Source organism: Sceloporus occidentalis, unplaced genomic scaffold, assembly GCF_023333645.1.
Source record: "Sceloporus occidentalis isolate IW3139 unplaced genomic scaffold, rSceOcc1.0.p SCAF_7, whole genome shotgun sequence".
Lineage (NCBI taxonomy): Eukaryota > Metazoa > Chordata > Lepidosauria > Squamata > Phrynosomatidae > Sceloporus > Sceloporus occidentalis.
In genome coordinates, this window is record NW_028316987.1 from 54,659,908 (window position 1) to 54,731,591 (window position 71,684).

The 71,684-nt window shown below is 39.7% G+C and overlaps 1 protein-coding gene across 4 annotated transcripts; it reads left to right on the forward strand.

Moving 5' to 3' along the window:
* Nucleotides 1–23,874: 23,874 nt before the first annotated feature.
* On the forward strand, nucleotides 23,875–56,538 carry DAZL (deleted in azoospermia like). Of its 4 annotated transcripts, none has more exons than XM_089532975.1 (11): nucleotides 23,875–23,896; nucleotides 37,472–37,612; nucleotides 39,010–39,101; nucleotides 39,750–39,801; nucleotides 48,031–48,097; nucleotides 49,240–49,370; nucleotides 50,660–50,737; nucleotides 51,883–51,933; nucleotides 52,976–53,080; nucleotides 54,995–55,093; nucleotides 55,652–56,538. In XM_089532975.1, exons 2-11 carry the CDS (start codon nucleotides 37,574–37,576, stop codon nucleotides 55,703–55,705), a joined length of 768 nt encoding a protein of 255 aa, XP_089389101.1. In that variant the 5' UTR covers nucleotides 23,875–23,896; nucleotides 37,472–37,573; the 3' UTR covers nucleotides 55,706–56,538. The 4 variants fall into 4 exon arrangements, with proteins under 4 accessions (XP_089389101.1, XP_089389098.1, XP_089389099.1 ...); XM_089532972.1 differs by lacking the exon at nucleotides 23,875–23,896 and adding an exon at nucleotides 31,035–31,352; XM_089532974.1 differs by lacking the exon at nucleotides 23,875–23,896 and adding an exon at nucleotides 36,340–36,513.
* Nucleotides 56,539–71,684: the final 15,146 nt, after the last annotated feature.

Sequence of the window (71,684 nt, forward strand, 5' to 3'; positions counted from 1 at the left end):
GCACAGATCTGTAGACCAAAATGGAAATCATAAAAAATGTGGAGGCTGATGAAAGAAAATAATAACTCCTGGATGTGTTTTGCAAGGAGCTTTTCAAATGTCTCTAAAGGTTCAGAATGTTTTTATTTGCTTGACCTGGCTGTATGCAAAATCTCTTAATGCTCATTATACTCTGAAGTGATAATACCCTGAGTCTGGATGTTACCATTCTTCAGGGTTTGTATTGTCCACTGTTTGTTGTTGTGTGACTACAAGTTCAGACTCATGGAGACCCTATCATAGGGTTTTCTTGGCAAGTTTCTTCAGAGGGGGTTTGCCATTGCCTTCCCCTGAGGCTGAGAGAGTGTGACTTGCCCAAGGTCACCCAGCAGGTTTTCATGTCCTAGTCCAACACTCAAACAACTATGCCACACTGGCTCTCCATTAAGCCAGTGTATGCCTTCGGCTGAGTGATGTCTGGTTCCCCACATTTCATGCCATGCCTGTCTATATGTTAAATGTATTATGACTGTTTTCAGTGAGAAATGATTCAGTTTTCTAGCACTATTTCTTTTTTTTTAGGTATCTTTATTCTCAGTTTAACATAATCATATTAAAATAACCAGTCCAACAACAACATATACATTCCTCAACCATTACCCATTCCTCCAATACTCATTCATTTGCACACATATCTACCTCTGTTTAGTTACATTCATTCAGTAGTCACTCATTACCTCCCTCTCTACAACCTCCAAAGTGTTTCAGCAAAAGAATTTTATCCCCCATTTCATCTCCCTAGTTGCTACAATGTTAATCTTAACCATCTCTGATAATGTAATTAACAAATATCCAGTTTGTGTGTATACTGTATACACACACCTGCATGTACATATACACGCAGGGATATGCATACATACATACACTGTTTCTTTATTTATATCTTCCCTTTGCACTCAGTGTTCCCAAATGCTGTCTCTGGCTGCTCTCCAGTAAACTCTTGGTGGATGTCTGTTCACGTCCTTCCATCCCTGCCTCTCAAGACATCAGTTCCTCTGTTTGGCTCTACCTGAGGAGGACCAAATATTTATTTATTTATTTATTTAGGTATTTATACCCCGCCCTTCAGCCGTAATGGCTCTCAGAGCAGCTTACAATTATTATTTTTAATCAGACAGTTCCCTGCCCTCAGGCTCACAATCTAAAAGTAACCATGCTCTTGCTGTCCTCCCACCTCTGAAGAGAACACAGAGGTTGTTTCTCATCTGAATACTCATCCCGGCTTTTCTGCATCATTTTTAAAAAATCTATCTGAGTTTAATACAGTATAACATTTTAACGTACAAACCAACAAATTAATCACAATCTATATCAAAAGTGTTCTCAAACATTAACTAATCCCTCATTTTCCATAATAGGTTTCAGCCACCAAAGAAATGGGGCACTTTTTGTCCTAGTATGATAAACTGTGGGTGTCCCAGTGCTAAAATGCAACAGATTTATTGTTGTTGTGTGCCTTCGAGTAACTTCTGACTTATGATGACCACTAAAGTGAGCCTATAATGGGGGTTTTCTTGACAAGTTTCCTCAGAGGGTGTTTGCCATTGCCATCCTCTGAGGCTGAGAGAGTGTGACTGTCCCAAGGTCTACCAGTGGGTTTACATGGCTGAGTGGGGATTTGAACCCTGTTCTCCAGAGTCCTAGTCTAATGTTCAAGCCGCTACACCATATTGGATATTTTTTGTCTCAATTTTTTTTGTCTATCATAGGTAGGTAGGTAGGTAGGTAGGTAGGTAGGTAGGTAGGTAGATAGATAGATAGATAGATAGATAGATAGATAGATAGATAGATAGATAGATAGATAGATAGAGAATCAGGCTGCTAAAACATGGGGATTTAAAAAAAATTATTCAGGTGACAACATATAAAACATCTGCTTTGTAGCAGTAGTGTCCCTAGGGTTGGTGTCACTCGGTGCGGTAACTCAAGGTGTCAAACCCCCCCCATTGACGTCCTCCCATTTCACACTATACAGAATCCTCAGCAGTGCTTTTTTGCACTACTGTTACTCATAAATCATAATCCCCAAATACCACTGAATGTAATGCTAATAGTTGTGACATAAACAACTAGCAAAATTAAAATTATACCTTCACATTAAATTATCATATGCATAACATAAATGTATTTACATATACAAAGTGATGATTTGATTAAAATGTAATGTTTTTAAAGAAATAACTAAGAGAATATTTTTTAAAATTCAAAATTTTAATTAAAAAAATAAAATTCTAATTTTTAATTTTTAAAAACTCTTGAGCCCCCCCTTTCTTCTCCCACTGAGCTTCACCTCACTCCCACAATCTCTTAAAGCATTTTAAAGAAATGCAGGCAAATACCATAATGTTTCTGCCAAAATACAGGTGTTTGAGCAACAGTGGTGTCACCCCTCCTTAGGGTGTCACTTGATGCGGTTTGCACCCTCCACACCCACCTAGTGATGCCACTGCCTTGTAGGTCTTGTTGTGTGTGAATTCTACCACAAAATGTCACTCTAGAGTACTACAATGTCCCATCTACTAGAATGAGAGCAAATTAATGTGTGTTTTTTTAATGAGCATGAATGATCAGTTGCTCTTTCTAGTTGATTGCAAAGTTGCTCTGTTGTAAAAGATAATTTATGGCTAATGATATTGAACTAGGACTCACCCCTTATACTTGGGTGAAGAACAGAAGAAATGTGGAGAACCTGAGAATCAATCAGAGCAATTGGGAGAAATCAGGACAGATGTTGTTATATTTGTATGTGAATAAGGTTCTATAGTTTCTTATGGGAGTAAACTGGTTCATCCTTGCACATTAGTCACTAAAGGAGCTTCCTGATCTATTGTTATGCCTTATTCACAACGTTTGATGATTGTACAGACGGTGGTGCCTTCCACTTGCACCCATCCCATTTTTTAATTTCTAGAAAAATCCAGTAAAAAGAGCTAACATGGAATTTGACTGGTAGTACTGGATGTCCTTTGTTTGGAAGCAACTTTGATATCTCTTGTTAGCAACTGTGAACTATTTATCTTATTGTTTGAACTGACATTGAATGGTTAATATGTGAAGCCAGATTTTTCATTTGCTAAATCAGTGTTTAATACTACAGTGAGCAAGATAATAGGCACTTGTGTGAGTCCTTCTTTCTGGTTTCTGTGGGAAGAAAAATAAATGAATATTACAAACAAATCACAATTTAATTCATATATATATATATATATATATATATATATATATATATATATATAAAACAACAACAGCAGTGCAACAAATTATATATTAAATTTAACACATCCAATGTCCATTATGTCCTAAAAGGTGCTAGTGCAGGACTTGATTGTAGAACTGTTCTGTATGTGCTGCTCAGTAGTATAGCAATCATGGAGGCAAAATTTAAAGCCCTAAATAAAATACAAAATAGGTGGAAATTAATAATAGACATTTCACTTTTAATTAAAAATATTCAACAGAAATTAAGAAACGGATCCTTTTGTCCACTCCTTAATGCATAAATTAAAAACTTGCTACCTCATTTAATATGAAAAGGGCCCAGACCTTAACTCTGGCAATTGCAGCTTTTTTTCCTTTCCCACTCTCCCTCTTTCAGAACTGAACTACTCCACTGGCCAAACCGTAATTCATAGTGGTTACATGTGAACCTCACAAGTGGATATTGCTGTTTTAACTTGTTTTATATGATGTTTTTAATTTGTTGTTTTAACTTTCAGATTGTACGCCATAGGCAGACTTTTATATTCTTGATTTTACTTGGTTTTGTACAGTGCCGTGTAGATTTACGGCGCTTTATAAATAAAGTTAATAATAATAATAACCTGCCAACTGCTCCAGTTGAATTTTTGTTAAAAAAATGTTTCTACATTCAGAGATAAATGTGCAATCCTATGCACACTTACTTGGGAGGAGTATGTACCACAGAATTAATTTTGGCTTATTCTGGAAGGGTTGAGCTGCTGCAATAAAACAAATAATGCATGTTTAGTGGGAAAAAAAGCTTTAAAATGGATTAATAATGTCAGCCTGTGAAAATATATGAACTGGGCACTTGAAGAGTTATTTCACAAATCTACTGGTGCTTACCATTTTCATGCTTTTTTAGTTATTTGTGTTTCTGTATCTTCAAGTTACCTGTCGACCTATGACAACCTCATTAATTCCACAAGGTTTTCTTAGGCAAGCAACATGCAGACCTCTTTGCCAGTTCCTTCCTCTGAAATATAGCCAACAGCACCTGTCGTTCATTGGCAGTCTCCCTTCCAAGTACTAACTAGAACTGACCCTGCTTAGCTCCCAACATCAGATGAAATCTGGTGCCTTTAGGATGTAACCAAGGAGAAAATCTATTAAAGTGGAACAGTGGTAGAAATGAGCTGAGAAATTGTATTTTGACCAATTTAATTTTGGTAAATATTCTTTCAATATATAATTTTGCTGTTTTATCATTCTATTGTGTAATGTCACCTTAGCAATACTTTAAATAAATAATTTATTTTAAAATATTCAACAGAAATTAAATATTGACACCAAGTGTATAGTAATGCATATAGCAGGAGTAGGCAACCTTTTTGAGCCGGGGGCCGGGTTGCTGTCCCTCAGACAATTGGGGGGCCGAAGCAAAAAAATAAATAATTAAATAATTTTTTTAAAATTTAAATAAATAAATAAACTGGGACAAATGTAGGACAACATTTTCAAATGGTGGACACTTTTTTTAAAAAAAGTGGAGGACACGCAAAAAAAATTGCTGATTTTTAAAAAAATGTTAATATAAATGCATGTTTCTGAGGCGTCTATAGACAATTGCCCCCCTTGCCCCTGCGCGCGAGAAGCCAAAGGCCCCGGCAGCAATCGGCGGCAGGACTGGGCTGGGGCCAGTCCCAAGGCCTCGCCGGGCCGCATCCGGCCCGCGGGCCGCAGGTTGCCTACCCCTGGCATATAGTAAAACCTAAAAAGCACAAATGTGATGTCTGATGAAAAGGCTATAAGCATTGTATGCCTTCAAGTTATTTCTGACTTATAAAGACTTGAGGTAAACCTATCACAGGTTTACTTAGCAAGATTTGTTCAGAGGTAGTTTGCCATTGCCTTCCTTTGAGGCTCACAGGGTGTGACTTGTCCAAGCCTTGCCCAGTGGGTCGATGGGGATTTGAACACTGGTCTTCCAGAATCCTAGTCCAACACTCAAACTGTTACACCATGCTGCCTCTTGTTACAGATGTAACCTATGGTAACGTTTGCAGATGCAGAATGAAGAGTTGATAGGTGCACAATTTTTAAATTGCTTCATGCTTTATTATACAGTACTTTTCAATTTGCAGAAATACTTAACTCTGTTCCAGCTGACGTCTAACAGGAACCATCATTACATGTCTTTCAGTGGTCCTTAAATACTCACTTGTTCACCTTGGCTGACGATTGAGTCAGGAGGACTCTTCTGAGCCCATTGTGAATATAATGCTATCTGGTCTTAAAGGCTAGTTTGACTTCTAAATTATTTTGACTTTTCTATTGTCTTTTATACTTGTTAAGTTCTGTAGTGCCTTGGGTGGATTTACCCCATAGGAGATCAACTGTCTGGGGAAAAATGCATGTTCTTTTGATGAAAGACACAAACAAACTTGGTGATAGACTATTGCCGTTGTCCTGAGTGACTCTTAAAGTGGGCTGTCCTTCTTCAATCGAATCAGTGCAAGTGTAAAAACTTTTATTCAAAAATACATTCAATGCCCTTTCGACCACGTTCACACATGGCATGAATTGATGTGTGAAAATGTTTTTTATCCCTAAATTCACATCTCTGCTCAGGTATATATGTTTGAGCGCAGGGAAGAATGTTCCTTTTTACTAAGCCATGGAGTCTCAGCATTATAGAAAAACAAGAGACACCACTGTGGGTGTTAAATTTGCACAAACTGTTTACAGTCTTTCTTAGAAGCATGTTTGCTATTTGTTTTCCACAAGATAAGGCTTTCACTACTGCTCAGCCAAGTCACCCACAAGCTTTAATAGTATTCATATTATTTCCGGTGGTCTATAGAATATTCATACTATAAATGAAGAGAAATTTTTAAAAACGTATGTTATTTTTAAGTATGGATAGCAGTAGCAGGAGTGCTGGATAATGTGACCAATAATCCCTTAGTATTTGGGCTGACAGCAATTTGTGTGTGTACAAGCAGGTGAAGAAGCACTACCTGTTTTCTGCAAAAGCAACTACCTGCTTTTAAATGTTACCTTTAAACACCATTGTTTTTTGGCTTACTGTTAAAATTGCTTTCACTTACACCAGCAGAAACAGGAAGTGTGGTTAAAAAACCAAGCTGATTATCATTTGAACCGCTAGTAAGCATTTCATAAGGAAGTTCAGCAAAAACTAGAAAGACATTCTTACACTGTTTCCTAAAGCAGCAATCCAAATTGAAATAACTATACAATTACATAAATTTAATCTGAATGTCATGTGTGGGAATCTTAAACATAACACAACAAAATACAAAATCCACAGAACAGTGATATCTTTTTGGGCCAACTAAAAAAAGCAAAAAATACATCATGCAAGTTTTCGAAACTCCACTGGCTTCTTCATCAAGCAAAGGTGTTAAAAATTATACAGGAGAAGACAATATGACCATGTTAGAGTCTCACAGGCCTACATTTTGTCTTAAGGTGTTACTTTTGTTGTAAGATAAGATCGTCTCTAAAGGGCTATCAATACAGACAGAGGCTACTCCCCCTTTTCCCTCCATGTGGCATTGCTGTAACAGTACTGCTATAACTGAGTCCATTTACGTTACAGTACAGATTACTGTACTGAGTTGGATCTAGACTTTGAACAACGTCATATCCTAGCCTATACATATATTTGGCAGGAAGAGTCTCAATTAATCTGATTATCCCACTTTTTGTCAGCTGCTTTTAAAATGTCCCAGTTTCTCTCTCCCGCTTCCACTTTTGTATCAGCTCCTGATCATTTTACATTTCTCAACTATTCTATAGATTACTTTTTGAACCTCTGTTTCCCCAATCCATAGGTAAGGCATGGGCAGAAAGCTGCTCAGGATCTGTTAGATTATTTGCAGAAGATGAGCAGTTAAATGGTAGATTACCTAATGGTCCAACAACAACAACAAATGCTTTTACCCTTGCTGTGGCGGTGTGCCATCAAGTTGTTTCTGACTAGCATAGGATTTTCTTGGAAAGTTTTATCCAAGGGATTTGCTGTTGTTATCCTCTGAGGCTGAGAGCATGCCACTTGCCCAAGGTCACCAGGTTTCATGGCTGAGCAGGGAATCGGATTCTGGTCTCCAGAGTTGTAGTCCAACACTCAAACAACTACACCATGCTGGATAACTGCATAAGAATGCTTTGACAAAAAGCAGGTGCAGATTTCTGCATGGAGGGAATTTGATTCTGATATTAATCAAAATTTTGTGCTGTGTTTTGAGCATGTGCTCAGAGCAAAGCTTGGAAATTTTAGTTTTTTTGGCCTACAAATGAAGTTTGTACAGAAATATGTACTATCATTACTTTAAAAACAAACAAATGTGTGTTAGAATGGGAAGAACAAATAGAAAATCAAAATGTTTTGCACACAGAATGTGTTGTCCATGGGGTCTTCGTGGTCACAGCTCATGAACAATTAAAAACACTGAAAGATCTTTCATTTCAACCTTGTCTGACTTTTTAAAATCCAAATTGCTAGAAGGAAGCTACCAAAAAAATCCATGTTTGCTATAGTTGGGCTCAATTCTTTTCATCAGTAACTGAACAATAATCACTGTGTGGTCCACCACTGCATCAGCAAACATGTTCGGTTTCAACTTTTTAATGCAGTGTAAGAAATTGTGGAAACTGTGTAAACATAAAAACAATGCTTGTACTGTTTGGTCAGCAATGTTGCTGTGTGTTATGTTGGTTCCCCCCCTCCCAGGTCCTTTCTTTTCTTCTCCTCTCCCTCTAATGCATGTATTTGTTGTTATTGTTTTTTATCATAATATTCTAAAGAGATTAAACTACACATTAAGCTTAATTTCATATTTCATATTTCTCCTCTTCAGACAACAGCTGTCAATGCTGTGAACATGCACCTAGGAAACACTAACGTTTAATGAAATTCTAAAACAGTTTCACTGCTTTTTTAACCAGACACAACTCTCTTCTGAGCGTGTTACTCATGTAATGCAGCATCTGGAATGGACATGTGTTTTATATAATTTGTTGGAAGAAGGTTGTCTCTTTATAAAAATGGCTTTTATATTTTAGCTCACATGTTACTTTACAACCCTATAAAATAATTTGCATGGGTTGCAATATAAAAAAAATTAAATGTAAAGTCGACAAACAAGGGATTGTTTGATTTAATAAATTAACTATAAAAGCCATAAGGTATTGAAAAGAGCAATATTAAATTGTTCATCAATAATACTCTGACATGGGGTCAGATTCATTCTCAGAAACATGATTTTTTTTTAAATGTTGTACTAAAGCTATTCCTAAATAACACTTAAGTGATCTGTGATTTAAGATTCTACTTATTATTTCTTAAATTCAAAAATCTAATTATAGATAACTTTAATATGTTTAGGTCAGTGGTGGACTGGATCTAGATCTCACTATGCTTCTAATTACTTCTGCAGTTGTCTTGAAGGTGTTCTAAAGGAGAACAGAGATAAATCTGACGGTACAGTGACAAAAATTGGTTCTGACTCTCATATCTTACAAGTTGTCTTTGATCTAAAAATCCAAGTGCATATTTGTCATTAACACTGGTATACACTTATGCGACTTAAATATCAAGGAGCATTGTTAGTGTAGTTTCAAGGCTTTTTCTTGGATTTGTCAGCATTTAAAATACAAAACATATGCTTTGACAAATGAGAATGCTTTTCTTCTTGGCTTTTCCCCAGATCAACACTGTTGTATTTTATGTATGAATGGTAATATGAATATAATTAAGACAGTTTCTTATACTGTTACCAGGCATTGTATCCTACATTTGATTTTTCATGTAAGATACATTTATTTGTGGTGTATCTTAATTTGTCTGTGTCTCTTTATTTTATTCATTGTTGGACTAGGACTCTGAAGACCACAGTTCAAATCCCTGCTTGGCCATGGAAACCTAGGGCAAGTCACGCTCTCTCAGCTTCAGAGAAATGCAATGGCAAACTTTGTCTGAACAAATCTTGCCAAGAAAACCCAATTATAGGTCTGCCTTAGAGTCGCCATAAGTCAGAAACAACTTGAAGACACGCAACAACTACAGTTTATTTACCCACATATGCTTACCTTCACCATGTATTGGCTGGAGATGATGGGAAATGTAGTACAAAACATCTGGCAGGCACTATGTTGTGCCCAGAGACAATTGTCTTATGCTACATAAATATAGGGCCAGCTTTGAAGGTTATACCAAATGGAAAAAAGGAGACACCACTGGGGTTATAACACCAGAATTTGTGGTTTTAAAAAATATTTCACCAAAAAGAACATGGAAAGTAGAAAGGAACTTTCCTCACACACCCCTCAGTGAATTCCAGTGTTTGCTCTCTCAAAACATACTATTTAAAACCATGTATATATTTAAATCTGAGAATGAAAGTTGACTAGGAAATTAGTATTGTGCTATGGTTCCTATAATATCCACTATAATTAAATGCATATGTCTTTAATTATCCACTGAGGAACAGAAATCTTTATTAATGATAGAGTTCAAGCTTCAGGATCAACAAGGACATTGAGGACACCAGTTCTCTAATATACTACTAATTAGGGCACCGAAGTTGAATAATTCATGTATAAATGATGCGTTATAAATAAAAATTAAACCAATTAGTTGGTTATATCAGAATTATGCCACCAATCTCTAGCTGGGGTTGTGGTGCAGAGAATAAAATGTGCCTAGGCTGCAATATTTTAGAAACGATGGCTTTCCTTTCGTTCTTTCCTTTTTCTTTGTTTCTTTCTTGATCTCAATCTTTTATAATAGTCTGGCACAGAGCCTTGTGTTTATTCATCTTTTGCCCTTTAAAACATTACATTTTTTAGAAAAAGCCTACTGCCATCTGTCATACAGATTATTCTTCAAAATTTAGCAAGGGATTAGAGAGAAAGGAACCTAACACTGCATGTCAGACATTCAAAAGGTCCTTAATTTTCAAGGACATTCTTGTCTGTAAGAGAAACAAAATGCTGAAGATTTTTTGGGCAGGCACAGAAGTTAAAAAGGAAAAAGAATATTTGGAGAAGCACAAAAGTAAAAGAGAAAGGGAGAGAGAATGTGAGAGCAGCAACATGGAAGCTGCTGCTATTATAGCTCTCAGTTAATAGCCCTGAACATGATGAGGGTTTACTTGGGTCATACAGACTTCAACAGCAGAGAAAGCCTTCAGTAAATTGCAAAATTCATAGATCTGAGTTTCTTCTGAAGCTGTGACTATTATACCATTAATGAATGGCAGCAGTTTCTCCTGTTAAATTCAAGATCTAGTCCAGGTTTGCTCCCTCCAGATAAATTGGGCTGAATTGGCTAGAGACTGGGAAATTCTGGGAGTTGCAATCCAAGATAAGTGAAGGAAAACAGTTTGGAGGAAATTGATCTAGATTTCGTATTCTCCCAACCAAACCATCTTTTACCAGGTCATATTATTCTCGTACGCTGCAGTTATCCATATTTGGCAGAGACAATCCTGACTAATTTTCTATCATCCCACTTTTTTCAGATGCTTTAAAATGTCCACGTTTCTCTGGGAGTCCTCCCACTTTCCTCCTTCATTCTCAGATTACTTCATTTCTTGCCAACTGAGTTCAAAAAGTGTAAAAATGGTTTGCAGCAAATGAATTCAGCAAGGGAGAGAGGAGAATCTTGCTTTTCCTAGTAGACTAAGGCAAAAGCAAACTGCTGAAGTCTGTCCTTTATTCTTACCCATCAATAAATTTTGCCATCTTTATGTTGCTTGGCCATACATGTGCAGGTTTTAATCTTTATTCTACCATGGCTGGTGGTGACTTCCCAGACTCTCAGTAGAGGTCATTTGAACCTGATCCTTTTTGAAGCAATATGCAACTTTGCAGAGGTGGTTATAGGGACTGAGAACCTCTTCCCAGACAAATTCAAAAGTTGCTAGGAGATTTTGGAGGTGATGTCTGGAGTGGAGATTGATCTGCTGTAACTGGAGCTCAGCTGATATTTCTGATTTTAGGCTTGGCTGTACCTGTGCAGTTACTGTATCTGTATGATATCTGGATAGGTTCTGCTCTGCTTTCTAATTTCTGGCTCTTCTCAGACTATTTCCATTATTCAATTCTAATATTTAAGTGAAGCTGCTGTTATATGGGTAAGGAGGCAGAGAAAATTATTGCATAAAAAAATAGGTTTTCAAAAATGCAGCAGCAACAAACTATTGAACTGGTACTGTCAGGAACTAACAGCCACAATACAGCTACTGGAAGAACGCTGAGAAAGGCAAGATAAGGTTACAAAATAAGATAATTCCCCCAGATGTAAATCAAAAGTGACTGAAACCTTGGGAACCAAAGTTTCTTACACCCTGTTGAGCTTTTTGAGAGTGAGGTTAGTTGCCCTTTATCCTTCAAAGAGAATTCCAAATGCAAACTTACTTCATAAACAAATGTGGGTGTATTAAAATAAAATTACATTTTTTTATTGTGTAGTTGGCACAATACATTTTGGGAGCATGACTCTATCATGGCTTGTAGTTACCTTTTGCTCCATTACTTTCTAACAGCTATTGTTTAATCTGTCATCAGACACAAAAGCATGTGGGCTACATAAAATTGGAAGAGATCACAAGGGACATCCAGTCCAGCCCTCTGTCTTGCAGGAATACACAATGAAAACACTCCCGATAGATGGCCATCCACCCTTTATTTAAAACCCTCAAAGACCACTATGTAAGGCAGCATGTTCCACTGTTGAACAGTTCTTAACCATTAGGAAGTGCCTCCTAATGTTGAGGTGAAATCTCTTTTCCTGTAGCTTTAATCTACTGCTCTGTGTCTTAATCTCTGGAGCAGCAGAAAATAGGCTTGCTCTATCCTCAATATGGCATCCTTTCAAATATTTAAACATGGAGATCATGTCACCCCCAAGCCTCTCCTCAAAACCACAACTGGATGAGAGAGGCCTGATAACTACCAACATGATGCATGGCTCTAATAAAGTCTGTGGTCTCAGACCTTCCCTTTCCAGAATTACTGGGAAAGTTATGTGTAAATTTGGTCAGAGATCTACAAAGAGACTGTTTACTTGCTTTAGAGCCACTTTGTTTGAAAATCTCTGAGATTTCAAACAAAATCCAAGATACAGAGAAAATGTCACCTTCCAACAGGGATCTCATCATGAAAAGAGAATTTGCACCTTAGAAGAAGCAAATTATCACCTGCAAAGTAAGCTGGAGGATTTGGAAAATTGAGAAAGACAGGTAAACCTTAGTTTGAAGGGTATTCCGGAATCAGTGACCCCCTCTTCCCTACAAGATTCAGTACTTGAATGGATGAATAAAATAAATCCTGAGCTAAATCTGTTGGCATCAGACATAGAATGCATGCATCCCTCCCTAATGCTCCAACAGCCAGCCAACAAGGCCCCCAGGGATATTATCATGCAATTTGTGAGATTTCCAAATAAAACTTTAGTTTTGAACATCTTGTTGAGAGTCACAGATCTTAATTATGAGGGGCATAAAGTGGCTGTCTACCAAGAAGTTTCAATGGAGACATTAAGAAAAAGAAAATCCCTCAAGTCTTTTATAGCTGACCTGCTCTCCAAGGGGATAAAATATAGATGGGGATTTTGCTTCAAGCTCATTATCTTCCATGGCAATGAGATACTAACTGCTTCTACCAAAGCCCAAATGATGCAAACTTTTTGAGACACTTGGCATCACAAAACCCAGGGATCTTGAAAGAAATACCTGCTCAATTAGACCTAATGACCCCCCCCCATGAAAGCTATCAAGGAACACAATGACAGTACAGAAAAGAAAGAACAAGCATTAATCTACCTTTAATCTACTGCCCTGTCTTAATCTCTGGAGCAGCAGAAAACAAGCTTGCTCCATCCTCAATATGCCATCCCTTCAAATATTTAAACAAGGCTATCATATCACCTCTTAACCTTCTCTTCTCCAGGCTAAACATCCCCAGCTTCCTAAGCCTCCCCTCATAGGGCATGGTCTTCAGACCCTTCACCATTTTGGTTGTCCTCCTCTGCACACGCTCCAGCTTCTCAACATACTTTTTGAATCATGTTGTCCAGAACTGAACATATTATTCCAGGTGAGGCCTGACCAAGGCAGAATAGAGTGGCATTACTACTTCCCTTGATCTAGACATTATACTTCTGTTGATGCAGCGTAGAATCGCATTGGCCTTTTTAGCTGCTGCATCACACTGTTTAACTTGTGGTCTACTAGGACTCCTGGATCCCTTTCACATGTAGTCTCATTCAGCCAGGTGTCCCCCATCCTATATCTATGCATTTCCTTTCTTTTTTCTTTTTGCCCTAAGTGCAGTGCTGTACATTTCTCTGTGTTGCAATTCATTTTGTTAGCTTTGGCCCAACTTTCTAATCTATTGACATTTTGAACATTGATCCTGTCATCTGGGGTATTAGTTCGTCTTCTTAATTTGGTGTTATCTGCATATTTGAGAGGCATGCCCCCTGTTCTTTCATCTAAGCCATTGATAAAGATGATACAGGATAATACAGCAATATTTGTTAATCTAAAGTCCAAAACGCACTGCAGAAATAATATAGTTTGAGACCACGTTAATTGCCCTGGCTCAGTGATAAGGCATTCTGGGAACTGTAGTATAGTGTTGCACCAGAGCTCTCTGACAGAGAAGGCTAAACGTCTCACAAAACAACAGTTCCCACAATTCTCTATCATGGAACCAGGGCAATTAAAGCGGTCTCAAACTGGATTATTTCTGCAGCATGTTTTGGACCTTAGATTAACAAAGTATTCCTGTATTACCTTTTAACCTATTCTGTGCTGCATTTCCCCTATTGTGTCCACTGCTCCATTTCCCTCAAACTGGATTTGATTGAACAGAACCCAAGAAAGAGACCCACAACACAATTCAAAGTTGTGAGATGAATTGTTCTACTTTGCTTTTCTGTTGTGACATGTTTTGTACATAGGTGTTTACTTATAATAATAATTTTTTAAAAAGGAAAAAAATAATTTGGTGAGGAAATTTTATATCTTTAGCCAGAGGTATGATGGGGAATCCATGACCTGATGTGACTCCTATAATCCCTCACTATATGCTAGCAAAGAGTGACGTGAATTGTACTCCAACATCTGGAGGGCCACATTTTCCCATCCTCTGGTTTAGATGGTGGTTTAACCACAAAAGTTCAGTTACCATACACTACACTCTTACAGTGCTGCCATTCCACTGTTAGTGTTCTTGGCTGCCTCCTGTTGCATTCTGGGGTTTGTAGTTCAGTGAGGCCTAAGAGTTCTCTGGCTGAGAATTCTAAATGCCCTTCCTTAAAACTGCAGATCCCATAATGCAACAGCAGGCAGACAGAGCAATAAAAGTAGAATAGCAGCACTATAATAGTATGGTAACCTGTACTACAGGTAATCTCCTGCATTTGAAACAGTGCAGAAAGCAACACAGATAGCTCATTAAGAAGCCAGTGTAACCTATTGTTCTTTGTAGTCTTGAATTTGTAGCAATGAATTTCCTTCCCAGGCAAATCCTTTAAGCTGTTGTTATACATCAGGCTAAGAGGTCACAGAGGACTTAGGAGATCAGCAACAATCACAACCTCTTATTAATTATTCAAGGCCTAGAAGGCTGTTTGTTTTCACTTCTGTAAACAGCCATTAGAACATATCTTGACTACATAGCATGCAGTCTATTGTGTTTTGATTAGTTGTTTCTGATCAGGGACAGGTTCCTTAAAGATGTGTCTTTCTAAGGAAGAAGTAGACTATGTGTACTACTTGCACATGTAGAAGGAGGCTGTCAATAAAAATCTAGTCCTGAAGACTTCAGTGGTATCTCCTATGGTTCTGTTTTTGCATAACTGGACAACTAAGATTTAGTGTAGATTTCTATTAATTTAGGCAGTACTTATTTCCACTGAAAACAGGACATAGGTCCAAAACACACTGCAGAAATAATCCAGTTTGAGACCACTTTAACTGCCCTGCCTCAGTGCTAAGGAATCCTGGGAATTGTAGTTTCTTGTGGCACCAGAGCTCTCTGACAGAGAAGGCTAAATGGCTCACGAAACTAAAGTTCCCAGAATTCTCTAGTACCAAGCCAGGGCAGTTAAAACGGTCTCAAATTGGATTATTTCTGCAGTGTGTTTTGCACCATGATAACTGAACAAATTAGTGGTCATGCAGATATAATTACTTCCACTGTGTTGAGGAAAGGGTAGGAAGGTAGCTTTAAAGGCACCAGGTTCCGAATGATACTGAAATCTAAGTAGGGTCATGCCTGGTTAGTACTGGGATGTTGAACTGCTAAGGAATACTTAGACTATATTGTAGGCTATATTTTAGAGGAAGGCAGTGGAAAACCACTTCTGGGTGTTCCTTGCCTAAGGAAACCCTATAAAATTAATGGGGTTTCTAGAAGTCAGCAGGTGACTTAAAGGCACATATACACATGTATCAATTGGATGACATCACTTTGTCTTTCAATTGCACATTGCAGAACAATGGGACAGTTAGGAACTGAGAGTTTGGTTCTAAGTGGAATCGGGAGAGTCAGGAAATTTTGAGTTTCTCTGAGAGTAAGAAAGAGGCAGATAAGCTTACACAGGCAACTTGCTGCAATTTTGGTGTTTGAATTTCAGGGATAGAGAACCCACTTCTTTCCTGTAAATTGCTGGTCCCCCTGGGCACATGGAAGCTTGTTTGAGTCAATGATGGGGACATGTGGATTTAATTAATCTAAACTTCCACACTCTGATGCTCTTCAGATGTATTTGCCTACAAATCTCAGCCATGCTTGCTTTGGATGGTGGGAACTGTGGGTTTATATTTATATTGCTTTGTTCTCCACTGCCAGCTTTATCTTGGTTTTACGTTTTGATTCTTTCATCATTGCTTTATTGCTTTATGGCAGTGCTGTATTTTAAAGTGATTTATATTTTTCATAGACTGTACACCATCCAGAGAACTTTGGTTAGTTTAGTTAATACAATGCATGAACTGGGTTGGAAAAACCGAAAGAAGACATGAGAGCGTAGCAAGAGAGTAAATCCACTGCTGGATGTAAGAATTACTCAGTAACAGCTTTTCCCACTGAAAACCAGGAAAAAGCATGAAATCACTAACACAAAATCCTGTCAATGGCCACTGAAGGTTGCAGTATCAGTGGTGTGGGGGGGGAATCTGCTCCAAGTTTCAATCTGAACTTTATATGAGTTTTCCAATGTGCCAAACCCATTCTCTCTCTCATAAAAATAATTAGTAGCTTGGATTGGTCCTTTCAGATGCACCACAGACATCAGAGCTACCAGTGCCACTAGAGAGATGCCAGTTTAGCCTTACAGTGTTTAGTTCTCAGAGATCAGCCTTATTACTTATGAAAGCTCCTTCCTGCTCTTGCTCAGCAGAAAGATATATTTGGGTCTAAAGAAGCTGCTATCAACCATGCTTGACCTTCTGTCACCCTGCTTTCCTGTCAGAAAAACTAAGCCTCAAAATATTTGTCTTATTTGTATCTGGAATCTTTATCAAAATGAGTTTCTGTCTTCTCTTGACCGCATTTCTTTCCTTACCTCCTGTGTTCCTTTTACAGCATCTTTAAAAAATGCCTTGCAAATAGAGTAAGTATATGTAAGTACTGTATTATTAAAGTTTGAGCAGCCAATTCATATTAGTTCTTAAGTGATGGTGGTGGTGGTGGTGGTGGTGGTTTTATTTATTTCTTAGCCACCTCTCCCCATAGATCAAGCTGGGGAACAATAACAAATCAACAATTAACATCAGTTAAACCACATTTATTAAAACATGCAACAGTTTAAAAGTATAAGTAAGACAAACACATTTTAACCAGCAACCAGTGGAACCAAAGATTTTGCTCACTCTATTGTCCTGGTCTAAAAGAATGTGCACACAATAGTCAGGGATACCGGCAATTTTCCTTTTTCTATCTAAAATCTCACTAAACAGCTGGAGAAGATGAACAGGGAGGGGGCAGTCTAGCCTACAACCCCTTCCCCCAGGGAGGGAATCACCATCTAAATAACCAGACATTGAGATGTTAGCTATTGAAGATCTCAGTTCACACAGTTGGATTGGAGAAGATAATCATGCACATATTCTACTTGGCTCCAGCAGACAGAGAAATGAGAGACAAATGCCATTTGGTTCCTCCTGAATGGTTTGCTCAAGCTGCTGTTCTGCCTGGTCTTTTTCCATATTTTAATGGTCTCCTCTACATAAGTCTGGTAGTATGAAGTGGAAGAGCAGGGCACAGGGGAACTCTCAGTCATGGAGGGAGGCTATGCCTGCAATCGCTGGGACGGTGAATCTTTGGCCCGCCAGATGTTTTGACTTAAATCGTGCATCTTTCCCAGCCAATATGGCCAATGGTAAAGGACAGTGGAAGTTGTGAGCCAAAACACTTGGAGGGATAAATTTTCTTCACCCTTCCTGTAGGGGAAAAATTCCTCTTCAGACCTTGTCCCAGTGCAGGGGCAAATGGAGATAGGATTGGCAGACTGAGAGTGGTGGCATGACTACACTTTCCTGCTCCACACAATAAAGACTGTATGGAGCAAATTCAAAACAACCAATCTTGGTAGCTGATGCCTTTGCCACCTGGTCACTCTGTCACAGCATCTCAGCAGTTGGCTGTGCTCATACTGGCCTTGTGGCAAAGGCCAGTGTGGGAAAGAGGCTTTTCGGTCACTGCTCAGCCAGCTGCTTGGTTGCTGCTCCTATAGTGACCAAGTGCAAAGGGAGATGCTTTTCCCCATCTCATATTCCTTTGTCGGGATTAGAGGGTTTATATAGAGGGTTTACAGAGGCCCCATACCCTGAACTAGTGACTTGCATGGATGGGGAAGGGGAGAGATTTTAACTTCAGGAACCACTCCAAGACTCTTTCCAAGAATTGACCCCTGCTACTCCTCCCCCTCATTCCTCAGAAACATGTCTTTTCCACATGGCTTCAAGTGTTCACACACCCCCATTTTTTCTTTTGCTGCCTCTTTTCTCATCCTTTCCAATGAAAAAAACCAGGAACAGCAGTGCAGCTCCAACCTGTCAGCCAGGTTCTCCTGGTAAAGCTCCCAAAGCTTAAGCAGGGTCTGAAATCTGAAAGCTCCTTTTTGCCCCTACTTTTCCCTCACCACTATATTCTCTAACTCCTTGCTCCAATCAGTTGGTCTGTCCCCAAAATAGTGCTGCTCAAGGTCACAGAAGCAATGCCCTGCACTCAAGCCTCGTGAGAATTCCCTTACTACCACTACTAGCGAAAGTTGCAGCTAAGAGAGTGAGTTTGTGTGGGGAGGTGAAGAGTGGGAGACACCACCACACAAGTGATCAGCAAGGCTCTGTGCTGATTTAAAGGAACCCTGAAAATGTGTTTCATACAGCCTTACCCTCATCATAGTCCTAAAGGCTGCTCATTCCCCTTATCCTGTGCACCAAAACTTTGACTGGACACCTTGCTGCCCCATTTCCCCCCTCAATGCCCCATTGGACCTTTCCACACACACCCCTGAGGGCGTGTACCACCCACTTTGGGAATCACTGCCTTAAGGGGTGTCATGTAGAGGACCGTGCATGCTTGTTATCTGCTGCTCCAGAGACTAGAATATGAACCAGTGGATTCAAATCACAAGAAAATATATTCCATCTAAATATTAGGAAAAACCTCTTGACAACAACAGCTGTTTGACAGTGAAATAGACTTCCTTGGAGTATGGTGGACTCTCCTTTAAACAGAGGTTGGATGGGCATCTTCATGGCAGGTGTTATACTAGATCTGGCCCCTTCCAACATTAAGATTCTATGATTCTTGCTCTTTTAGTTAGTAAAACCTTAGACTGGTTTAGTACCTTGTTTTGTCAGCATCTACAAATGTTAGTTGCTTTATAAATTATTATTATTTAATATTCTCACTTTTTTTTTGTTTTTGAGAGGAATTAATTCATGAAGCCCAGAATCACTATATGTGGTATTGTTTCAGTTTGTTGCTGCAGCATTTGCTGGTAAAATATTAATTAGTTATATTAATTGGAACAATTTTCAGTATTCATTACTTTTTAAAACCAACTTTACCTGTGCCTTCAAAATGAGTATATTAGGCCTGTTACAGACTGCCAAAATAAAGCTGCTTCGGGTCTCCTTGGAGGTATGCTCTTTAAATAATGCATGGGTCCTAAGAGTCCGGAGGTCACACCAAAGCCACACTCCATTCCTAAGCACTGGAGTGCAGCTTTGGTGCAGCTTCCGGATTCTTAGGATGCATGCATCATTTAAACAGCATACCTCCAAAGAGACCCGAAGCAGCTTTATTTTGGCAGTCTGTAACAGGCCTTAGTCTAAGGGGTGGAACACACAGGCATAAAGAAGCAGCTTCCAGCCATGCTGGAGGCCTTGAATGCGGCCGGAAGATGCACCAAGGCTGTGTTCAAGTCCTTTAAACTAGAGTAAATGGGAGCCAGGATAATCCGACACCTGGCAGTGTATGTTGGCGCCAGTGGATGCTGTTGCTTGCTTTCAGAGTGGGCAGTGCAGTCACCGCAGTCCCAGCTCACTTGTCGCTGGAGCGGCTTTGAGTTGTTCCTTCCTGCCCGTCTGTTCCGGTCCAAAGGCAGCAATTCTATATTCAATTGTGTGGAAGTAAATCCCACTGAATTCAGTGGTACTTACTTATGAGCAGACACTTGCAAGTGGTAAACCTTTTCCCAGAGTACAGTACTTAAATTTCCCTCTTACTTAAAAATATGTCTGCACACAGGAGATTATAATGCTTGGTAAAAAGAGTTCAGTCTAGACTTATAAAAGCAGGAAAAGTATTATTTTTTGTATTGCTGGTTTTTTGGGGGGGAGGGGGCTACTTTAACCATACTTCAGGAGCATTTTGCTAGCTGTAGCAAAATTTAATCTTCAGAGCAAATCTTCCAATATATCTTTCTATTTTCAAAAAAGCCCCTTGTTTTTTCCAAAGAGAGACTGTGGCCGCATTCCCACTATGATTTAAAGTGAATGGCTGATTGGTTTATATGACTGTCATTACCATTTGAAACCAGTTCCAATCCCATTGTGCTCGGTTTCAATCACAATAAAGTGAGTGAGGCAAACGCAAAAAAACCGCTCTTTCCTCTTTCAGTAAGAGATTCTGGATTTAGTTGCTCTTTACGTTGCCTGTTCTGGGCAGGCACACATGGCTACCGTAGGATCAGCTGGATGAGAATCCTACTCTTCCCTTCCTGAAGCTTTATTTATCATATTGTTTATCGCAAACATGCTGAGGCAGCCTGACACAGAAAGTCCATTTCACCATTCCCCCTTCACCGTCCTTCCAATGTTGATGTTGCCAAACAAACAAACAAACTTCCAACTACACAGAGGATAAAAAGTGAGGGCTGATGGATATAAAAAGATGTTGTAAAAAGGAGCTTCTTTGTCAGAGGCTTTGTTAACTGAGGCTTGCCTGTATTTATAAGTAGCAGCCACTCTCCATGTGACTGGGAGGATACTTCAATCAGATATGGAAAGCTGCCCTAGAGACATTACAAATAGACAGAGCAAAGGAATGTTAGTAAGTGTCTTTGGAAATGTTTTGGAATGGCATCTTGGTTGTTAGCATATTCAAAAAAGAGAGAGTGTGTGAAAGAGTTTTAGGGATGGTATAAATAAAGGTTATTAATAATAATAATAATAATAATAATAATAAATGGTACTGTATGACTCTTAATATACAAACTTCCTAAATCAGATGGTTTAGCAGTTTTAAAAAAAATTCATATCCCAGCCACTGATATTGCACACCATCTTGTGGTGAAATGGAGTATCCTTACATATTTCCAAGAATGCAAACTGTTGTTCAGTCAACTTCTATGTGGAGTTGGATTATTTTTGAGGAATCTATGGCCTGTTACAGACTGCCAAAATAAAGCTGCTTCGGGTCTCTTTGGAGGTATGCTATTTAAATGATGCATGGGTCCTAAGAGTCCAGAGGTCACACCAAAGCCACACTCCATTCCTAAGCACTGGAGTGCAGCTTTAGTGCAGCTTCCGGATTCTTAGGATGCATGCATCATTTAAACAGCATACCTCCAAAGAGACCCGAAGCAGCTTTATTTTGACAGTCTGTAACAGGCGTTTGTGTTTTTGACTTCTGGTCCCAAATGTCTAAGGGGCCAAAGGTCCTGTGATAGTGAATTAGCTTATATGGTATTCTCCTGCCTTGCTGTAAAAATATACCCATACCTACATTTATTATTCCCAACAAAAATAAGATGGGAAGAAGAAAATATTCCATACCTGTTTATTATACTGGCCCAAACTAATTATTGCGAGGGACATAATATCCATATTGAAGATGCTGGGAAGGCTATTTCAAGACCACTTCTGAAACATGGGTTAAAATCCTAAAATCATTGTTGGAAAGGACCCCGTGGTCTAGCTGCTTTATGTGGCTGCCTTAAATCACAGCCATAAAACCACAAACTATCTCAGTGTTCTAATTGCTTTAATAATAATAATTTTTAAAAGGACCTAATTGTCTGAATTAGTTCTAAGGCAAATTTATACTTTCCTCCAATATGTTAAACCTCATTTCTATGAATTTAGTAACAAAAGCTCAAAACTCAGGGTGAAACTGGTAAAAAATAAAGCTGAGAAGAAAATTATCAGATCAATCAAATCAACAGATGGCACTATAAAAATCTTCCCTTATGAAATTATTTGGGTTTTTAAGTATTTTTATTTACAGTTGTATGAATCAGATACACCATCATCCCTCGACATTAAAATTTTTATCAAATCTCTGTTCACCTTTATAAATATCTTAATATTAAAAAAGACATATTCCCATAGGAGTCTCATTAACAAACCCATTTCTTCCATTGAACTACAGTCAACAATAAAGAAACTGAAATCAGGCAAATCTCCTAAACATTTGTTTTGCACACAGCCTGAAAGTAATTTAATACATAACATTTTCAATAATTTTGTGCATGAAACCAGTAGCATCAATAGGAGGAGGGGGGTGTTTATGGACCACACCTGGTGATACCCCAGAAGAGGGTAAGGGCCCTATGAAGCTTGTTGCTCACATCTGCTATGTGTTGGGTCAACCTGGCTTGCCACAAATACTCCTTGCCTACCAGAACTCAGCTTTTTTATTGAGGGTGGAGGACAATGTTGTTTGACTATTTGGAGGAGAAATTAAAAGCCTTCCTGCATTCTCAGAATGCTGTGTCATTAGAGGGTCGGGGAATCAGAAAATAATACAGGATTTTGATGGACGAGAGTACAAGGAATTCAGGGTTTCTGTGGGACAAAAGCTTGCATAAAATGTGATAAAACTTCTTGAGAGTTTTTCCCCCCCAGAAATAGGATTTAAAGGATAATCTTTTTAAAAGATTAGCAGAGACTTATACTAACCCAAATATTTGGGACTTTGAAAAATACTGACATTTTGTAATGGTATTACTTAACGTTTCTTACTATTATTTGCTGCTATGTCTATTCTCCCTATAAATCCAAGACAATAATCGCCAGAAATTGTATACTCTGTTGTTAAATTTCCAAATCTTTCCTTTAAAAATATATTAAACAGCTGTGCATCACCCAGCTCGTTTCTCTGTCCAACACATTAATATCAGTTCTTAACATTATTTTGGTTCCATATAGTTGGAAGGGATTTCAGAGATCATCTGTCTAATCCCCTACTTAATACAGACTCTTATCCTCCAATATTTCACTGATGAAAACCAGGACAGAAGGGACATCAGAAGGTGGGCAAGATGGCACCAGTTGTTAAGAAGAAGAATAGATAAGGTAGAATAGGTTACAGTAATTGGCTTTTGCCTCTGCCTATTTGAAAAGGCAAAATTCTAACGGTTGGAGGTTGTGCAGATTTCCTCGCTGCAACAATCCCTCATTCTTTTGTCATCCTCTGCACCTTTCAGGTCTTTATAATTTCTACTAATTATGTGAATTCATAGCAATTGCCAGGATCAAAAGGATTGTGAATAGGTATGTTCTGCAGTGCAATCCTATATACATCTGTCCAGATCTCCCAGTACATTAATTGGTGCTTCCTCCCAAGTAAGTGGGTAAAAAACAGCTAAAAATTATATCCATTTGCAATAAATAAAGTAATAATTCCTATGCCTCCACAAGCGTTAATTTATTTAACAGCGCTAAGATGCTTGTCTTATCAGTAATTATTGATATCTGAATAGCTACTATATTCATTTCGGATACATTTAAGTTTAAACTGAATTGTAATACTGAACTTTTTGCAGTCCATGGCTATCTAAGCCTTATTTGTTTCCAGTGGCATTGCTGGGGGCGGGGTGCAGTGTGCACTGGGTGACACCCCAAAAAAGGGGTAACATCCATTTGGGCCGTCTTTCTGCTGGGCCCCTCCTATTTTCACCACTGAGGCAATGGCCACACCAGTGGTCTTCTCGTGAGTAGGGAGCTGCTGCGGCAGTCTACTGGAGAGTAAGCAGCTGCCAAGGCTGTGTACTTGAGAGTAGGGAGCAGCCACTGTGATCTACTTGAGAGTAGGGGCTCGTTGCCACCCCTACTCGCAAGTAGATTGCCAAAGCCACCCCCTACTTGCGAGTAGAGTAGACCATTGCTGTGGGGAAGGAGAATGGGTAAGTGAGCACTTTTGGCCATGCCTCCCAGCAGCCCCATCCACACCAGGTGACACCAGCAGCTAATGTTTGTTTCCACAGTATAAACTCATGGGTACAGGTTGAGTCTGCCATATCCGAAACACTTGGGACCAGAGGTGTTTTCGATTTCAGAGCTTTTTGGATTTTTCAATATTTGCATATACATAATGAGATATTTTAGAGATGGAACCCATTTCAGCAGGAGAGAAGAGGCAGACACGGCTCCTACATGTGTAACACCAGAGACAGATGTCCATTTCAACTGCCACCGCCTTGGCCTTGGAACCTTTGTGGCTGAAAAATGGGTTATAAATATTACTACTATTACTACTACTACCTTTTCTGTTTGGTATAAACCTCATACACATGTCTGAGGGTAATTTTTTACACAATATTTTTAATAATTTTGTGCATGAAACCAATTTAATGTATGTGTATGTGTAGATATCTCATTCACCCATGTGGACAATTTTGGGTTTTGGACTATTTCTGAATTCTGGATAAGAAAGAAACAATCTGTGTATGCCTGCCAAATTGGAAAAATCTGATCTCAAAAATATGATATGAGTGGTAAGACTGACAAAAGAAGCTTATGTAATTTTAGACAGCTTCCAAGGCGCTATAATATTCTTTATTGTTGTTGCTGCATACAGCTACCCTTCTAGAAACTGACCAGCTGATTTTCAACAGATAATCGTTTGACCACTAAAAAATCCCAGCATGTTAAAAATTATAGTTTTATTTTGCCTACACTTTCATAAAAAGCACAGAGAAGCAGCTTCAATAATATATAGTAAGGAAAAAGAAAAGGAAGATTGCAGCATGAGACCTTTAATGTTGGACTGGATGGCCCTTGCGGTCTCTTCCAACTCTATGATTCTATGATTCTAATAGAGATGTCAATTCAAAATAGACATTGTAAATATTTTAAGAAGACCAGGCTAAAGAAATTAAAACACTGATGATTTTGAAATGCTTTCAGCATGTGGCATTCGACATACTGTATAATAATTTTTATCCTTATGAAACAAGAAACAAACAACAAAAGTTGTTTACTGGGTTAATTTCTCTAAATGTTTTAACCTGAATCTATATTTTATAAATTCTTTAACAAGAAACTGCCAGTTTATGTGCAGTGTTTAAAACTATCCCTTTCTTAGATGGGCTGATTATGATGCTTCTAACAAGATCACATAATGTTTGTCAGATCTGAAAATTTTCTTGAATTAAACAAAATGGGTGGCTGCCATTAGCATTTTAAAACAATGACACAGACGTCATATCAGCTAATAAGTAAACTGTATTTATTCTCATTGTGTTTAGTTAATCATGACATATTTAATTTCTACTATGTTTATTGGATTTGCCCTATGATTAAGTCTGAATTCAACCCTTCATATTATAAAATGAAAATGGAGCTTTCTTCAGAAGATAAGAAAAATACATATGTAATACAATCTGTTGAAAGGTCCTCAATTACAAGTATGTGCAGCATAAGCAAAATCCACTGATTTCAATAGGATTTTGGATGCTTAATGTCTGCATAGGATTTGCAGCTGGCTTGGTTACAATTGGATAGGTATATTCTGAAATAACTTAAATGTTTGAAATCACTTCTACCCAAAGTAATATACATCCCAGCTGTTAGAAAACTAATCTGTAAAAGCACCTGTGTGGGAAAAGCAATCTGGCAATAACAACTGAATTTGGGCAATTTAACCATACTTTGGGCTGAAATGTTAGAAGATAAAGCTTCAGTATATAGAAAATGGAAGAGTGAATCAGTGTAGATTGACCATAACCAAAACAATAGATAACATTATATGATGTAAGTTATAAAATTTACCAAAAGTTAATAAAATATCAAAATTAAGTTAAGTGCTCACCAGTTATTTCAGTAGCTTTGTACTCATTTTTTTTGTCCTTTTCACAAAAGGAGACAAATAATTGCTCTTCCGTTTATTGCTAGAGTAAATAGCTTGAGCTTTATTTAAATAAAAGAAGAAAATTCAGCCAGGTTTTCCAGATTCTACCTGAGGGCACAAAACCTATCCAAACTTTTGACCCCCTCACCTATGAGTATAATGTAATTACAATGCATGTGAGTAGAGGGGAGTAATGGATCCATAGTAAAACAACAACTATAAATCCTATGGTTCTAATTCACAAATTAATTATCTAGTAATCTAAAACAATTATGGTTCCACTCATTGTGTCCATATACAGTTCCCTTCCCTAGGTACTGTATAATTTTCAATATAATCATACTGCAACTTGGATGCAAACTGCTGTCAGTAGGAAGCACCATAATAAAGGAATAATGGAATTGGAAGGGTCCACAAAGTTCATACAAAATTATCCACGAAGTTCATACAAAATTATCCTACCGTAATTATTTTGCATTACTAATTCACGTGCCCCCTGAAAATCTCCATCACTTTAAAAAGATTAAATTGGTGTCTATGGCCCAAAACAACATGCAGAAATAATCCAGTTTGAAATCACTTTACCTGCTCTGACTCAATGCTAGTGAATACTGGTGAATTACAGTTTTGTGAGATTTTTAGCCTTCTCTGGCAGAGAGCTCAGGTGCTACAACAAACTATAATTCCCAAGATTCTTTAGCACTGAGCCAGGGCATTTAAAGTGATCTCAAACTGGACTATTTCCGCTGAGTGTTTTGGACCTATATTACACAATTAAAGGAAATCAGATTCATAAAATCACAGAGCTGAAAGGTATCTCAAGGGTCATATGATCCAATCCCTCTGCCAGTGCAGAAATTTCACTGCTAAGAAATACCTAGCCATTTAATTTGTTTAAAAATCTTCATTGAAGAAAAAGTTCACCATCTTCCTATGCTACTATCAAATAGATTTTACCATCAAGATCTTCTACTTAACATTTATTTGAGATCTTCCTTCTTGTAATTTGAATTTATTGGTTGGGTTCTGTCCTCTGTAATAGCAGAAAAACGCCACATTTTGCCTTCCAGGTTACAGCTCTTCAGATATTTAAAGATAGCTATAGTATAACCTCTCATTTTTCAGACTAAACATACACAGTTCCCTGATAGGGCTTGGTTTCCATAAATTATCATCTTGGTCACCTTTCTCTGGGAGTTCCAGCATGTCAATGTCCTTCTTAAATGGTTGTGCCCAGAACTGGACATGGTATTCTAGGTAGAGTCTGACCCTTTGCAGAATCGAGTGGTGTTATTATTTTGTGGTTTGATCATTGGATGATGACTCTGGAGACCAGGGTTCAAATTCCGACACAGTGATGGAACCCCACTGGGTGATCTTGGGCAAGTCACACTCTCTGAGCCTCAGACGATGGCAGTGGCAAAGCCCCTCTGAAGACACTTGCCAAGAAAAGGTTTGCCTTAGGGTTGCCATAAATCAGAAATGTCTTGGAGACACACAGCAACAACAACAACAACCAGCATATTTCTATTGACACACCTATAATTGTATTGGCTTTTTTGTGCCATATCATGCTCTTGACTTACCTTCAGCTTGGGGTCTAGCAATATCCAAAATATCTGTAATATTTAAAACTGCCTACTTCAGGATGACTAGACATCCTCCTTTTCCCAGACATGCCCTACATTTCAGCCTTCTGTTCAGGAGGAATTCCAAAACGTCCTCTATTTTGAGCCTGACTGAGAAGCATAAATTTACATTTACGTGAATTTACATAAATTTACAATGAGCTTTTATTTTGGAATGCCCTACATTTGTTCTTAATTGTCTTACATTTTACAGTTTCTTGTCCTCCTTTGCAGTTATGACATCTGTTCACCTTGGCCTACAAATAAAGCTTAATAATAATAATAATAGTAATACTATCTTAGTAATAAGTGAGCCCTTTTTCCCTGAGGCAACTATTCTAGCATCCTAATGCCCCATTCACACTACACAATTACAGTCCACTAAGGTCCAAAACACACTGCAGAAATAATACAGATTGAGACTACTTTAACTGCCCTGGCTCGGTTCCAGGGAATTCTGGGAACTGCAGTTTTATGAGCCATTTAGCCTTCTCCGTCAGAGAGTTCTGGTGCCACAATAAACTACAAATTCTCAGGATTCCCTAGCACTGAGCCAGGGCAGCTAAAGTGGTTTCAAACTGGATTATTTCTGCAGTGTGTGTTGAACCTAACTACCATCATTGCACTGTGGATCCTGGAGCTTGTCTTGATGCACTAGACCTCTCTGATGGAGAATTCGAAATGTTTTCCCCAAAACTGCAAATCCCAGGATTCCATAAGATGTCGTCATGGCAGTTAGAGGTGGGCTATATACAGTGGACCCTAGTTATATGCTGGGGTTTGGTTCCAAGATCCCCCGTGTATAACAAAATCCGTGTATGCTCAAGTCCCATTAAATATAATGAAATAGCAAAATGGTATCCCTTATAAAAATGGAAAATCAAGGTTTGATATTTGAAATTTATACATTTTCAAACCGTGTATGCTTGAATTGGTGTATAAAAAATCCGTGTATAAGAAGGGCCGACTGTGATTGTGCAGTGTGAATCATTTGAAATCTTAGCAGTTACATCACGACACTAAAACAACTGACACAAAATGTAAATTATTTAAAATATTTTTACTCTGCCTTTTGGTCCAGAGACTTTTGAGGTGGTTCAAAAACAACAGTAATAAAATACCATGTAAATTAAAAAAAAAATGGATTTAGGACTTAATTTCACCTCTACAGAAAAACGTGATCTGCACTATGAAATCGAAATCCTTTAGATTTTTTAGCAAAAATTGCTACCAAAATCATAATAAAACCACTCAATGTATCCTGCCCATGGACTCCTTTGTAAAAGCAAAGTTCCACTGTGGTGCAAACATCTGAAGTCATAGATCCTGGTAATTTTTAGAGATTTTCCTAAAACCCATGCCATTTATAACATTTTATATGGACTCAAACATGTTATGGTCTGTGATAACTGCCATGGGTAACATTCTCTCTAACAATCCTCAGGACAGCAGATTGAGAAGGTCACTTTAAAAATATCTTTCTGGATCTTTAATTTTGAATCCAGGTTTTTGCACCATGAGAAAGCATTGGTGCTGTGATTTTTATATTTTATTTTGTTAAAACAGATGTACTATGATGGTAGCTTTGGATGAGGTCCAAAACACACTACAGAAATAATCTAGTTTGAAACTACTTTAACTGCCCTGGCTCAGTGCTAAGGAATTGTGGGAATTATAGTTTATTATGGCACCAGAGCTCACTGACAGAGAAAGCTAAATGTCTCACAAAACTACAGTTCCCAGAATTCCCTAGCATTGAGCCAGGGCAATTAAAGTGGTCTCAAACTGGATTATTTCTGCAGTGTATTTTGTACCTGAATTTCATCTAAAACTCATAGAAATGAAATAGGATCTATTTTAATTAAACTAAGACTGACTTATACCCAGAAGCTGTTGCGGTGTTGGTGTGCCTTTAAGTCATTTCTGACTTAAGGCGACCTTATAATGGGGTTTGCTTGCCAAATATCTTCCGAGGGTGTTTGCCATCACCATCCTCTGAAGTGGAGAGAGTGTGACTTTCCAAAGTTCACCCATAGGATTTCATGGGTTAGTGAGAATTCGAACCCTGGTTTCCAGAATGGTAGTCTGACACACAAACCACTACACCACACAATGTTTTCACTTCTATTTCATATTGCCATGCTACTCTGCTTCTACCTAAAGTTAAAATGGCCCAACTGAAGAAATAATGCAGTTTGACACCACTTTTAACTGCCATGGTTCAAGGCTAGGGAATTCTGGGGACTGTCATTTGTTGTGGCACCAGAGAAAAGCAGTTGGGTCATTTTAAGTTTAGATAGGTGCAGAATAGCACAGTAATATGAAACAGAAGTAGAAGTGTGGTGTAGTGGTTTGAATATCAGACTACCACTCTGGAGACTAGGGTTCGAATCCTCGCTAACCTATGAAACCCATTGGGTGACCTTGGGCAAGTCACACTCTCTCAGCCTCAGAGAATGCCAACTGCAAACTCTCTCTGAAGAAACTAGCCAAGCAAAACCTCATGATAGCGTCGCCATAAGTCAAGATTTGGAAGGCAATGCAGGCTGTGATTGTTTTAACATACAAACAACAGGCCTTTCACCAAGCCGTCTTCTTATAAAGGCAATTGTTGTGGCCATTTAAATGTTATACACAAACTGCTCTTGAATATGTGCTTTTCAAAGGTGGGAGGAGGTGGAAATATAATTGTAGTTACCACAGGTTTCCTCACACTGGTGGGTAAAAAGCCTATCACTCTGGGGACCAGGGTTCAAATCCCCACTAACTTAAGAAGCTGGTGACCTTGGCCAAGCCATACTCTCTCTGCCTCAGAGCATGCCAACACCAAACCCTTGCTGAAGAAATTTACCAAGAAAACCCCATTAAAGGGTCACCATAAGTCAGAAACAACTTGAGTGCATGAAGACTATGTTTGTTTTAACATTCAGAAAACAGGCCTTTCACCAAGTCTTCTTATCAGGACAATTGTTGCGGCCATTTAAATGTTATACACAAAGTGTTCTTGAATATATGTTTTTCAACGGTGGGGAGAGGTGGAAACATAATTTTAGTCACCACAGGTTTCTTTACACTGGTGGTTAAAAAGCCTACCACTCCAGAGACCTGGGTTCGAATCCCCACTAACTTATGAAGCCCAGGTCACACTGTCTCCACCTCAGAGGTTGCCAACAGCAAACCTTTTGTGAAGAAATTTGCCATGATAGGGTCATCCATAAGCCAGAAACGACTTGAAAGCAATGGAGGCTATGATTGTTTTAACATTCACACGAAACAGGCCTTTCACCTGTTCTTCTTATAAGTATGAAACAGACAATTGTTGCGGCCATTTAAATGTTATACACAAAGCGCTCTCTAATATGTGCTTGTCGAAGGTGTGTGTTTGTGAGGATGGAAATATATAACTTTATTCACCACAGTTTTCCTGACACTAGTGGGTGAAACAAGCCCACTAAAAGGAAAAGAGATGCCCAATATCTGATGGAAGGAGGCAGCCCAGGCAAGGCCCTGCCCTTCCATCTATCCATCATCCATCCATCCCCCCAACATTTTGCTCCCCCTCAGCCTCAGGGGAGGAAGAAGCCCCGGCTGCTGGGTCCCTTTCCTCCTCTCCAGGGAAGGAGGGCTGGGTGTGGCGAGGAGGAGGCCTGGGGATCATCCACTCGAGGCGGGGTCTTCCTTCCCAGCCTTTTCCCTTCCAAAAGGCGGCGGAGGGCCAAGAACTAGGGTTGTGTTTTTGGGGGAGGGAGGGACGTTTTGGGGGTTGGGTTGTTACTATTATTATTATTATCATCATTTTTTATTGTTGGGTTAGAGGGCCTTTTCAGTGGCTTTGTTTCTTTTTTACAAGGGAAGACTTTGGCCTCAACGCCTGTTAGGATGGTAAGTCTTTAGGGAACGTGTTTCTTCGCAGGTAACGAGTAACTTCTCCATGGATATCGATGGATGGGGCGGAGGATGCTGAGGCAAACCTGCCTCCCTTGGGAAAGCGGACCCAAACGTCCTCCCTTTTTTCTTCTCCTTCCCCGGACCCGTCCTCCATTTCAGCCTTATTTCTGTCCAGGAGGGATTCCAAAAGGTCCTCCATTTTGATCAGGGCTTTTGAAGCTGTTTTGTGTTTATTATTTTTGTGGTGAGGAGGGGAAGGGAGCCAAAAGTCTTGGCCTTTTGGAAGTTAAATGGCTGGGGAGGGTCCTAAAGAGGGGAGTTTTAACAGGTCTGTATGTTTGGTACCACAGGAGAGGAGGACTATATACATACACACACACTATATATATGTGTGTGTAACATATATACACACAATCACTAAGAAGCATTGTGAGTGTATATATATATATATATACACACACACAATCCTTAGTGTGTGTGTATATATAGACACACCCACTTAGTGATGTGTATGTGTATGTACACACACACGTACACGTATATACGTAGTGATGTGTGAGTGTGTGTGTATATATATATATATATACACAATGCTTAATGCTTGTATCTGTGTATATATTCATATACACTGTGTGTGTCTATATATATATATATATATACACACATACTCATCATTAAGCATTGTGTGTGTGTGTATATATATATAGATATATAGATACACACACACATATATATATATATATATATACACACACACACACATACAGTCCCTAAGTACTGTGTGTGTGAGTGTGATACACACGCACTGCTTAGCGATGGGTGTCTCTATACACAGCATTGTGTGTGTGTGTCTGTGTATCTCTATACAGATATGCTTCTTAGTGATGCCCAAAATGGAGGACGTTGTTGAAACTCCTCCTGGACAGGAGGCTGAAATGTATGCCTATGTGCCCTTAGCCGTTATTTTCCTTGAGAGTGCCCTGCGTTTTGCGGCGCCTCGTCCTCCTTGGGCGCCATCTTGGTCACTCTCTCTCAGCCAGGGCAAAACTCTTCTTCTCTGGAAGAAACGAGGCCGCTATAAGCCGGAAGGGACTTGAAGGCCCAGCAGAAGAGAGAGGCTGCATCCATACTGAAGAAATAACCCGGTTTGGCAGCGCTTTAACTCTTTGTTTGGCTCAAGACTATGGAATTCTGGGAGTTGGAGTTTGTTGTGGGGCCCAGAGCGGAGCTCCGCTCCGCTCTGGGCCCCACAACAAACTCCAACTCCCAGAATTCCATAGCAGAGAGTGAGACAAAGTTAAAGCGCTGCCAAACCGGGTTATTCAGTATGGATGCAGCCAAAGAAGGAAGCGGGGCGGGAAAAGGCGGGAAGCTTCCCTCGCCATGCTTTGTAAGGGCTGCCCGCTTCGAAGGGCTTCTTCTTCCCTTGACTGCAAAAGGAGGGCGAGGCACCGCAAAATGGAGGGGGGGAATGGAGGAGGAGAAGGACACCAAACGAAAGTGAAAGCCACTCCTAGAAAGATGTAAACCGCGTCCGCCGAAGTAATGATGTTCCGTCTCTTAGCATTACTTTAGCGGTTGAAGAGCATGGGGATCCTGAGGTCTAGTCTAGAGGAATTTGGTTTGGGATCCCTTGGTTTCTTAACAAATGAAATAAGGGATCATACTTTCTTGAAGGAACCATCTATGTTTTGCATTCGGTTTTGAGGTACCTAACAAAAGCAGTATCCGCACTATGGAAATATTCCAGTTTGGTGCCGCTTTTAACTGCTATGGATCAGTGCTGTGGAATTCTGGGGTTCTTTGATGCAGCGCTAGAGCGGCTGAATGTCTCACAAAACTACAAATCCCAGGATTCCGTAGTATTCAGTCATGGCGCTCAAACTGGTGTCAAACTGGGTTATTTCTGCAGTGCGGATGCAGCCAGGGTGACACGTGTTAAAATCTTGCCCATGAGTTGGGTCTTATAAAGGGATGCTTGTGAACATTTTCAGAACCATTTTCCAAAAAGAAAAAAAAACGCAAAATTTACTTTAAAAGTAATTTTAAAACACCCGACAAATCCCAGAATTCCCTTGAGCTCTGGCAGTTACATTGGTGTCAAACCGTATTATTTCCGCAGTGCAGATGCAGCCTTAAATTATGATGAAAGTGGAGGACGTTTTGAGATTCCTCCTGGACAGGAGGTGGGAAAGGAGGGAGTATGACGGAGTAGTAAATCCTCTCAGGGCCCTTGTGGCAAGGCTTAGTGTGTGTGTTTGTTTGTTTGTCTTGGGGGGGGGGGTCACCATTTTGTCCGACAGAGACGGTGAAGGAGACTTGAACCAACTCCCTGCTGAAGGGTGATGTCCTTGGAGGACTTTCTCCTGCAGTTCAGGGGAGCTAAAATCAGCTTTTGGTTTCTCTTTCCCTTATTAGACTAGGAATGACGCAGGGAGGACGTTTGTGGGAGAGGAGATGAGCCTGAAGGTCCTTATGAAAGGAGTCCCTCTTTCTTGTATCTACAGTTCTTGGAATTAGAGGCAGTGTGGCCTAGTGGTTTGAGAAAGAAAACCCCATTATAGGGCCACCATAAGTCAGAAACCACTTGAAGGCATGCAGCCTACTCTGGAGATCAGGGTTCAATTCCCCATTTGAGCATAAACAACCTGATCTTAGGCAAGTCACACTCTCTCAGCCTCAGACAAGGTGACCAGGCGTCCACCCTTTCCATGACATTTCAATTAGGAAGAATGCCAAAAGATCCTCTATTTTAAACACAACTAAAAAGCATGGATACAGAGAGAGAGCTTGTAGCATCTTTGAGACTAACTGAAAGAAAGAAATTGGCAGCATGGGGTTTCTTAGAGCTCAGCTTGTGCACTGACCATCATTAAAATTGAATCTGAAGCTTCATTTCCATACAGAAAGGATTCATAATTTGAATTGACATCCTCACATACCAGTGGCATATGTATGTCTGTACCTGGCATCCACTCTGCCAAATGCAGCTGAGGAAGTAGACGGAAGTCTACAAAAGCTTGTGCTGCCAATTTCAGTTAATCTCAATTTTATTTTGTAAAGCCCTACATTGTAATTGAATGTCCTACATTTCACAGTGCCTTGTGTTCCTTTGTGGTTAGGACATCTGGTCACCCTGGCCTCAGGATGGCAATGGCAAACTTCCCTCTCAAGAAACTTGCCAAGAAAATCTCATGATAGGTTTGCCTTATGGTCACCATAAGTCAAAAATAACTTTGAGGCACACAACAACAATAAACTTTGAAGTAAGTCCTGCTGTCTTCCCTGGGACTTACTTTAGGTAAATCCTTATAGGGTTGAAGACCATTTCAAGTGAACAGGTCCAAAGTTGCAGGAATGCATTAGGCATGTATAGTTTGTTTAGTACATTGTTGTTGTTTGTCTTCCAAGTCTTTCCAGCTTACAGATCCTAAGGCGAATCTCTGTGTGTTGGTATGCCTTCAAGTCGTTTTGATTTGGGGAATCTATGTGTGTTTTTTGTGCCTTCAAGTCATTTCAGACTTAGGGCGACCCTAAGGCGAATAGGGTTTTCTTGGCAAGATTTGTTCAGAAGAAGCTTGCTATTGCCTTCCCCTGAGGATGAGAGTATATCACTTGCCCAAGATCACCCAATGGGTTTTATGGCTGGGTGCGAATCAAACCCTGGTCCCCAGAGTTGTAGTTCAACACTCAAAACACTGTGCTACATTGACTCAAGGTGAACCTATCATCAGGTTTTCTTGGCAAGTTTCTTCAGAAAGGAGTTTGCCATTGCCTTCCCATGAGGCTGAGAGAGTGTGACTTGCCCAGGGCCACCCAGTGGGTTTCATGGTGAACAGGGATTCAAACTCTGGTCTCCAGAGTCATAGTCAACACTCAAACCACTACATCACACAGGCTCTCACAGTTTGTAGATTGAAGTTTAATTAACACAGGTCCAAAACACACTGCAGAAATAATCCAGTTTGAAACAGCTTTGACTGCCCTGGCTAAGTGCTAGGGAATCCTGGGAGTTGTAGTTTATTGTAGCACCAGAGCTCTGACAGAGAAGGCTACATGTCTCATAAAACTACTTCTCAAAATCCTTTGGCATTGAACCAGGGCAGTTAAAGCAGTCTTGGACTAGATTATTTCTGCAGTGTGTTTGGAGTATAGGCCCAGTCTGGACGGGCCGAAAAGGACGCCCTCGTCACGTGCGAGGGGTGCCTTGGTGCCGCTTCTAGATGCCCCTCGCACGTGACGAGGGCGTGAAAATGGCGGCGCTCTGTACAGACTGGCATTGCCATTATGACGTCGCAAGTGTGCCATTGGCACACTGCAACATAATGGCATTGCAAGAAGAACCTGCTTTTTGTGGATTCTTTTGGGTCCACGGGGAAGGCCCACGGACTAAAACCAAGCACCGGCAGGCCACCCTTTTTGGGCGGTCTGTACCCCGCCTTTGTCACTCAAAAAGAAGCTTCTTTTTAAAAAGTTTGTTTATGCATTTGTTTTACAAGTTGCAGGTAGATCTCTTCACTTCAGGGGTCAACAAAAAGCTAGTCAGTTTTTTTGCAAGGTTTCAGTTCCAATAAGCAGAGGCTCAAAGTGCAATACTAGCAGCTTGTCCAGTAGGAGTCCATGATTTCTTTTCTCCCTTTACCATCATCTCTCAGGACCTGACAGCAACTGTAGTCACAGTAGGACTGTATTGTGCATGAACCACTCGGGAGCCGTGGTTTCTTCCAGTGCCTTCCACAACCACCTGGCTTTTGAGGGAGGCTTACCTATGGTTAGGATTTTTGGATTGGGTAATTAGGTACAGGCATATCTCAGTTAACAAAGCCTCTCACAAAGAAGTTCCTTTTTACAGTCTTCATGGCTCCCAAGCCTCTGACTTCCTTCTTGTCTTCTTTTTAGCGGGAAGGTTTTTTTTAATTAGCAGCAGCAGTATTGAGAAATTGATAAAGGAGGGCTGAAGAAACATACTTTTGGTGTCTGGTTGTAGCAGTTTGTCTGCAGTAAACAATAATAAAATGGAGCTTGAAAAGTATGGGTTTTTACTCTAGCCAATCCTGCTGTATGCCTACATCATGCAAGATAAACAGCTGCTGCCTGCAGTATCCTGTGCCTAAGGATCCATGAAGATCATCATAAAAGGCAGTGGGAAGAGCATGTAAGGGGTTGCTTTATCAACTATACCCATTGTATTTTAAAAAGCCTAGATCTGTACGTTTAACCACCAAAATGGAAACAGTAATAAAAGTGGAGGCGAATGAAAAAAAAAGTCGTCCCTGGATACATTTTGGAAGAAGCTTTCAAGTGGTTTCTAGAAGATTCCATATGTTTATTTATGAAAGGCTTATCTGACCTGATTGGTACTTTTCTCATGTGCATGTTTTTAGTTTTGGATAAAAACTTAGCTGGATCGTGGTTTGTGGTGTTGGAACCTATGCTAATTCTTTTTGTTATTTCTGCCTCTGTTAAAGAGATAATGTGCAAGACATACTTGTTTAACTGAAGTATGAATGCTCCTGAAACTTGGCTTTAGAAAAAATAGTGTTTTTAACATTACCAGAAGTTAGCAGCCTCTAAGACTGGGTTGGTAACACAATAGCTAGGGAGATGGGTGTTCGTGTGACGGGTTTTTATCCTGGCAGGTATTTAATGAAATTTTTCAGGTTACGGAAGTCTGATGGCTGGCTAGGCTATGTACTGGCTGTAAACAGTCAGATCAGTCTGAAAACTACTGACGTGCTTTAATCTCTTTAATTGAAAAATCTTAATATTTCAAAACTGTTCATAGCTGTTAATGTTAACAGATATGTATAATGTTACATAGAACAATAATATAAACATGATACATGAAAAGTAATGTGGAGATGTGATTTTACTGGAACCTGCAAGATAAGTAAAGCTGGCCAATATAGGCTATTATATTCATATTATAGGCAAACTAAAATGTAAAGGGCTTGAAAGCTATACACTTGACTTCTCTTTATATTCTGTCATCTGTGCCACATATTACTCTTACACTCATGATATATTCATATGTACTTCCTAGACTAAAGTGTGAAAATGCCTCCTAAGTTAAAGGCAGACTCTTTATGAAACTATTTAACATTTCTTTGCAGTCTGCTGGAAATCAAGATGCTCAGAATACAAGCATTTCTCGGGAAGAAAACATTCAGTTGCCTGCAACAAGCCAAGGATATGTTCTTCCTGAAGGGAAAATCATGCCAAATACAATTTTCGTGGGAGGAATTGATATCAGGGTATGTGTATTGTTGTATGCCATCAAATTATTTCCAGCTTATGGTTGAACCATATCACCATGATTTCTTGGCAAGATTCGTTCAGAGGTGGTTTGCCCTTGCCTTTCTCTGACTGAGTATGATTTGCCCAAGGCCACCCAGCAGATTTCCATGGCTGAGTGGAAGTAATCAAACCCTGGTCTCACAAAGTCACCATCTAGCTCTGAAACTACTGTATCATGCTGGCTTTCTGTATATGTCTGTACCTATTTTATATTGTATTGAATTGAATTACGTTTATGTCCTGTTCCATCCTGAATAATCAGCAGTTTATTTAACAATGTAGCACTAGGTGGATTCTGGCTTGGTAGGCCAAGGTTCCATCTTAAACTAGCAGTTAAACAAGTTTTTGTAAGATTTCTGTATACGTGCTGAGCAAGAATTCATCAACAAAAGGCTATATACACAAACTCACCAATAAGGAGCAAGCACAGTTTCCAAATTCTTTGCATCTTATTCTGGTGTTCTAGCTGTTATATCAGCACACCATTTCAAGGTGGAACATTGCTCAGAATGTTTTGTACCTGTTTAACTTGAAATCACTAGGAACATAGAATATTTTCTAAGCAGACTTTTTTCTTCAACATAGTTATTTCATCTAGGCCGTATGGTCACTTTCTGACTTTCTAAATCTCAAAACTGCAGCCTTATTAAAATAACTCTCCTCCCCTAAAAAACCTGGATACTTTTTGGTTCAAACCATGTTAAGACAAATCTGTCTAATAAATTATAGCCACTAGAATTTCTTGATTTAATTTTCTTCTTGCTGAGGGAGCTGATACTAACTTAGGGCCTGTACAAACTGGCACTTTGTGCCGGCCTGTGGGCAGAGTCAGGGCTCAGCGTCCTGACAACACTTGCCCTAACTCCACCCCCATGGTGCCATGATGGTGCGTGCTGCTGTAGACAGCACGTGCCATCATGATGCAACGCCATAGAGCCGTGAGCTGTGAGGCTATGGCGCTCCTTGGAGTGCGCAAAAAGCTGTTTTTACGGCTCCTTTTTGTGCCCTCCAGAGGCTGGATCAGGGCCGTGGCGTGAGGATGCTGCGGCCCCAATCCGGCCAGGAAAGGGGCGCCTCCCTCCGCCCCTTGGGAGCAATTATACAGCCCCTCAATCAACATATTTCCCATTCTTTTGTTTTTTGCTAGCTTTCTTAATTTCACCCAAAAATACTCAGACTGTCTTAATATAAGCTTGGATAAGTTCTATTTCTCTCACTTCATTCAGCAACAGTAATTGCGATAGGGTGATATAAACTGAGAGTTCATTGTTTTGCTAAGGGAGCTTTTAAAAAAATTGAAGCAGTATTTTGAGAATGACAGTATTCACCTTTGTATGATACAATGTATCTCTAGATGGATGAGACGGAAATTCGGAACTTCTTTGGAAGATATGGCACGGTCAAAGAAGTGAAAATAATCACTGATAGAACTGGTGTGTCCAAAGGGTGAGTAATGTATATAGGTTATTTTAGCTCCATTGGTGATATTGTAACCATTATGGTGACAGTCACTATACCATAACATATTAATGTAATGTGAGCCTTAACAATGGGCTGTGAACCAAGAGTCTGAGTTTGCTTCTTACTGCTAGATATGGTTTAGTGTTCATCTGCTTTTTTAAATAATTCACTCTTTTATATGTTTCTGTGATGTTGTAATTTTATTAAATATGGTTTGAATCTCTTTTGAAAGCTATATTGGCATCTTGCAGCTGAAAGGTGGGATATAAAGTTGCTGACAGAAATAAGTGATATGGGGAGCATTTTTTTTTATTTTGTTAAACTATTGCTTGCATCCTTTTAAGAATGTAACTATCATTTTCCACTTGGAATCTTCATCTCTTTAGCTTGTAATAATAATGTGCTAAGCATGTTATTTTTCTAGTGTATGGTGGAAAATTTGAGGGCCTTCACACACTGTTGACTGCAGTTCCCAGCAGCATATCTAATATTGTGGGTTGGTGTTGAATTGTAATCCAGCAACATCTGGAGAGCAAACAATTGTTCTACTAGTATATGAAGCTGCTTTTAGTGATGGTACTCATCTGTGGAATGTTTGGCATTACTATACTTAATTTTGTCTTGTTTTTGTAGGTATGGATTTGTATCATTTTTGGACAACGTAGATGTACAGAAAATAGTTGAAGTAAGTTCTTAATTCAGGCTCCTGTAGTATGCTTGCATGAATTTTATATACAGATTTGGTACTTCTTTTGCCTGGGAACTGTAAGGAAATAGGTTTACAAATTAAACAGCATTAGATTAAAGTATGCTTGGACTCTGTTGGCAGTTTGTGGCTCAAGTTAACAGTTTAGAGTCTTGTCTGCCAAAGGGGTCTTAATCATTTTCATTTCAAAATAGTGGGGAAGAAATTAGTCACCCATCAGAACACACTCCAGTTTCCCTGAATTTTCAGCCTGTTGTATTTCTTGAAAAATCATAGTTTTTGACTTCTCAACCAGCACAAAAATGACTGTCTTATCAAACAACAGCAATAAAAATTTCAAACTACTATTCAGAAAGAATGATTTATTGATATATTTAGATTTCCCCTGATGGACTTAGCTAAAATTTGTTGGAATAATCTTTGAAGAAACCTTTTTTTTGGTTAATTATTAGACCAAGACACCTCAAAGCTATTTGCTCCAAATAAATTTTTTTAAAAACAATAGAAATGCATGCAGTCTACATTTAATGTATCAATAAATCATTATTATCAGCATTCAGCTTTGTCTTCCCTTTTTCTTCACTGGCATTGCACCTCCCTTCTTGCTCATTATCAAATATATTTATTCATGAGTTCATAATTTATTTATAAATATGTGTAAATATTAATGCAGTGGTGTGACTGTTGGACTAGAACTCTGGAGATCAGGGTTTGATTCCGTGCTCTGCCATGGAAACCCACTGGGTGAGTTTGGGCAAGTTGCACACTCTTAGCCTCTGAAAATGCCATGAAAGATTTGCCTTAGGGTCACCAAGTCAGAAATGACTTGAAGGAACACAACAGCAACATTTTTTTTCTAATTACGAGTATTGTCAAGGCAATAAAAGATATGCTGATATCCTGAAGAAATATAAGCAAAACCGAGACATTCTTTAAAAGTTGTTAAACCCCAAAAGAACTGGCGTAATAGTTTTTACTGTCAGTTCAAAAAGGGATAGCGATAATCTTAACCTCCCTTGGGAATGTGTTCCAGAGTGGGAGTTCTTCAGAAAAAAACTTTTCCTCATCTGCCGTCCAATCTAACCTGTCTAGTGGATGGAAGAGTCTAAATTGGTGAGACATAAGAGCAGGTCCTTTCATTTAAAAAAAGATATTGACAAGCTCAAACAAGATGAGGAGGGTTTTCAGATAGTTTTGGATTATATCTCAAAATCAGTACCTTGAACTGGAAACAAATTGTTTGCCACTATAGTAGGCTCAAAGCAGGTAAAATATCTAAAGGACAGCTTGGGTGTCACATTTAGTGTTTACTGGTCATATCCAGTCTGTCGTTGCTCAGGACTTGCACAGAACCTTCTCTCCATCATTTGAGAGGGTGGGGGATGGATGTTGCAGTTATAAGTGATGAGGTACAAACCCAACACTGAATAATTTCTGTTACAATCCTTGGTTGGAACCTATATGGGAACCATTCTAAATAGTAGGCTTAATCCAAAAAACTTGGAGTTGCACTGCCATCTTCTGCTGCTAAGATCCTAGCTGGAAACCTGCATCAGGAGATACACATATCCCATGTAGTTACATCTCCTGATGGTAACTCCCCCAACCAGTGGTGTAAGCCATTTTGTGTTGTAGAAGACTGGGAGAGGGATCAGTAGGAAAGCATTTAGCTATTCTGCAGCTGACCATGTGCCAGTGGGCATCTGCAGGAACCTCTGATGTCATTGAAAATCCCTGCAGATGAAGTCCTTGCACCAAGTCCATATACAGAAAAATAGCTGGACTCTTTCTGCTCTCTGACAGTTGATAACCTTTGTTCTCTGACTACAGGTTGCTGTGCTACTTATGAGGTGTTTTGGGGGGGATTTTGGTTGTTGCTTGGTCAGCATAGAATTCCAACCTCCACAGTGACCAAAAAGTCAGTTACAGTGGTATAAGTCTGATTAATGCCACTGTAATTCACTAACGGGATATTAGCAGGAGGATTGTAAACTGTCTAAGGTGTAAGGGCCTATCTTTAGAACATTGGAATATAACCTATTTCAAAGAAGGATCTGCAGAAATTGTCCAGCCTTCATCTAGCAGCTATTAACCAAGCCAGAGTGGATGTGGGTATTGCCGGCAACTGGTTACATTCTCCATCTTGTCTACACACTCACACTACGCAAGCATTTCATTTCCCTGAACTCAGAAATCTAAGGAAGCTCTTCTTAGTGCCCATCTGTCAAAACTGGTCAAGTTGTTGTCTTGGTTACTTAATCAGAATCTACCAAAACCCCAAGTATGAGTGGATACAAATGATATTTGCTAGCAAAGTACCTTTCAGATCAATTATTGTGTGTTAGATTGGAATCATCCTGAGTCTTCCTGCACTAGTGTCTATGCAAGTATTTCATTTCCTTGAGCTTAGAAAACTAAGTAAGCTCTGCTTAGTGTCCAAGTAGTGGCTGGTTATAATTAGTGGAGTCATCTTTCTGAATACATTTCACAGATTGATCAATGATTCAGAAAAGTTGCAGGAGCTAAATCCTTTTAGGTAAATAACTTAATGACAACAGAGTTCTGCAACTTCCTTCTCTCTGGTCTATAGATCAGCTTCACCATGGGTGAAAAAATCAGATCAAGAGTATGACCTGCCCCATTGACCCAGCTCCATGATTGATGTGGAAGTTATGAAAAATACTAGTAGCAGTTCAATGGTCAGGAATACTAATAGAGAAGGGAGTTCATGAGAGATGGGATGGGAGTTTCTTCAAAATGAAATATTGGAAAAATACTGAAAGCGCAATTTCAAAAAGTTCCAGTGAGGAGAAAAAAATGATAAGTGTCTAAAGAAACCAGGATGGATGGCTAAAGAACTTTCAGTTGGGCTAAGACTCAAAAAGGACTTGTACAGAAATGGGAAGGGGGGGATCACCAAAGAAGAATTCAGAGAAACAAAACAGCCAGCTTGTGTAGGGAGAAAGTCAGAAAAGCTAAGGCACAAATGAGCTCAGACTTGCTAGAGAGGTTAAAAACAATAAAAAGGGCTTTTTCGCAAAAGCACAAACAAGGAAATGGTAGGGCCACTGCATGGAGAAGATAGCAAAATGCTAACAGGGAACAGGCAATGCAGAATTACTCAACACCTTTGTCTCTGCCATCTCTGAAAAGGAGAAAAGTGTTCAATCTGGAGAAGATGGAGTAGATGATTCAGCAGAGGAAATGTAGCACAGACTAGCTGAAAAGATAATACAGGAATACTTAGCTAGTCTAAACAGATTCAAATCTCTAGGGCCAGGTGACCTACATCCAAGGGAACAGGCAGAAGTAAGCTCAGAACCACTGTCAAAAATCATTGGGAATTTCTGAAGAACAGAAGAGATCCCAGGAGACTGGAGGGAAGGGCATATGTCCCCATTTTCAAAAAGGAAAAAAAAGGAGGGGTCAGTCACCTTGACATCAATATCAGGAAAGATTCTAGAGTAGATCATTAAAAAGACATCTGCAAGCACTTAGAAAGAAATGCTGTGATTACTAAAATTCAGCATAGTTTCTCAAAAACAAATCATGCCAGACTGTTTTGATAGTCACAAGCTTGGTAGATGAAAGGAATGCTGTGTGGTATCATATCTTGATTTCAGCAAGGCTTTTGAAAAAGCTAGTAAAATGTGGGCTAGAAAATGCACCTGTTAGATGGACTTGTAAATGGTTGACCAACCGAACTCAGAGGGTACACAGTAGCTCCTTATTCTGTCTGGTCCTGGGCCCAGTGCTGTTCAACATCTTTATCAATGACTTGGATGAAGGAATAGAGGACATTCTTATCAAATTTGCAGATGACACTAAATTTAGAGGGGTTGCTAATACTCCAGAGAAAAGGATCAGAATTCAAAATGACAACAGATTAGAAAGCTGGGCCAAAACCAACAAAATGTATTTCAACAGTAAAAAATGTAGGATACTACATTTAGTCAGAAAAAATTAAATGCAGATATAGGATGGGTGACACATGGCTTGATGACAGTACATGCAAAAAGGATCTAGGAGTTTTAATGAACCATAGGCTGAACAAGAGTCGGCAGTGTAATGTGGCAGTTACGAAAGGCAATGCAGTTCTAGGCTGCATCAATAGGAATATAGTGCCTAGACTAAGGGAAGTAATATTACCACTCTATTCTGATTTGGTCAGTTACATGGAATATTGTGTCTAGTTCTGGCCTCCACAATTCAAGAAGGATGTGGACAAACTGGAGGATGTCCAGAGGAGGGCAGTCAGAATGGTGAAAGGTCTGGAAACCATGCCCTAAGAAGAGCTGGGTGTGTTTAGCCAGGAGGTTAAGGGGTTACTTTATAGCCATGTTAAAATATTTGAAGGTGTGTCGAGGATGGGGCAAGTCCAGCGCCTCGGACATGGATCAATGGATTCAAGCTACAGGAGAAGCAATTCCACCTAAACATTACGAAAAAATTTCCTGACAGTAAGAGCTGTTTTAAAGTGGAACACGCTGCTGGTCATTGCAACTCTGCTTCCTTGTCTATTTCAAGCTGCACTTGATCTGGCAGGGATAGTTGCCATCCCCCATTTTCTCCCAACCAGGCTTTGGCTATCCATCTAAAACCAGCATGCTCATTCAAGATGAAACCCTGAATTATGTAGCTCTTTCTAATCATTGACAGTTTTTTTTAAAAAAACATACACACAACAACAACTAAGAATATGGTCAAAATCTGCTCATTGTTTTCAGTCACCAGAAGAAGGCTGGCCATGGAAGAGAAGAAGCCCTTTTCTTCATTATGAGTTTAAATTGATGGACTACTCATTTCTTATAGATTACAAGCACAACTAAACAAATTATAATATTAAAACAATTCAGTTAAAAGCAATTTAAGAAACAGATCAATTTAAAATTGTAGCACCCACTAATAAACTGCCCTTATCTCAGGGGCGAGTTGTTTGTCAAAAGCCTGCCTGGATAAAAAAAAAAAATCTCTGCTGATGGTAGGAATACAAAAGAATGGGCATTTTAGCCTCCCTTTGAAGGGAGTTGCATGTCTATTCAAACCAAGGGTAGGGATGCTCTGATCAGCAGAGGAACATAATACATGACAAAGACAAAATAAAAAGACAATGGAAACAATACACAGAAGAAATGTACAGAGTGGATGGGAGGATAAATGACACATGGGAAGAAGAATTATATGAAGATGAACTCCAGATTTCGGAAAGTAAAGTGAAAACTGCACTAAGAACAATTAAGAGAAATAAATCACCAGAAACAGAGCTACCACAGTTTACAAAAACAGAATTGATTAGTTGTAACTAAAATTTGTCAGCAAATATGAAAAGCAAAGCAGTGGGCCACAAATTGGAAACAATATACCTTCCTGCCCCCCAAAAAAGTAACACAAAAAATTGTAGCAGTTACAGGACTGCTTCCAAAGCATACAATTGAAGAGTTCCAAAATGCATAGTTGCCTGTCCCCTTTGCTGATTGGAAACCATTCTGTTTCTTCTTATTCTATCATACAGTAACAGTGGCCTCTTGTCCTGAGTACAAGTTATGCTTTAGAATAATCAAATGTTGTGGAACACCCCGTTTTTAAAGAGCAGTTCATAATTTTTTATGATCTACATAATTAAAAGCTTTGCTATGATCTATAAAGTACAGGTAGGTTTTCTTCTGAAATTCTTTGGAGTGTTCCATTACACAATGGACTTTATCACATGGGGAAAATTGGAAGATTAAACTGGTCACAATGCAGGGTCATCCAGGGCGTTAGGGACAATTTCACAATTGCTTTTCAGATGATTCTGCGCACAAACTGGTCAGAATCCAGACAGTGAGGTGAATCAGGGAATAAGCATTTTCACAAAAGTACCATGTTTTCATTTCCAGCTCATTCATTAATGCGCTTTCTTCACATAATTGCAGCAGTCTGAAAACTATTTCCCTGATTCTCCCTGTTCCCAGATTTACCATGGTTCCTTGTTGTGCAAAGGAGCAGGAGACAGCCTTATTCTTAAAGGGATACACACACACCCCTCTTTCCCTCGCGCGGCTGGTCTCCTGCAGCCTCTGAGCCTTAAGTCTAAGGGAACAGCTGGTGGGAGATGGCAGAGAGAGAGGACATTTTGGAATTCCTCCTGTACAGGAAGGAGAAGTGGGGGATGTGCCCTGGAAAAGGAGGGCATCTGGGAGTTTCAGCCTCGCTGAAATCAGGCAGGTTTATAGACCAGCCCCCTCCTTTTGTGTGTGTGTGTGTGTGTGTTTGTGGTTTTATGGGATTTTGCAAAGGGAAACTTCAGCCTTCCTTCTTCTGAAACAGCTTTTGGGGCAAAGATTTTCCTCCCTGGTTTCTCTTTCCTCTCTGGAGCATGTGTGTGAATGCACTTGTGGAAATGACAGTTTGGATATGCGCAAAAAAAGTTATTTCCAAGCTAGCAACGGGATTTGTCCTCCTCCATCTGAAATCCAAATTCACTTTCTACCCACTCTTGCCTAAGTAATGTGCTTTTAACCCATTGTTGTGCTCTGTGTGTGATAATCATTAGCAAATTTGCTTGCTTTTCCGGGATGCCAACACTTTAACCATTTTCGGGATGGAAGCACATAGGTCCCCGCATGGAAAAGTGCAATGTATGTTTGCAGTATCACTCTTTGTGCCCCCTCTTCTTCTGAACCCAGCTAGGACATCTGGCATTTCTTACTCCATATGTGGTAGAAGTCTCTTGTAAAATTTTAGTTTCACTTTGCTTGCATGGGAGATTAATGCAGTGATTCAGTGGTTATTGTAATCCATACTGTCACCTCTCTTGGGGCTTGAAATGTATATGGACTGTTTCCAACCTGTGGGCCATTTTTTGTTTGCCATATTTGCTGACAGATTTTAGTAAGAATTTAAATGAATTCTGTGTCTGTTGCTTGAAACAGCTCTATGGTTATTCCATCTGTTACAGGTGATTTATTTCTCCAAAGTTCAGTTTCCACTTCACTTTCAAATGGTGCTTCCCTTGAATGAATCTCATCCTTTCATCTCATTTTATTGTTTCCATCATAATTTTATTTATATTTGGTCATTTAATGTGTTCCCCTGCTGGTTGTAGAGCATCCTCACTCTTGTTTTAAATTTCCCTTTGATTTCTCAGATTTTGATCTATATTTTTCGTTGTCATCTGTTATTTCTCTGCATTGATTATTACAATAGTTTCCTTTGTTCCTGCATATGAGTCACTGAACAGTTGTGTTCAGGGTTCTGGCCCTATTTCTGTCCATTTTATTTTTGCTGTTCATCTGTCTTTAACTTCTTGGAAGAGTTTCATAAGTTATCTAGTGGAGCTTTTCTTTCTGTTTGGCTGCAGCTTTTACTCACCTACAAGTCAACATTGTGATGCGGCAGCTAAAATGTCCAATGTGATTTCAGGCTGCATCAATAGAAGTATACTGTCTAGAATCACTCTATTCCACTTTGGTTAAGCCTCACCTAGAATACTGTGTCCAGTTCTGGGCACCACAGTTCAAAAAAGGTGTTGACAAGTTGGAGCATGTCCAGAGGAGGGCCACCAAAATGGTGACAGATCTGGAAACCATTCCTTATGAGGAGAGACTTAAGGAGCTAGGTTTAGCCTGGAGAAGATACAGTCAAAAGGTGATATGATAGCCCCGTTTAAGTATTTGAAGGGGTGTCACATTGAAGATGGAACAAGCTTGTTTTCTGCTGCTCCGGAGACTAGAACCCAGAACAGCGGATGCAAGCTACAGGAAAAGAGACTCTACATAAACATTAGGATGAACTTTCTGACTGTAAGAGCTGTTTGACAGTGGAACTCAGAAATTTCCTTTGTAGGAGACTGTCAGGGAAGTTGCAACAAAACATGAATTCCTGCATGGCAGGGGGTTGGACTGGATGGCCCTTGTGCTCTCTTCCAAATCTGTAATTCTATGTTTCTATGGAATTCCTAGCCTGTGACTTTTGGACCAATTATTAAAATCAAGGTTTTGGGATGTGGGGGGGGGGGGGGGGAGAATGCTAATCAGAATGACATTAGATGCTAATAGAAATGGATAATGCAGGCAGTTTCAAAAGCAGTTGCAAATGCTTTGGCTATATGTATGTGCACTACAGCTTGATTTGTGTATTTGTGTTAAATCCATGTGTATATTTTAAGAAAAAAATTAGCAGTTCAGAACATGTAACAAATGTTATAAATGTGACTTTTTTTTCCAGTCACAAATCAACTTCCATGGGAAGAAACTGAAACTAGGACCTGCAATAAGGAAACACCCAAACTTATGTGAGTGCTGTTTCACGTGATTGCCTGTATGAGGAGAGGGAATTATTTGGCTGGGGGGGGGGGGGCAGGTGGGCCCCAGGCTCTGTTTTGAGGCCTTTTGCTTTCCCTAGTGTCCTCCTTTTAAAAAGATACCTTAATAGGCCAGTTTGTTGCAACAAAATATGGTGGCGGCCTTCTCTCTGTTGTTTTCCTTCGCTGTTTTCTCAAGCCCAGCAACTCTCCTTCTGTAAGCATTCATGGAAAGGAGAGAAGAGATCAGAGAAAAACAGTAATGTCCTCAGCAAGGAGACATTTCCTGCTTATCACCAGAAAGGAGGAATGGGTGCATGGCAGCCAGCTCTTTTCAGAATGGCTTGCTTGCTCCCAGAAATCTTGGGAGCAAAGACCATGGGATGAGGGAGTAGTTACCCTTCTCAAGGCATTTTTAAAAGAGTTTGCTGCTCTCTGTCCTTCTGTGGCTATGAGGAGTAGGGAGATCTGTGAGCTGCTGGTGGTGTTACAGTCACTATTATCAATGGTAGTAGGGTTTTCTTGCCTTTTTTGATGGGAAAGTGAGTATGGCCCACTGTGGGTCAGGGAAAGGTATAATTGCCCCTCAACCTCCAGTACTCAGGCCTATATGAAGGGAAACTTTTGAAACAGCGGATTTAATATTCTTGTTGTAGTTTAAATAACAGTAATAATCATACTATACAAGACCTACTTTGTACCAGCCTGTATAATTCCTGATAAATACAAAATGTTAAAGATATAACCCTCAACATACTAAGGTGTAATATTCACTGGAATTTTGCTGCTCAGAAAACACAAATGGCATTACAGGGCAAGTCTTGTGAATAGTGTAGTGTAGCTCAGGTACATATACATTAGTACTAGTTCCAATTTCTGTGGAACTGGCACAGGGCTAGGCAATTGCAGCCCTCTCAACACTTTTGGACTGCACTTCCTATTGCCTTAATGTCATCATACCCAGCTATGTGGCATGTTGGGAGTTGCAGTCTAGCAATATTTGGAGGACTATAGTTCCCCACCCTGACAAAGAAAATTTTTTGATGCTACAGCAGCAGGTGTTTAAAGATAAAATGTGGTATTTGGGTGGTGTATGTATGAGAGCATTCTAAATATTTTTCTTGTCTTCTAAGGTGCCTATCATGTGCCACCCAGACCTGTGCTTATTAATTCACCCCCACCTCAGTTCCACAGTGTTTGGAGTAACCAAGAAACGTACATGCAGCCTCCAGCCATGATGAGTCCTGTCACACAGTATATTCAGGTAGAAGTTTTTTTGGAGTGGTTTATTCTAATTAACACTTTGTATGGTTAATTTTGAATTTTTTTTGTATGGATGATTAAATAAAATTGCATAATTTAATTTTGAATTTTGAGTCAAATTCACCCCTTAATTGGAGCTCTGTAGTCTTTTATTTATTTTGTTACTCCGTCTTCAGCATGAATGGGCAAATGTTATTCCATCAAGTGAGACTATTGAATGTGAGTAAAAACTATTACAGTGGGCCCTCCTCCCCTTACGCGGGGATCCGTTCCGGATCCCTCCACATAAGGGGAAATCCATGTGTGCTTGAGCCCCGTTGGAAGTAATTACTTCTTCTGGTGCGCACAAGGGGCTTTTCCAGCACGGCTTTCAGTATATGCTAAAAGTTGTGTATGCCGTGCCTGCATAAAATGCAGGTGCACTGTATTTACTGATACCAGGTTTCTTTGAATATACAGTGCGCCTGCATTATACGCGGCTTTGAGTTAATGTGGTCAAGCTGTGCAGGAGCGCAAGAGGCGGCACACACACCCATGGCACGCATGCACTGCCGTGTGCATGAGCATAGGTGGAATTCTATGCTCAAGCATAGGTGGAATTCACCTTACCGGGGGGAGGGGCCGGAATGGATCCCCTACATGAGACGAGGGTCCACTGTGTTCCATTTCTAGTATCTAAACTCATTAGTCTAAACTTAGTTTAGATCTGTTTGGATGTATACATTAATGAGCGAGCACAAGTCTTTGATAAATGCTTTTGTACTCTTCATGTGTAAGAGAAGACGGTCTACAGGAATTTGGTTTGATATCCTGGTTCCTTAATGAATTAAATACGAATAATTTCTTTAAGAAACAAACTGTGTTTTGCTTTGATTTTAATCCAGCTAATAGGCTGTATTTGTACTTCAGAAATACTCTGTTTGATGGCACCTTAACTGTCATGACTCAATGCTGTGGAATTCTGGGATTTGTAGTTTGTTGTAGCACTGGAGCTCCCTGACAGAGAAGGCTAAATGTCTCATAAAAGTACAATTCCCAGGATTCCATAGTATTCAGCCATGGCAGTTAAAGTGGTATCAAACTGGATTATTTTTGCAGTGCAGATACAGCCAGAGTGACATATGTTTGCTAGTTAAATCTAGCTTTTTGCCCATGAGCTGAGTCTTGTAAAGGGTTGCTTGTGAAAATTTTCAGAATCATTTTCCAAAATCTTTAAGATCTAACATTTTTTACCTGTTCTATTGATGGAAAAAAATATATCCAACTGTAATGTTATATTTAAATTTACAGACATATCCTTATGGTTCACCAGCTTTATTAATTCATCATCAAGTTCCTATAGGATACCAGCCAACTTATAATTATCAGGTTTGTATGAATATTCATAAGTTTTAGAAACTTGGTGTGGCTTACATCAGTTGCAAACTGAATCCAAAATGTAGCTACATGTTTATGAGAATAGCCCATAAGAAGTCATAATCATTATATGGCTTTCTAAAGGTACAGTATATTCAAGAAACACAAGGCTTTAAAATATATTTTAATGTATCTTTAAACTAGAACAAAGGCGCCCTGTCTTTTATCTTGTTTAGAGCAAGGGTATGATATTTTGCAGGTCCAGGGACCAATTTTGTTTCCTTGTGATGCACTGGAAGCCAAATGGACTGCTATTTTTTTAAAAAAAAAACCTGAAAAACTGGTACTGGGTAGAAGTCCGCTTGTGGTTTAGAAGAAAGGATTATTGAGTGTTTTGTTTGATTGATATTAAACAGTACAAGGAGGCTTGCAATGGATTTAGAATGTGAATCCACTGTCCTAGAGGTTACCAAGAGAGGCAGTTCATCCTTCTTTTGCCAGAAAAGGGATGGCATAAGGGAATTTGGATGGAGTCTGGGACTGCAAAAAACAGCTTCTCTTTGCCCACCTCTGGTACAGACATTATTTGTATTGCTGTTTCCATCTTGACATAGTTTTTATCCCAACTCAAAGCACATGTTCTTCTTTGAGTTAACAGCCAGTTTTGAAAGAAGTTCTTATTGAAGCTCCCATCTTGATTTTTTTTTTAAAAAAAAAAATGCTTTTGGGAGCTTATGTAATTTTAAATTAGTTAAACCTTTAATGTAAACTAACACGACATTTTTAACTTAGTTATTTTTGAATAGTAGTAAGAGAATTCAACAAAAATTTATTAGAGGAAGTCAGGGAAATGGAAAATAAAAATCGATGGCAATCCTGAATGTGGATATTTTAAAACTTAAACATGAAGTTAGTTGCATATTGATTGCTTCCTATCCCTCTCACCAAAGAAATGACTTTCAGAATGTTCTACCTTATATATATATATGTAGTGTTTATTCTCAGTCTGTCTTTTCATGTTTCTTTAAAGCTGTTACACTTTTAAAGATACATGTTTTTATATATGCATCCCTGTGTATGGTAGTATGTAGAATTAAAATATGCAGTGCCAAAAACCGCTGGACATTGATGTTGTCTTCATTTTCTTTTTAAAAAAGGTTCCACCACAGTGGCCTCCTGGAGAGCCAAGAAACTACATTGTTCCTCCGGTAAGGGGGTTACTCTTTTTTATTTAAGTATAAGTTCAAACAGCTAGATTGACCAAGAAAAAGTTCTCATGTTAAAATAACACTGACAGTGATTAATTAAAAATAGAAGAGCTCTTCACAATAAAAGTGGCCACTGGAAAGCATCGCTCTTTGGTCTTCTGGACTAACAGCTTAAAGATAATTTCTGCATTAGCTCATGTAAAAATTAGTTTTTAAACTACTATAAATTTCTACTGCATAATGTCTTCAAGATGTTGTATGGAGATATCAAAATCTGGAATCAATTAGCAAATTAAATAGCATTGAAAAGCAACTGAAATTAATTTAATACTAATTAACCAGAAGTCATATGTCTGAAAATATAAAGCAAATGATAACAGTCTAAGAAAACTACTGGGTTTTGCTTGGTATCTAAATGGAAATAAAGATAGCGATAATCTCAAGAGGAGATTCTGTTACAGGACTTTTTGTGATTTTGCCATGATTTTGAATAATAACTATATCTAATTTTAACTTAGTTGAGCATTAGAGGATACACTTGAAAAAGGACTTCATAAGATGTCCGCTTCCTTTTCTTGAGTCTTTTTAAGCTACTGGATAAGTTTTTCTTCTTCATGGATTCTGTGACTCACACATGGGGTGTTCTGTGTCTGTGCAGTAGAACCTCTGAACCTTCTAGACAAGAATTTTTAATTCTTTGGCAGTAGGGCCAACTGTACTTGGCAATATCCATCCTGTTCCTACTCATTTCCATCAGTTCATCAAAGAAACCCTTCTCTAGCTAGTTTCACTTTCGTCTTATGGACTGATTATTACAGTTTGAGTCAGCTTTGATGTTTTCTCTATGCCCCTTGAATTTTGAAGAGTTTTTTTTTTACTATTCTCTTGCTTGTCCCCATGATCCTGTTCAGTCTCTATTTGGTTTTACTCATTCTGGATGCTGGATTTTGATGTTAGCTTGCATGTAATACTTCTGTTTCTATTAGTTTTCTTTTCATTATATCCAGTTATATTGAATATTTAAACTTTATAACTTTCACAGGCTTACACTGCAGTGAATTATGGTGGTGAAATAGATACAGGAATTGACCAAGCAGAGTGTTCTATGACTGACACTTCCCAATCTTGTGCAAACAGTCCACAAAAGGTATATGATTTCTTTTGTGATCCCTTTATATATACAGTCAGCCCTCTGTATCCATGGATTCAAGAATCCATGATTTGAAAATATTACAACACACACACACACACACAGTAGCCCCTCCGTTTTTGTGGGGAATCCGTTCCGGTATTTGAATGGCAGCGCGTGTGCCCCATTTTGTCCTTCTCTGTTTGCCGCCCGCAGATAGGCGAGAGACATGGATTTGAAGTCTGTGAAAATGGAGGTGGTACTGTATATATAAATTTCAAAAGGCATACCTTTATTTTGCCATTTTATATAAGGGACACCATTTTACTGTGCCATTGTATTTAATGGGACATGAGGGTCCATGGATTTTGTTATCCCTTGGGGGGGGGTGCTAGAACCAAATGCCAGCCGATACCAAGGGCCCACTGTACTAAATTAGATAAGATGTCAGATAAAGGACCATAGGAAAAGAGGAAGATCAGAGTATGGGAAGATATATTGCTTCTCTTGTATGGTTGGGTCATCACAGTTAGTAGTGAATCAAAATAGCTAATTTAGCAACAAGCTACTGACTTTGTTGCTTAATTCCGCATTTTATTCCATGTTTGCTAACATTTCTTCACTATGCTCTTTGTTGGCAGAAGTGACAGCATGGCAGTGATATTGTGACTTTGGCCAAAATTACTTGAACATGAATTATATTTCTGGAGTTGGGAGGCAGTGTTATATAGGTGAAACATAGAATTGTTTCTCTGTGAATCATGATTTATTGCTGGGAAATTTTGATTCGGTCATGAGTTTGTTTTAACTCAGTTCTCCATTTGAGGTTCTGGATCCTTAAGTATCAAATGTCTGAACAAACATTAAATGGAGTTTTAGTCCCATAGGGTTATGAAACGTTTACTTCACATACTTCTCCTAGAAACGTAGGAGAACTTCAACATGAAGTCTCAGAGACGACAAGGTTGTACAGACGGCCTCTATTTCCTTGCCAGATTGGGGCCGCAGCAACTGCACACCATGGCCCCGATCTGGTCTTTCCAAAAAGTGGCTCCTTTTTGCACTATGGAAAGGGTGCCCTAGCCATTGCTGCGGCGCCTTTTCGCCTCTTCTTCAGCGCATGTAAATACTGTGCTGAAGATGTGGCGTGATGCTGCCTGCTATCTGGTCAGGTGGCCGCGTCTGGGTGGCCAGCATGCAGATGCTATGCCCCCACAGCATCCCGAGGCTGGCTCTTTATGCCAGTCTGTTGAGGCCCTACGTATACTTGTGTTTGCAGAAGATCACAAGAGCTATTACTGCATGTAATCTCTGCACGTGTAGTATATTGAACTAAGGATTTAATCTGTGGTTTCTAGAAGGACATTCACTTTGTTAACATTAAGGTTTAGTTGTGCAATGAACCGCTTCTGCTTTTGTTCTTTTCAAATCAATGCATCTTGAGTAAGGCCTTTTTGGTATTGCAAGCCACTCCCCCCCAACTTATTTTAATCTTGTTTGACCATCAAGATAAAATTGTTTTTAATAAATACATACATACTTATATATTTGTGTATAAAGATTTCTTTATTTTAATATTGATAAAGTGACTGTGCCAATACTTAGGAAGATTCAGAAATTCCAATAATATGTGCAAGCTTGTTTCTTAGACATAAAATTGTGTTGTTGTTTTTTTCAATCATCATGAAATTCAGGTATTTTGGGGAAACGACTTTTTGTTTTGGACAAGGAATTGTAACTTCCCTCTTGAGTTGCTGCTATGGTGTCTTAAAAACTACTATTAGAAAAGTTGCATAGCACTAAATATGTAACCTTGTGATCTGGAGATTAGGAACCATTTTAGCAGAGGTCTTAGTGCATACAAGTTTATGCTCAGTCTTGGGTACATGCCATGTGCAATATTGACAATAAACTAATAAAACTTTATTTTAGAAATCTGTGGACCGAAGCATACAGACAGTAGTATCATGTCTGTATAATCCAGACAGTCGATTGAGGAACAATATTGTAACTCAAGAGGACTACCTTAAGGTATGAATAAGACTGCAAGCTTGTAAGAGCTCTTAAATTGGTGCAGCAGTTCTTAATCAGTAAATATTACTGAATTTTATTAGTAGGAACCACCAAATTTGCTGACACTGGCACAGTGGCACTTAAAAACATAGAAGTAACAAGATATTCCGATTGCAGACTTGACTGACAGTGACAGCTGCAAATAAGCAGTATTGTCCTTTATAGCCTTATCTAATTTGGCATTCAAATGTTGCAACTGTTCCGATGATGGATATCTGGCAGTAGTATCTTGCATCACAAGGAGGCCACTAGGGAACGCATAGTGAATTCCAAATCCACTGTCCATGTTTTACATACTATGTGAAGAGGAGCTTGTTTCCTCTGTTTATAGATGCATGTGTTCAGGGTTAATGTGTAATTTTCCCTTGTGGCACAGCACCAATAAGACAGAGGGATGTGCATGCGTTTCTGCTTTTACCACACGGAAAACTACCTTAAATTGGAATTGTTCTCTGAAGAAGTAGTGTGAATCACTTGCTTTAACTTCTCTTTTTTTTTTCCTGCCCTCTTTTGTAGGAGAAGAGAGCACATCATTTTAGAAGAAGCAGAGCTATTCTTAAAACAGTTTGATTTAATGAGACTGACTGAGAAGACCTGAAGTGCTTTTATTCATCATATATTGTCTTTATCTGTAGTTAAGATAGATGGCAAACACTGGACAATTATGTAGCCTGTTTGGCAAATGTTCCTTGAAGTTACCGTTTGTTTGAAATTTCTGTCTTGCCTGTTTCTAGACATGTTTGAATTCTGTGTTACTCTGAAATGTTTGTATGTTTTATCTGTCTAAATGTTTAAGTGTTCAAATTTCTAACCAGAAAATATTCAGTTAATAGTTGTTCTGACTTCTTAGATAGGTTAATTTATGTTTAAAGTTCTATTTTATTGCATGTTGGCACTTAAAAGTTTTCTAACATTTTAACATGTATCTTCTCTATTTACTCCCAGCTCACATTTAAAATAGAAGGGATTTTTTTTTTGCTAAAGATATTTTTAAAACTGTACTTGAATCAGGTGAATAGATATACATCCAGTTGCATCTCAGTCTCATAAATACATACATACTCAGTACAGTATTGCCATAAAAATCTAATCAGTGAAAACTTCATTCACTAGCTGCATCTGCTGCTTAGTCTGTGAGTTTGATAACTGATAGTTAAAAGTGTACTCATGGATGTAACTAATAGTATTAATTATATTTGGTGAGCTGCACTTTTTTATATTCTGAGCACACTTGGCTAATACCCATATCTTAAAATTGTGGAATGAACAAGTACTTTTCTGTGATCTTAAGCTTTTTAAAACTGGTCACCAACTTTAAATCAAAGAATTTGGAAAACAGTTTAATTATGTAGACTTTAGTTTTCTATCAGTAGAATTCCACAAATAAACTCTTTTAAAATTGATTTCTTTTGTTATTTAATATAAGTTACAATATATCTGCACAGTCAGGCATAACTGCAGTGTGTCAGAATAAAAGTTGATTTAAACAATTGTCATTATCTCAGTTAGTGAGTCTAAAACAGCAGAATGATTAGAACTGTTAGAATTTAGAGAAGTTCAGGCAATTCTGTCTCCAGCGTAAGCCATATGCATTTAGTCTATTTATAAAGTGAAGGTGCTGTTCAGACTGCTCTTTGACTGAGCTAATGAGCCACAAATGGGCACCTAGCAAGCCAGATTGTCCAGTTCCCACCCACATACCAGTCACTACTGCCACCTCTTGGGCACTGTGATGAGTGATGGGTACATTAAAGTGAGCTAGCTTTTCCTTTCTTCTACCTAGGGAAAGTGTATCCTGTGTGCATAAACAGGCAAAGTAGTAGTGAAACATTAAAAAGGTATGGAAATGAAGTTTTATTATAACTAAGAGTACATTAGGTTAGTAAGGCAACATACATACATTTCTTCTTTGTGGTCTCTGCGAATCGCACAAATGTGTTATATCTGCACCTGTGCAGTAAAGCTCGGAAACTTCTGGAATCACTGGACAAACTTTTGATTGCAACTTTTTGGTGGTAGCTCCCCTGCCCCTATAACCCCCCCTAGCATCCCACTCGCCTCAGCTCCTTTCATCCGCCGCGCTAGCAGCTAGAGGGAACTTGGCTCTGGAATCGCTTGTGTGCTTCCTGACCCTTGCGGTTTTGCTTTCATTGATCTTACCAGTTTGATCCTTAGCTTGTTTCTTGACTACCCTTTGCTAAATCCTCTGGACATTGTCACTGATTTCTGGTTTGGCCTATGGCTTGTTTGACCTATGGCTTGTTCTGTCCAATTTGACCATGAAGAAGGCTGCTTTTTTTAAACAGTGCAACAAGTGTGGGGCCAAAATGCCCACCTCGGACCGTCATGACTCGTCATTTTGTGTTTGGAGGAATCTCATAACCCAAGTCATGTCCGTCCTGTAAGTCCATGACTACTCAGGCCCTCAAAAATAGAGATTTGAAGTTAAAGGCAGCCCTCTGGGACCAGGCCTTGGAGGGCTCTCCTAAGGCCCATTCTTCTTCCTCCGGCAAGACGTCAAAGTCTAAAACAACTGAAAAACCTAAGGAGCGGTCTTCAAAGGATTCAAAGATGGCTGATAAGCCAAAGGAAAGGTCCCCCAAAGACTCCAAAAAGAATGACGGCTCAGACACCAGTAAGTCCTCTAAACGCAAGCATGTGGAGGACAGGCCGTCTTTGTCCAAGAGAGACAAATTGTCTGACCACTCAGCCTCTAAAAGGGGCCTGTTCGGCTTCCCCTGCCCCGAGATCGAACCTTGGGGAACCTTCCACCTGGTCTCAACGTCCATCAACTGCTTTGGGAGTCGATCTGGTGGTTTTGGTAGCATTGGCACCGTCTGCACCTCTCCGTCCCAAGACTTCCATCCAGGTTGGCTCCAAGCAGATTGTTCATCTGGACTCAGATTCTGAGTCTGGCAAGGAGGTCGATGTCATTCCACGAGCTCGTGGCTCTGTATCTCAACATGACAGGACCTGCCTTGGGGCTCAGGCTGATGAAGCGTCTTGGTGGACACTTTCCTCCATGATGACCTGTTACCTCAGTACCCCAACCTGGTCTTTGACCATAATTTGGGGAAATACTACTTATCTGTAGATTCAGAGGGCCTTCGGAAGATGTTGCCCCCTGCTCAGTCCAACGTTGTCACTCAGACCATCCAAGCCTCCACCCATCCCCACCTCCAATACCACCTACCTGTCAGGAGTCCCTGTATGCCAAGTCTCTACCCAGGACGACTCTCCTGGATCTGATCATTCCCACCATCCCCATCATCAGAATTCAACCCCGGATGTGGAGAGATCTCCGTCACCTAAGCAACTGGTACACCTTGACCAGGCGTTGCCTACCAATGATGTCTCGTCCTTTACTGACCGTGTGGTCTGTGTGGCTAACACACTCAAGCAGGAGGTATCTCGCACCGACGATGATGCCCTTGATCCCATAGAGTGCAGGATAAATGGTATGGTACCAGCGCCGTCGTCCATCACCTCCCTTCCATCTCTGGAAAAGATAGCAATGCACTCATGGTCGACACTAGCAACGATTGCCTCCACGTCCAGGAAGATTGAGAGCCTTTACAGGATCACCCCTTCCAGACCGAGTTGGCTCTAAGCCCAACTCACCCTAAGCCCAACTCAGCCGTAGTAGAGGGCTCTCAGCTTTCTTTCACACCAAGGACATCCTCTTTGCCCTCGGACAAGGAGAACAAGAAGGTCGATGGCCTGGCAAAAAAGTCTTATGCTTCTGCAGTCCTCAACTTCAAGATGATGAACTACGCGGCATGTATGGGCGCGTATGTCCATCACCTTATGGAGAGCCTAGAGTCCCTTTTGGATGACATGCCAGATGAGACCAAGAGACTGGCACAGCTCATTTGTACTGAGGCCCAAGCAGTTGGCGGTCAACAGATTATTTCTGCTCGCCACGCCATGGACTGTGCTGCCAAAGTTCTATTGGGCTCAATAGCTCTTAGATGTCATGCCTGGCTCCATTGCTCCGATCTTACCCTGCATGTATGATCGGTGATTGAGGACATGCTGTTTGATGATTCTGGCCTCTAATAAACAGACAGATGAAAAACTGAACTTTCGATACCACAGTGGCTAAGAAATACGGCATGTCCTCCAGCTCCCTTCAGTCTTTTGACCGTAAGTACGGACCTCAGTGCTCTCGGTATCAAGCATACCAACAGAGGTCATACCAATTGCAAGTCCTCCTCTTCTTTGGGACGGCGTCGACCATCTCAGCCACGATACAACCAGAGCTACAAGAAGAACGACGCCTCCCAAACAAGAGGAAGCAATGAAGGGATGCAGCACACTTTGCCTCTACCCCTTTTGGGGATAGGTTGAGGCCCTATTTTAATACCTGGGTCTGTCACTTCTTGACTCTTGGATACAGTGGGTCCTCGCCTTACGCGGGGATCCGTTCCAGATCCCTCCGCGTAAGGCAGATTCCGCCTATGCTCAAGCCCCATTGGAAACAATGGGGCTCGTGCACGGCGGTGCACAGCGCAACGGGCGTGTGCGCCCATTCAATTGAATGGGACGCTCCGGCCCCACACGAGCACGGTGGCTTGAGCGCGTATGCTCAAGCCGCGTAAAGCGCGCCCGTGTATGACGTGGGCGCGCTGTGCTTGACATCGTCTGCAAGGGTTATGCCCTCAAGTTCGAGGAGCTCCCTAACACCAGAGCCGTTCTCTCCAAGTTACCCTCAGACACCCTGTTCGACGAAGTGCGCACTCTGTTGCAGAAGGCTACTGTTTCTTCTCCCTTTACTTTACTGTTCCTAAGAGGGACTCTGGCCTTAGGCCTATTTTGGATTTCAGACAGTTAAACACTTTTATTAGTTATCATCAATTCATATGGTAACCCTTGCCTCTATTCTACTGCTTTTTCAGAAGGACCACTGGTTCGTGACTCTTGAGACAATCTGAAGTTCCTTGCCTTTGCCATCAGGACCGAGATGTTCCTATACAGGGTCCTTCCATTTGGACTCCATGGCACCGAGAGTCTTCCCCAAATGTATGGCTCCGGTTGTGGCCTTTCTCCATCAGCAAGGCAACTCAGTTTTTCCCTACCTGGATGACTGGCTCTTCACTGTTCCATCCCGAGAACAGCTCTGTCAGGATGTGGGGTTTGCTCAGTTCCTTCTGAAGTCTCTTGGACTCCATAAGGATTCCATAAGGACAAAGTGGTCTTCTGTACCAACGTTACCTTCCTTCCAAAGGTGGTGTCGGCCTTCCACCTGAACCAGGACATTGTGTTGCTGACTTTGGCCCTGAACCCGCCCACCGATACTGAGTGTCACCTCCACACCCTGGCCATTCGGAGAGCACTAGCCTTTTATTTGGATTGGCTTCCTTGATTGAGTCCACCGGGAAAGCAGTCTTCTTTTTTTTTCTGTCTTCTACTTTTATCAAGCATGAATGTCTTTTCTAGTGAGTCATGTCTTCTCATGATATGACCAAAGAATGACAGTCTCACTTTAGTCAGCTTGGCTTCTACAGAGAGTTCGGGCCTGATTAACTATAGGACCCATTTTTTGGGGGGTGGTGGTTTTTCAGCAGCCTACTGTATCTGTAGAGCTCTTTTCCCACATCACATTTCAAATTACTGGTTGCTGGTATTCTTCTTGTCAGCTTTCTTCATTGTCCAGCTTTTACAGCCATATGTAGAAATAGGAAATATAATGGCACGGACAGTTCCAGCTTTAGCATTCAGTGATATATCTTGATACTTCAGAATCTTGTCTAGTTCTTTTGCAGGTGCCCTTATGCTCTTTCTGCAAATGTTATTTCCAAGATCCTGTTTCTGTTCATCATAGCCGGAACAATTATTAGAGAAATCGTTTAACTTGCAAAATAACAATAAACTTAATTGCCACACAAATAGCTGTAAGTGTTCACCTCTCAACCTGTCTATTGGGAAGCTGGAAGCCTGGACTCCTTCTCTGTCCAGTCTTCATTGTTCCCTCCATCAAACTAGACCAAGGAGGTTATGCTTCTTTTTTAAAAATAAATATGACTGCCCAACTTACTGGGCTTGTCGTGTTGCTATGGAGGGAGCAGGAAGCTCTCCCTGGTGGTCTGGTCGTGTCCACGGGCCCTGCAGGGTGGTGTGAACCTCCACGCGGCAGCAGGCAAGACTATAGCACTTATGATCCACATGGACTCCAGCTCCCAGGTACCCTGGGAGGGGAAGCGCCACCATTGAGCGGCCAGGCCACTTCCAGCGCTGGGAGACTCCAACTCCCACATTCCTTTGCGGGGCAGAAGTGGCCTTTCATTGGCTTGCTTCCAGAGCTGCAGCCCTGGGATTGGTCGGGAGGCCAAATGGGGGTGGGTGTCCTCCTAGGCTTCCCCGCCTCTGTTTGGCTGGCCAGCCTATTTAGGGCCATGCAGCGCTGGCGCTCGATGCCATTTTTTGCTCAGCTCCCCACCCCTCCCTCCCTTTCTTCCAGAGTTGCTGATTTGTCACAACTTTTCAAGGGCGGCAGCATAGTTCTTGGATCTGGAGGGTGTGATTTCCAGTGCTGTGGAGCACTGGATCGGGAGTCCCTCAGGGATCCAGGGGTACTGAGGGTCTAGCGATGTCGCCAATGCGGGGGCGACATTGATTCAGTGTCCAGATACCTGAGTGGTGTGCGCACCCTGAGCTGGTTTCCGCTCTGTCATCTCGAAGCCTGGCTGTGACCAGGCACTTGGGTTCATCGGGCAACACGGGTTGGTGGATGGCAGATCCAGACCTCATGCTTTTGGGCAACCCTCTGTTTGCTGTATTCAGTGAAGTTGTGGCCTTTTTTCTGCAAATTCATTGTCCGTTGTGTTATTGCTCTTCCTCCCTTTCCTCAGCAGTATCTCTGAAAGTGCAAGAGCTATTCTGCCTGTTGTAATTTTCAGTTTCATTCGCAAAAGATCTCTCTCCTAACTTCATATAATTCTGTCCTGTAAGTGCTTAAACTAACCTTTTGTTAACTACACAGCTTGGTTTATAACTTGTATAAGGGCAGGAAATAGCATTATCATAAGAGGAATAAAGTAACATCCCAACGTGTTTCACATTACTGCTAGCTCCCTGCATGACACACAACAGATGTTATGATCAAACTGGACCAATGGACTTGAGTCCAATGCTCATAAACCTGGTGTGTGTTTTATCTCCCTCATCCAGTCATCATCTCATAGAGCAGATAGGTGAAATCGTGTCTCTTGGCATTGCCAATTACTCAAATGTAACATTTTGCCTGTTGAGGCAAGAAGCTATGGCTATCCTAATTTTCCGTTATACTCCAATAAAACAATGAAAATAATAAAACATTTACAATAGGGCTCCAGGCTCTCTCTAATAATGGAAAAACAATACACAGACAATAATTGCTTAGATGTTCCCAAGTTAAAATAGATTTCACATGACAACTGTTGATCGCAATTTGAAAATGTTTGTCTTGCTTTGTCGGAAAGAGCTTGTTACTGAATAGTCTTGAGTCACTAAAGTGTGGATTTGAACATGTAGCCAATGAAGGCACAATTCTAGGAATACTGTATTTTGTAGAGGTCTTGTGCACATACGGTAAATCTTGCATTGTATTTTGACAAATGGCTCAAACGCTTGAGTCAAAACATATTTTATTTTACCATATATATTTTTAGAAAGGGAATTATTGATTAGCAGTTAAATCCTTTAACAGCTATTACTGGAGTGTGAAAGGTTGGGGATTATGATTTGTTTGAGTAAGGCAGGTGCCTTGGAAATGAGGCAGGGAAATAATAAATGCATAGGCTCTGCAACATAAACATTGGCCAGCAGATGGGGTACTAGGCTAAGTATTGCTACAGATTTTAGATGTGAAGTAATCATGTAGTCTAGCAACAAAGTGCATTAAGAGATCAATGGACTTACCTTGACATGAGTTACTTTTTTCAGCCATTAGAAGATTTCTGACAAGATAGTAGAAATTCTCACATGGGGTAAAATACATGGGGATAATAAAATGAGATTAAAATTGAAATTAGTAAATACACACCCTCCCCTGCAAAAAATAAAACAAACCTTTAGCACACTAAGAAGATACATGTATTTGTGCATAAGTCATTATACCAGTTATAGTCAATGTCCTGAGCAGGAGGTGTCACCCCATAGTAGCAGGATGACTCGCCTTCCAAGTGCACAGCAGGCTGTCACTGTGTTATGGGGTGGCTGCAAAACAATAACTCCACATAATGTTCACTTCATGCATCCGATAAAGTGGGCAGTGGGTCAGAAAAGCTTGTCCCAAAATATTTTGTTTGTACCCTTGGTAATGGAAGTGGTTGGTTCTAGGATTCCATGTCGATAGCAAAAATTGCAGGTAATTGAGTACATAATAATAATATGGCTTAGAGTAGCAGCAGAGGTGGCAGCAAGCTGTGGTCACCAGGTACACATTCTTTGGGGCTACCCTGCCTCTGGGAAACTTGCCAGCCATCCACTTCTGCCTTTGGAATAAAAGAGCAGAAGCACCCCAGTTACCGCGTCGAAGGCACTTCTTCATTCCAAAGGCAAAAGTGGGTGGATGGCAGGTTCACTGGAGTCGGGAGACCCCAAAGAATGCACACTTGGCAACTGCCACCTCTACTGCTGCTCTACATATTAATCAGGACTCCTGTCTCCCTTCAGCCATGTGTTCTCTCCTCTGTATCTAGGCAGCCCTTCAGCCACCCACTTCGCAAGCCCAAAGAATGCTCATCTGGTGGCTGGGCCTTACCATCCTCTACTGCTGCTCTGGGATTGCTTTTTTGTTTGATTGTACTAGAGTCAAAGTGCTGGTCGTGACCTATAAAGCCCTATATGGTTTAGGTCCAGACTATTTGAAAAAACTTATCTCCCCATACAAACCAGCTAGAGCCCTAAGATCCTCAGGAGAAGGTCTTCTTTTGGTCCCACCAGCATCCTAGGCTCGCCTTCTTGGTGGCTGCTCCCACCCTGTGGAACTCTCCTTGCTGGCCTTTCACCGGCAAGCAAAAACATTTTTATTCAAGTAAGCTTTTTAAAATGATGCAAGCCAGGTTTTATTGGGGTGGTGGATTAAATTATGTTTTTAACTTCTGTGTATTTTAAATTTTAACTTTCTAGTGTTTTTAATTATGTTATTTTAATTGTTTTTAAACATATTTTAATGTGTTTTATATTGTGAGCCACCTTGGGTCCCTTTTGGGGAGAAAGGTGGGATAGAAATTAAATAAATAATAAAATAATAAATAAGTAAATAGATCTCAGATTTAGGGTTAGTTTGTTTTTTTTTAAAAACCTTTTCATTTTCAGCCAGTGGTTGGCTGAATCTGTGGATTCAGAGACTGGGAAATACATTGGGCCCAGGCCCATTGTATTTAAGGTGCTACAGAATGCTTTTTTCTCCTGTTATAGTAGACAAATATAGCTACTCCTTAGAAACTTAATAAAGTGCATCCTAATTGTTGAGGTAATAATCTAAGTAAAAATATAATCTGCAGCCACACTGGAGACAGCCTATGGTAATAAATAACTAGTCCTTTCTTACTCAGACATTTCCTTCAAAATACAAGGAACTAAGGGGCTCAACAGACGGACCCAAAGGAGTGGCTTCCTGCCACCCCTTTCAGCGCTGGATTGGGGCTGCAGTAACTGCATTCCTCCACCTGACCCGGCACTTTGCTGGCTCAAAAAAGAATGGCAAAATGCTGCTCCTTTTAAAGCCTGCAAAAAGCCACCCTTGCCATGGTGGTGGTGACTTTTTGATGTTTTCTTTGGTGCAGCGTATATACTTTAAATAGTGTGTCAAAGGAGCGCTGTGACACACTCCCCCGCCATACAGTTGGGCGTGCAGTGTGCAATCACCATGCCCCCACTCCACCCCGATGCCAGCATGTGTAGCTGGTCTGTTTTGCCCCTTAGTCTTGATTATTTTCCCCTGTTGTTAGGTGAAGACAAGATGCAATGGGTATCAATTTTAAGTTATGTAGACGAGAAGGTTTAGAGCAGTAACACATATGAAACGTACAGGAATGAGTGATAAATTTATATACCCACAAAGGAATTATCAGGAAACATTTTAAAGGGATTATGAGAAAGTTTATGAGAAAGATTACTGTATACACTTAACTATAAATTGACCTCATGTATAAATCGAGAGCAAGGTTTGGGACCAAAATTGTGGACTATGATATGACCCATGGATTTGTCGAGGGTATATAGCAAAGGATCTAAAGGATGAAGCGAAATAAAACAATGTCAAAGAACTTACAAAATTCCAGCAGACATAACTCTTTGTGCTCACTCTTAAGGCTGGATGGATGAGCCAGTAGAGGGGATCGGTGTTTCCAGGACAGATTATACTCTTGTCTTTCGCTAGGGGCTGGTTCTTTCTTTTAAATAAGAGTTAAGATACAGTACATTGACCAGTGGATAAATCGACTCAGTTTTTTGGGGCCAATTTTTAACCTAAATTTCTAGATTTATTCATGAGTATATACAGTATGTTTCTAATAATTACACATAAGGATAATGATTACTCACAAAAAATGGACACGTTATACAAAGCCCAGATTCTATCATGTTTACTTATCTCCAAACCTTTTGACACACCAGAACTCCCTCTTCTGTACAGCCAAAGATTTTGAATCCAAAGTTTCCCCCATTCATCTGAAAACATTTCCCATAACCTTTTCCTTGCTTTTAATTGTTCTTTCCTCTTAGCTCAGGAATGGGCAACTGCAGGTAGAGTGGGGGCATTTCTACTCCTGCATGCCTCCCAGAAGCCACATTTAGAACAGTTGCTGCAGATCATAAGGCATTAGCATGGAGCACAGCATGAACTATGGCCTATTCCCCTTCCATTGTTTAGGGAGGCTATGCGCCCCTGTAACAATAAATGAGCAATTAAAAGTTCTAGTTATATCTACAAAGGAGTTATCCATCACTGTGAGTTATCCTTAAATCATCATAGTGTACTGCAATTAGATGGAGAAAATAAATAATTACAAGTAACTAGCTACTTCCAAGCTTGCTAATACAATTGGGTCCTTCATATCCATGTATTCTGTATTCATGGATTCAACCATCCATGCCTTAAAATATTTTAAATATAAATATATTTCTAAAAGCAAAACTTGATTTTACCATTTTATATAAGACACACCATTTTACTAAGCTATTGTATTTAATGGAATGAGCATCCATGGAGTTTGGTATTCACTGGGAGTGGAAGGATCCTAGACTCAAACCCCAGTGGATACCAAGGGCCCACTGTACAATAGTCACCTTTTCTTTAAAAAGCAGTCTTTAGAAAGCTTCTTTAGAAAGTAGTCTTTGAAAAGGTTCTTTAGAAAGCTATCTTTATCCACATTATGTTCCTTTATTATTCTTTCTGTCTTGGCCTGGATTTCTCTCTCCTCATTCTTTCTGCAAGCCTCAATTTTCTTCTTACCATGATTGGAGTATAAGAGCTGATGGCAGTCTTCTTTCTTACTGTAATTCCTATCTCCTCCTTCCCATGGAACATAGATAGCTATTAGTAGTAATAGTTAAGTGTTCAGATACAGAGCACTTCCAAATACCAGATGACAGGGACAAACCAATGAGGAAGGATAACTTTTCCCCTTTGAGCTTCTGTGCAGACATAAGGCTTACCACTCTTGGGAAGATGTATTGAACTAGATCAGGAACAGAAATCCACCAAAGTGATACCTTTATTGGACAACCGAAATGCACAATATACTTGTTGCAAGCTTTCGAAGCTCCACTGGCTTCTTTGTCAGGCAAGATGTTACATACCAAACAGGAGAGGAATTCGAGATGTTAGTAAGTTTCTGTCCTTAGAGAAGATGTATGCGGAGGGTATATTTAGCAAGCTGGCCACTCCTCCTTCGACTTCACAGCCATTATTTCCCACCAAATAACTTTTTGATCAAGACTTGGGTCGATTTAAGGAGAGATTTTTTAAAGTGAGCAGGGGGAATGTTGGTTCTTGATATACTCTGTTACCCAACATTCCTCTTCCTGTTTTCCACAATATATTGCTGTTTTGGGACTCGAGAGTTGAGCAGTGGAATTAGGGCAGGATAGCAGTGTCATATTGAAGAGCTGTGCAATAAGTACTGTCCCCAACACAGTATGCTTTTGTTTTCCACACAAACGCTATTGGATAACTTCTACAAGCCTGGTGTGATAACATCCTTAAACTGACTCCTTAAATATTTCCTCAGTTAACATACTCATTTGTTACAATGTTTTACATTGAACATTTCTATCAATTTAGCAATACACTTTTAATCCCTTTTCCTTCTGACGGTGTCTTTGTTTCTTCTGTGTATCTTGGTTAGCGTAGTTTGTTATCTCCTGCTAGATCTTTCTTCCTGTTGGGGATGTGAGTTTCACCATAATTCTGATGCCACACAGCTTTCATATACTGCTGGCCCAAATATCCCAGCTGAAGCCATGAAAGATGAGTTACATGTTTGCTCTATCATCGTGAGATACTGGAATCTAGTCACATATGTTTCTGTTTTTAGTACAGTAAGTGCTAAATTGCCAGCTCTTATATCAACACTTTCTTGACATTTCTCTCAGGTTCTGACTATTTGGAATACAAAAAGAAATTATAACATACAAGTCAGATCACTGGTCTGCCTAGAAGTTCTAGCTCATTATTATCTACAACAAATTTTCAGGGAACTCACCTTCTTTTAGATCCTGTGCACACAAAGTATTTGCTCTGTGACTATGTTTCAGGCTCTCCTCCAAGGGCCAAATTACACAGAAAGCTGCTTGCAATGTACTGTTTTTAATGCCAGGTGTATCAGAATGGTTAATTCAATTATGCAATATCTTGAAAGTGGAATAAGATAGAGACTTCGGTCTACCAAAATGATAATTAAAAAAAAGTGAGCGGTTATTACATCTAATAGCCCATACTTAGGATGAAAATTTAACTGACATTAGAAGCACAGAGTAAAGTTAGTATCTCATAATAGAAGATGGTCTGAAGTTCTGCTAATCACAGTTGAATCAGGGTTGGAGAGGGGCAGTGGGTTTTCAGTAGTAGTCAGGAATGTATAGCTATGCTCATTGCTTACAGAATGCAGATGTAATTTATTAGTGTGTGTGAGTGTGGTAGGAAATAGAGTGCATGCCCCCCACCACAATATTATGCAATTTCACAACTTATTTTTATTAAGTTACTTGTTCACACTGATTGATTGAAAAGCCAAAAAATTAGATGCCTTTGAATTCACTGCCCTCTCTGAATAGTTCTTCACAAACCTACTAGCCATTAGGCAAATTGGGTTACCTAATCTACTAGGCAAGTGAGTACTGACAAGCATTAAATACAAAATACTGAGATATAAAAGAGTTCTGCAGCAGTAGAACTAGAGGTGCAAACCATGACCTCTCTTGAAAAGAATACTTTGTAAGCATTAATGTTTAATGAAAAGTAGGTCTCGGTATGTGTTCTTGGACAAATGCTGTCCTATAAACAACACAATTCTCTATTCATAACAGTTAAGAACAATTCAGCTTACATTAAACCATCTTAAACCATCTTTAGTATTCAAGTAAAGGAATACATTTTTGTATATTTCAGTTCATGCTATTGATGGCACATGCAGTCTAGTACAATATATTGATTTTAATAGATATTTTCATGACCACTAATGCAGACTGCAAAATTGAAAAATAACTGCATAAATTCTTCCATCATCCCATAAATTTTGTCTGAATCCCCTTGATTCTATGCACTACCGTAACAGAACCTGTAAGGAAACCTTTAACTGAAACAGCTATCTCTTCTTTCCTTCATCACTCTGTTTTCACTGGTTTTCACCCTATTCACTTTACACTCTGTAATGTACTGTATATGCTCATATTACTATATTATCATCACCTGTATGATAATATAGTGGCAAGAAAAAGTTGCAAACCTCAGTGATAATTATGGAAATATCATAGTTTTACCATGATTGACTTTGGGAATCAAAATCAATCTTGACCAATTCTGTGAATTGCGAAATAAAGCAATGTATAAATTAGGAAAACAATGAGTATTGCAGAACCTGGGTAGGTGCAAATGAGTAAACCTCTGGTTGAATCAGCTTAATTAAAGGGGATAATTAGAATCAGGTACTGTTACTGTTACTCATGTATAAGTTTAGAAATTTTAGTCAAAAAATTGACCCCATAAAACTGGGTCGACTTATCCACGGGTCAATGTAAGTACTATATTTTAACTCTTCCCCTTCTCTGGGTAGAGTGGTGAAAGGTAAGAATTCAGTTCATCCCCAGAGCATCCAAAAGGAGCAACAAACCCTTCTATTCTTCTCACCTTTTTGATTGCAGGAGTGGGAAAATGGCAGTGGTGGCACCTCTTTGGTGCTTCTCCTCAAAGCAGTGCCAAGAGAAATCGGGTTTAGAAGGATCTGGATAAGATATGAAGACAGTAACCTTTGTCCTTTACACCCTTTATTACATGTCCCTAGGTTTTATCCTCGACTTATCCACGGGCCATATCAAAATCCATAATTTTGGCCCCAAAACTTGCCCTCGACTTATAGACATGAGGTTGACTTATAGTAAAGTACTGTATATACGGTAAGTGGATCCCACTCTATAACACTATTAGAAACATTGGTCTTTACTATATTGTTATTTGGAAGCATTTCATCCTATGGTCAAAAGACATCTCTGAGGACTTCAGAAAGGCAGTTTTTGTGACTTGTTACTCTAGAAAGGCCTACAAAATCCTTTGGGGCGCCATCAATCCAGTCAGACAGTCTACAAATGGAAATTATTCAAGATCACAGCCACTCCACTCCAAATTAGACATCCTACCAAAATCGCCCCCAAGAACAACGGAAGTCACAAAGAAGAACCTCAGAATAATATCCAGAGATCTGAAGGCCACTATCACATTGGCTGAATTCAAACAAGACCTTCATCCACTCTATCAAGCATAGTCATGGGATTGTCATGAACTGATTTTGCTTTGCTGCATCAGGACCTAGAAACCTGCCTTCAGTGACTCAACTATTAATTCTGCAGTGTACCGGAAGATTCCTGAAGAGAATGTTAGGTCATATAAAAGCTGAACCTGAGCCTAACTTGGGTCTTTAGAATAATGATCTAATTTTAGAACAATGATGATTCTAAACATATTTGTAGATCTTACAAAGAACAGCTGGAAAAGAAGGAATTTGATGTTACGACTGAAATCTCATCAAGATGTGGTAGCACTTGAAGTAAGGGCCCGAACAGACAGGCCAAAACAAAGCTGCTTCAGGTCACTTTGGAGGTATGCTGTTCAAATGACACACACGTCTTAAGAGGCCAGAAGCTGCGCCAAAGCTGCACTCCACTCCTTAGGACTGGAGCATGGCTTTGGTGCGGCTTCCGGCCTCTTAGGACTCATGCAGCATTTAAACAGCATACCTCCAAAAGGGTTTATGCTAATAGTATAAATGCTTGCTAAAGCTTTAATTTTTTACACCAATGTTTATATATATAATTAAAATAATGGCAATTCCAAATTTATGCGGTAGTAATAAGACTATTGCAACTGCAATCCTCTCTGTGAAACCTGCCTAAGAAAGGCCAAAATGTGATTGCAGAATATATGTTGGTATTATATATCTGAGTGTATGGCTCTTTTGTTTTTCTATTTAGCTCTCCATTTGTAAATAAGAATTTATGAGAGCCAGGCCATCTAAGCCAAGTTTTTTGAGTGATGCAGTTCCTTCTACAGCGATCATAAACTTACCCTGCATTGCCTCAACTGATGTTGATCGTTTTGCTTATGATTTCAACAAACCAAAAGTTTTGGGTGGCATCATTCCAAAAATTGATTTCATACTTCCATGCAAAATTATCCAAACCAGTAATTTTAAAAAAGAAAGCCAAAGTTTTAAATTTGTATAAAAATGTTAATGATATCAACCTAAGTGTATACAAGACAAAACTGTTCACAAAATTGTTTTTTTAGAGCCAAAACTACAAAAGTCCTGTGTGTGTGGTTTGGAAAGGGACTTGAAGTGATTGACAAATTGAATGCAAAACCTAACTATGGTCTTTGTTTTGGTCTCATTAGATAATGTATCAAATTTGCTGACTGTGACCAAATATGTAGATTTGAAATGCATAACAGAGAGACAGACACTTTACATTACAGACTTTACAGTATATATTCAAAACATGACCAAATATGTGCTTCATATCATTGTTTAAATGAAATGCACTGTAAACAGTTTCATTTTACTGTGACATATTTAAGACTTCAATTATCCTTTATTTTAGAAAATACATCCCCTCTTCTGACTTTACTAGCTTTGAGACTAGATATTCCACTTTTGATGTTCAAAATCACCAACAGTGTGGTATGAGAAACTATTGCTGTGGTAGCCCATGAGACTGAATCTGGAACTGCTGCTGATCTGACTTCTTGTAACAATATACGGGAAAGACTGCACTTTCACTCTTCCCCATATGCTTAAATACCACTATCAGGAACCTGTGCAATTATATGGCTCCCCTGTTGTGAATGCAT

Coding starts and splice junctions, on each gene's coding strand:
- DAZL (XM_089532972.1), top strand. Junction 50,738..51,882: donor AGCCAACTTATAATTATCAG/GTTTGTATGAAT, acceptor TTTTTAAAAAAG/GTTCCACCACAGTGGCCTCC. Junction 55,094..55,651: donor CTCAAGAGGACTACCTTAAG/GTATGAATAAGA, acceptor CCTCTTTTGTAG/GAGAAGAGAGCACATCATTT.